Source organism: Asterias amurensis, chromosome 20, assembly GCF_032118995.1.
Source record: "Asterias amurensis chromosome 20, ASM3211899v1".
Taxonomy (NCBI): Eukaryota; Metazoa; Echinodermata; class Asteroidea; order Forcipulatida; family Asteriidae; genus Asterias; species Asterias amurensis.
The window spans coordinates 11,900,222-11,972,310 of NC_092667.1; the positions used below are offsets into that span (position 1 = coordinate 11,900,222).

Sequence of the window (72,089 nt, forward strand, 5' to 3'; positions counted from 1 at the left end):
AACATGCCACTTTTATAGTTCAAGTTTATAATTTAAAGAGAAAACCAAAGTCTACAATATTTAATGAATGGAACGTTAATAATAACAAGCAGTCTTTTTACATCCAAAGAACCAACTCATGAGTTAATCTTTCAGCAATGTTTATAAACTGACATTGAGTACATTTTGTTCCCAGTGCTTGCCATAACTTGATCTGATGCACTGACTTTTCTAAAGGTGAAGCCGTATCCGATTTTGCGGCTACAGCTACGGCTACGACTGTTGCTAAGGATGTTGCTAAGGACATCATACACCTCATAAACGCATGATAACGTGGAAAACTAGCCGTAGCAGTAGCCAAAAGCCGCCATTTCGGAAACGGTATATGCGTCTCCGTTTTTTATTTGAAACAACTATGGAAAGCCTCTTGTTACAAACAAACATTTAACTATTTACAGTCGAGGTACATATAGTATATACAAACAATGATAGTAATAAAAACATTCAAAAACGCTAAAGGTAATAACCCCCCCCCCAAAAAAAAAAAAAAAAAAAGAAAAAAAAAAGAAGAAAAAAAAAAGTACATAATAAAATATAATAATAAAAATAATATTAATAAGACAGAAATAGATAAATAGTTTTTAAATAACGTACAGAAACAAAAGTGAAAATTTTAATTTTAAAAATTAAACTTCCATAGAATACTCGACGAAAGATTTCAAAGAAAGGCTCTTAAATAAGACGAAGAATTAAAATATTCACTCCAGCAAAAATCAATTGTGTCCATAAACTCTTTTACGAAATGTTTCTGCAAATCTCCGGCAATGAGCAACAAGGTCTTTTTAACTGCGTCATCGTTGAGGGCGGTCTCATGTTGTTGTTTCACCAGCCAATCAGAAACTTCAGTGGAAAAACATCTAAAAATGAAAGAACTCTTGAGTCGTCCAATCGTATCGCTCGTTAGATCACGATCCGTTGGCGGGAACACAGCCCAGCAAAGCCCCGGCGTAGAGTCTCGAGCGCATCGGCCATTTCTGCAGAAACGAGAAAAAGTAAAAACCTTTTAGAATATTAAGAAAAACAAACAAAACCAGGTAAAAACCAAAAAGATGGATGCTTTTTATTACAAGAGAACCACCTTTTATCAACAACTCGAACCAAATTACATAGAACAAAAGAATCCCTTAAAAACCCGAATAACCCCTAATAATAATAGTAATAATAATAAATACAAATAACTAAAAAGAAATTAAATAAATAAGTAAATAAGTAAATAAGTAAATAAATAAATAAATAAATAAATAAATAAATAAATAAATAAATAAATAAATAAATAAATAAATAAATAAATAAATAAATAAATAAATAAATAAATAAATAAATAAATAAATGAATAAATAAATTAATAAATAAATAAATAAATAAATAAATAAATATTAAAGGAACACGTTGCCTTGGATCGGACGAGTTGGTCAAAACAAAAGCGTTTGTAACCGTTTTTTATAAAATGCATATGGTTGGAAAGATGTTTTAAAAGTAGAATACAATAATCCACACAAGTTTGCCTCGAAATTGCGTGGTTTTCCTTTTACTGTGCGAACTAACATGGTCGGCCATTTATGGGAGTCAAAATTTTGACCCCCATAAATGGCCGACGTGTTAGTCGACAAGGTAAAAGGAAAACCACGCAATTTCGAGGCATGTTTGTGTGGATCATTGTATTCTACTTTTACAACATCTTTCTACCCATATGCATTTTATAAAAAACGGTTACAAACGCTTTTCAAAGACCAACTCGACCGATCCAAGGCAACGTGTTCCTTTAACAACAACAACGACATCAACAACATAAAAAAACAAAAACAAAAACATCAAACAATACTAAATAAATGTGCTAAACTTCTTTACGAATATAAAACCCGAAGAAATATGAACACAATCAAAATGGTGGAGCTCATAATTTTGCTCGCAAAAAAAAAAAAGAGAAGAAGGGTAAAAGGTTAGGAAACATGATCCCCGATCGAAACAATTGCATTATGAATCGGACCAATCAGATCCATCGACACACAGCTCTCAGCAGCTGCCAAGAAAGTTTCCTGCCGCGCTAGTCTTCACTGGGTCAACTACGGTGGCCTCAAGAGGACAGGTGTCCAAATAAAAAAACATAACATTTTAATGTGTATTCTATTTTAAGAGCATGTTTGTGTTATGATGATTTGGACAGGGTGCAATACATGAATGTTGTAATGTAGAGAGCCAGGAACACCAACGTTGAGGCTTCACAAACATATTTTCAAGATTATTCAAATACCAGCAATGCTATTTCGAGAAGGAGCCATGGAAGAGTTGGTCCAATTTGATCGATTTGTTTCTTTAAAACTAGCGTTGCACTGGATTAATTACTCCTCAGATACAACCCCAAGTTACCATCCACTGTGTTTCATTTCCCAGTAGGAAAAGCATACACATTATTGTAAACGTATGGGTCATGTTACACGGGCAATTTACAGACAATCAGTTCCAGACAATCTCATAGAAGAGAATCCATTCACATTTGAATGTTCTCATAATTTTCTTGAGAATCGTAAGACATTTTTTTTAGAAATAACTATTGCTACCAAAGTGGTCCTGTAGCATGCATTGCAGTTGGTTGCCTCCAAGTTGCCTGCAAAAGTTGCCTCGTGTGACAAGGCTATAAAGTTCCACGCGGGAAGAACAGACTAAATAAAACCCGATCAATTTAGTATGTCATTTTGATTTACGCGATAGTTCGAGATATAACGGAGTCTATTTCTGTCTTTAATGGGCGATATATTTCCTCCCACTTCAGTTGCCTCATTATCGCTGCAAAGTCAATGAGGTACATCATAACGTCAAAGGTTTGTTTTAACGAGGAACTGGCGTCGACGTTGTTTCATCGAGGTCGTAATGACTTGTCAGTTATAGATGACTGGGTAGGGAGGTAGAGAGCCTGACGGGGGAGAGAGAGGCTGAGGCACGGGGGTCGTTGGCCCCGGAGAGTATAGGGGCTGAAACTTCACAAATCTCGGAGTTCAAACTTTGTACTCGCACGACACGTGTCGAAGATCATGCTGCCGAAAAATGGCTTGAGATACTCCGCCTTGAAACACTTTCGAAAGCATTTCACATCGCTAGGTCATGAGGTTGCGAAGGAAGGCCGAACACTAGACTTGATTCAAGTCCCATTCTCGTGTGAGAGGTCCCTAAGCTAGTACCCCCAACTTACTATGAAACAACCCCGTAGCATACTACAATGCGCGCTCGTCGTCAAAATGTGGTCCCGAGAATGGAACAGGTTTTGGAATGCAGAGCATCACAAAACAGTAGTTTCCTGGGGATGGCACGGGATCGGGACTTGAGTCAAGTCTAGCCGAACATAGGCTTATGGGTCTAGGCACACATTGAGGTTGATTTCACCTGGTGTTAGACATAGACCATTAAATTAGGAATAATATTTTAGAGCGACCGAGAGCGCTAAAAATAAAGAAATAAAAAGTCACATTGTCCAAATTAAAAGCTGAGAAGAATCAACTCGGAAATTCCTGCGAGCTAATAAATGTAAAAGTCTCCAGTTGTATATCATGACATATACTATTTCCATGCTGATTGCGGCAACATGTCATCAATATTTGTAAACGGTTTGTATTTCTTTGGACTCACTTTGTGATTTGATACTGTGTCTTTACTTGTGGGTGTTATGAGATCGTCGCTGACGGACACTTTTCAGAGCTATATGCACACGTGCACGTTTCTGTTAGCTATAGTGTTAGTGTTTGTTTTAATCACCACTGTAGTACTTCAATCGGAATATCTCTAAACAATTCTTGGTCAGAATTTACCCGGATGCTGGTCTGGTGCGACCTGACCCAGAATGGGTCAGTATGACCCAGAAATGTTTCAAGAGATTCAGCATCTGAGTTGAAATCCCATTTTTAAAACAGCTCTTCGAGTCAGCCTGGCCCTGTAGGTTTTAGAGTGCATATTACGCATTGCAAATTAAAGAAAGCTCAGTGCCACTAATTGGAGAGGCCAGAACAGGCTACCTCACGGGAGCAACGGAGGCAATTGCCCTCGAGTGTCCTGGGCCCAATTTCATTGAGCTGCTTATGCACAAAATTTTGCTTAAGCAAAAAAATCCTTGCTTAGTAAAATCAGATTACCGGCCAAGACTCCACTCAATTGTTATGCTAATTGAACAACAGCTAGTTACCAGTCACAATCAATGTATATGGCATAACATTTGCCAGTAACATGTGTAAAATAAGCGAGCTGTTTTGGTGCTTAAGCAAAATTTTTGCTTAAGCAGCTCTATGAAATTGGCCCCAGGCCCACTTCCCACTAATTCAGTATAGGACATACACAATTTCGATTCCCTCGTTGAGGTAGCCTCTATACCAAAGAATGTAGCGTTCTTTTACCGTTTTAAAAAGGCATTGTCCGTGCTATTAGAGGGAGCCGTTTCTCACAATGTTTTATTCTATCAACAGCTCTCCGTTGCTCGTTACCGAAGTCAGTTTTTATGCTAACAATTGTTTTGAGTAATTACCAGTGTCTTTGAACATGAACACTGTATGCGCCTATTTTGGCAGCTCTACCAAATGCCTACCTTTAAAGTTCAAAAGTATACCCGAAACTAAATTCATGAGTGTCATACCAACCGTCGTGAACCTTGTCCAGCATCGATCATTAATCTTCGCTTATTGAACGATGAGCGGCTCTATAACTATACTTCATTCAAGTCCCGTTCTCGTCTCAGAGGTCCTTAAGCATATCGCGCCAACTAGCAGACAAGCCGACTGGGACTTGAGTCAAGTCTAACCGAATAACCGACCAGCCCTTTTTTAGTATCGTGTCAGTCGTAAATGATGCGTGTAATGCTTACAGTATTGATAATTAATCTTTCCGGTTATTGAATGTCGACAGATGGTTCGACGTTAACCGAATTTCTAAGTGCCCTCTTTCAAAACTCATTTATTATTCCACTTCGAGCTAAAGTGACTTGGGGTAACCTATACACTCCAATCTTCCAGACTTAAAGGGAAATTGTACCCCTGTTATTGAACCTTTTAAAGGCAGTGGACACTATTGGTAATTACTCAAAATAATTATTCGCATAAAACCTTTCTTGGTGACAAGTAATGTGAAGAGGTCGATGGTAAAAAACATTGTGAGAAACGGCACCCTCTGAAGCGCCATAGTTTTTGAGAAAGAAGTAATTTTCCACGAATTTGATTTCGAGACCTCAGATTTAGAACTTGAGGTCTCGAAATCAACCATCTAAATGCACACAACTTTGTATGACAAGGGTGTTTTTTTCTTTCATTATTATCTCGCAAGTTCGATGACCGATTGAGCTCAAATTTTCACAGGTTAGTTATTTTATGCATATGTTGAGATATACCAACTGTGAAGGCTAGTCTTTGACAATTACCAATAGTGTCCACTTCCTTACATGTTTTAATTCTACACATAAATGTAGCTGTGGGCAATAAAACTTACATCGTGACAATTTCATTTCAAAAGGTGGTTGCGATGTTGAGATATCGCTCAAAATCAATATCGCTGAGTATTTCCACGCAGGAAGAATAATCACTATGGAGATAGGAATACCCAATCAGATTAAACTTTTTGGCTGAAAATCTGATGTCTTTTTACACATAACTGCATTACTTTGAAGATATGTTTCTCAACATGCTTTATACTATCGAGAGTTGCTTACAGGCCCCTCACCAAAACTTTGTACCGCTGTGGAGTTAAGGCTAGCTATAAACAAGTCAAGTTGATAGATATTGGTGACAGGTTCGAATCAACGCAAGGATGTCATAGTCTACACTTTGTCGTCTCAAAAGAAAATTTAAAATTGTTGGTTGGAATAAAATAAACATTTTCATTACTATTAAGGCACTATAAAAAATACTCCGCTTACAGCATCCATCATTCGATACCAAAACATCGCACGAAGAATTTCTCATCAATTTTCTCTTTAATTCTGTCCAGCACAAGATCAATTTTGCAAACCGTACATGTCGCTAAATACCAAGTTCGCCGTGCGAGATCCGGACGGGGGGGCTCGTTCACATTACCCCGCCAGCGGGTCAAGAACCGCCGTTGCCCCCGGTCCCCTGACGGGGAAAAGTCCGTGGGGCGCCCGGTAAAGATCCGCCTTGTCTTCGCAAGACTGGGCGCCGGGCCTAATGCTCGACTGTCCCACGCAATTAGGTTGCCTCCGCTCGCTGAAAGACAAGCAGCTGACATTTATAGAGCTCATATTTTCTCTCCTATGCAACTGGTTTATTGACCCCGTAGGCTATGCATGTCTGTGAGCAGCCGCCATCTTGCTTTTCCTGGGTGTCAAACTTCACAGGATGAGAGCGAGGTTGGAAGCAAAATAGTATGTTCTCTTGTGTGTCTTACATTTTTGCACATGATACATTTGCTGCAACATGGCGTCTAATATTATCACTTTACAAACGTCTTACTTTTCTACGGTCATTTCCTTCATCATAGAAGGACAGAGATTTGTCTCTGTTTCCATTAACACATGTATACTCGCTTAATGTAAAAGAGTGACAATGTTACGCTCTTGTCCGAGTGGTGTCAGTTTCGCTCTTTGAGAGTGAAAGTCAATCTGTGTCACTCTTTTTGAGTGAAATTGGTACGAACTTCACTCTAAATCGAGTTGAAAGTACCCGTCTTTCACTCTAAAAAGAGTTGTCCGCCATGTGGCTCATTGCAAAAGTGGTATGGCGTACAAAATGAGTTGTTTTCACTCGTTTTCATTAAGAGAGTACCTTTCCCGTACATCGTATTTTCGCATTTTAATGCCTTTACTGTTCGTTTGTACCGGTACTGTATTTGCCATCTTGTTAGTTTTGTACTCATGCTAATTTGCCATATTTGTTGAATGCGGACAAGACAATATTTAAAATGCTGATCTAATCTGATATTATCTATTGTGACCCCTTGTGAGAGTAATATAAACATACACTTTTAAATATAATTATGGCTGCTTACTACTAGGGACATTTGCCTGGGATGCATGGCCACTTGTGACTATTTCCTTTAAAATGCACCTGACTCTTCGACGATGCATCATTGCTTTAACCCCCCCCCCCCCATCCTATCGCCACACAATTCCTGCTCATAAAACTGTCATCTTGAAGGTGATTAGGACCAGAATGGGACCCTTGTTTTCTACGGCAGATAACTCACATCACTCATAAAGGAGATATATCTTGTGAAAGGATCTTGAGTTGTCAGGCAGACCGTGGATAACTCCACGGTCGAGTTGACACCGGGGGTTATAGAGTTGCTCAAGTATTGGACTGGAATGAAATTGATTGCTTCCTGGACTGAGGTGAACTAGTGTCGCCGTAGAGGGCGTTGATCATTATTGTGTCATTGTGGTTGTGGCACGTCACCCAAAGCTATGGCCATTTTCGGGAACCACGGCTTCGGCTCCAGATTCGGCTCATGCTAGCTTGGCCCCGCGGTTGTTTTGCCAACATTGCGCGTGCTTTGCGTACATGCTCAGGGCTTCAGACGAGAGAGCCTGAAGCCGAATCCAAAGCCGTAGCCGTGGATTCGAAAAGGACATTATTGTCAAGCCCTTGAGGAGCAGTGCTGCCTTGAAGACCAGGAAGTTTCAAGAGGCACCAAGAGAAGTACATGAAAGGAGTTTAATAGTTTCCCTCGTTTTACCTCTGTGCAGAATCAAGAAGTGGCTATATTGGGTTGGTAATTGAACCACCCTTTACTATGATCATTGCATGATGAGACTACGATTAAAGCTATAGGCCTAGGCCTACACGGCAATAGCACGAGAAGGAAATACTAATCAAAACAGTTTTCCCCAATCATTTCCCTTTTGCCCAAATTGAGACATCACTCGCCACCGTTGATAAACTCCTAAACTAGATCTCAACCGACGCGTGACGGCACCTCAGAGAAAACCCAACAAACCACACAGCCGATGATGGCACTCTCGGTGCCCGTGTATTCCCCCGACTACGTGGGCATCTCTTACGCCGGGTATTCGGTGCGTCTCCTCCCATCAGATCCTCTGGGGTGTACGGTGATAGTGTGACTGACCCTCGTGGCCCTCCTCCTACGTTTGGAGTATGGTCTCTCGATGACCAAGCTAGTTTTTTTGTACCAAGAGGCTTTCTCGATTTCTTTTGTGTTCGATCAACTTTTAATTGGCTGTTTTTATTAAACAAAGGTTTCTTCAACGAGAACACAACAATACGCCTCTCTCAATATTTATGCACGACGTCATAATTCTTACCCAAAATGAGGCTATGGGCGCAAGTCCCCCACTTGCAGTGGCTGCGCCCATCGCCTCGTTTTGGGTTAGCATTGTGACGTACCTCATGCATAAATATTAAGAGAGGCGTATGGTGCTCCGGTCTTCGTATGGATTCGAACCGAGTGACCCTGAATGTGTAATGAAGTGTCTTATTGATACGACTAGCAAGGACAGTTCATTCATCAGAATGACACAACAAGCTTCAAAAAAGTGACACGGTGACAAATAGCCATGGAGACTGAAAATGGGTACAAACTCAAAATAGTATTGTTATAATCACATAACCTTGCCTCACTGACCCCCTCCCTATTATAGAGGGAACCAACAACATGCCAGCATGTCTTATACTTCACGGAGGCAATTGCCTCAATGCCCTCCGGTCATTGCCTTGGTGCCCTTGAAATGCTCCAGTCGAAATTTACAATTTCCTCATAGGGTGTCATTTACCAAGCAACAAAAGCCTTGGTGCTCTTGCCCTTTCAAAAACGAAGCACATACAGGCCTGTGTTGATTCACAGAGAACTTAGGACTTGTCCTAACATGGGACTAGTCCTAAAAGATACTTTAGAAACAAACTTAAGGTTAGTCCTAAACTTTAAAGGACGAGTAACTCGTCCTAACTCGAGACAAAACTCTTTGTGAAATCCACCCATCTCATCACAATCAACAGCCGTCGATCGCACCACGACATACAACCGACGAATCAAAACTCAAACAAGACACTCTCCTCTGGAAACCCAAACCCTCGTTTGTCTGAAAGAAAATGCAAGAGAAATATTTCCATCTTAATCGCCAACAATTCGCCGTCCCCACTCAACACGAGGTGATCCACAACAAACATGACGGTGATACCATCCTACCGAGGAGGAATCCAAACCGATCCGCGGCGTGCATCCGATCCGTCTGCAGCCATCACGCCCCCCGGGATACCTTTCAACAGCTTCTAAAGTTTCCCTTAGTTTTGATTTCTAATCCGTGATATGTCATGACTAGGCTGAATGGAAAGGAGGGGCTTCGCGAGTTTAAGTTTTGTTGAGTCCGGAGGGGGGATAGAAAGTGTCGCCACCTCGCCATTTTGCCTTGCGGGTAATGAACTTGTACAGAGTGCCGACCGAACGGTAATAATCTTTTCTTTTTTTCAATTCATTTCATAAGGTTTATTAAAGGCAGTGGACACTATTGGTAATTACTCAAAATAATTATTAGCATAAAACCTTTCTTGGTGACGAGTAATGGGGAGAGGTTGATGGTATAAAACATTGTGAGAAATGGCTCCCTCTGAAGTGTCACAGTTTTCGAGAAAGAAGTAATATTCCATGAATTTGATTTCAAGACCTCAAGTTTAGAACTTGAGGTCTCGAAATCAACCATCTAAACACACACAACTTTGTGTGACAAGGGTGGTTTTTTCTTTCGTTATTAGCTCGCAAGTTCGATGACCGACTGAGCTCAAATTTTCACAGGTTAGTTACTTTATGCATATGTTAAGATACACCAACTGTGAAGGCTAGTCTTTGACAATTACCAATAGTGTCCACTGCCTTTAAACAAATCTAAAAAATCTGCGCTAGAGATCCAGCTAACACTTTTCACTGTTTGGAGAATGGTAATAAGGCCCCAACTAATTAAATTGACAACAAATATCATCGGTTTGACCGTGCCATTTCTTTTAAAGACAGTGGACACTATTGGTAATTGTCAAAGACCAGTCTTCTCACTTGGTGTATCTCAACATATACATAAAATAACCAACCTGTGAAAATTTGAGCTCAATCGGTCGTCGAAGTTGCGAGATAATAATAAAAGAAAAAACACTCTCGTCACACGAAGTTGTGTGCTTTCAGATGCTTGATTTCGAGACCTCAAATTCTAAACTTGAGGTCTCGAAATCAAATTCGTGGAAAATTACTTCTTTCTTGAAAACTACGTCACTTCAGAGGGAACCGTTTCTCACAATGTTTTATACCATCAACCTCTCCCCATTACTCGTTACCAAGTAAGGTTTTATGCTAATAATTATTTTGAGTAATTACCAATAGTGTCTACTGCCTTTAACCAACAGCATGTGCTTAAAATAACACATTAAAAAAGGGTACCGTTTAGTGAAAAAACAACAACTTAAAATACACCTTTAGGATAAGTATTTTAACAGGGAAAATTAAAACAGGGGAAAATCATTTTTTGACAAAAGAGTGGATGGAATACATTTGGAAATTGCATCGAGTTTACCGAATCTTAATGTTGGTCCCATCCTTACACAATGTATGGCCCTTTTCGAAACCACGGCTTCGGCTTTGAATTCGGCTTCAGGCTCCGTCCTCTCGTCTGAAGCCCTGAGCATGTACGCAAAGCGCGCGCAAATTGTGTTAGTTTTTACCTGGTTTTTACAGAGGGAGTCTGACAAAATTGGCTACATAAAGGTCTGAACTACTGCAAATTTAACATGAAAAAGAGTCAGTTTTTTAACAGGTTAAATATTACCTCTTTCTAAAAAACTATGTTACTTCCGTCTCGTTTTGATGTTTATGTTGTTAATACGCATTGTTTTATAATTTAAATGATCTTATTATTATCTTCCATTGTTTTGTAAAGGCATCCCAGGCCTATAAGTTTGCTTTAATGGGCCATGCCTCCATACAGTCTTGTAACATCCTATCGCTTGTATTTGTATATTGTGTTTGTATGGAAATAAATGTTGATTGATTTGATTTGATTTGATTTATGCTGAAAAAGAGTCAGATTTACAATATTTGTCCTCCCAACCTCGCTTCGAGTATACTCATTTGAAGGAGTTGAAATCAATATGGCTACATCGTTTTTATACAGGCCTATTATCGCACTATGAGTACATTATGACAGCAATATCAACATCCATAATAGCTTGTCCGTGCTTTCTCGATCATTCCTTTCTATTAAGCCAGTGCTCTTGTTACCAAAATATTACCAGTTAGCTTTACACGTTGCGGTTTTACCGTGTTGGGACGAAGTTGCGTTGCCGCACGTACGGGCCGCGGGACGGGGGCTCGGTACGTGATGTGGCTCGGTGAAGGACAGATCACGGACTTCCGAATCAAAACAACAATTTCAACCTAGTTTGTGAGACTTATTTCATTGATGTCATAGATGAAAGCAAATCGAAGGTTATGAAAATATAGAAGTAAAAGTAAAACATTGTGACTGTGCCTTTTATGTTTGTTTCATATTTGTTTGTATTGCGCAATACTGTATTTTGCAATGGCGAAATGTGTTCATTTCTTTTGCAAATTTTGCTTTCAAATGGTTAAAAATACATCAAAAAATAATCTGGAAAAGTTGTAAATAGTGGTGGTGTTCCAAAACGGCTCGGCAAAAGTAAATTAATTTTTACAAAGTAATTCAGTAAATTAGAAATACATAGGCCTAAAAGGCCCAATTAGACGAAACACAGATTAATTAGTTTGTAAAAGATGTGCTTCAGAAAACAGTCTGCAAACAAAGCTTTATATTTCGATTATTGTTCAGGCAAGAAAAATAAGACTTGCTCCATTTCTCTCTCAATAGTACACCAGATATGATCGAATGTTTGCACGACCATTTACAATTACTCCTCTATATCATCCTCTGCTATACGGTTGCTGGTAAAATAAATAAAAAAACAGTGCGCATGAATGTGTATTGTATACAAGTTTGACAATTAATGATGTCAAATCAAACCAACCTGTGCGCAATTTCATAAAGCCTGAAAGCACAAAAAGTTGCCAAGCCCAGAATAATATTGCTTAGCAGAAATAGGTTACCAGCCAAAACTACATTAAGTTTGGATGGTTTTGCCTGGTGCTCACTCAATTTTTGCTTAGCAAAGAAATGTGTCAAGCAGTAACAGCTTTATGAATTAAGGCCCTGTAACCATTGAGGTTGAAAACAAAAGCTCTATCTTTCTTTCTCAAATAATTAGTAACAAAAACTACACTCGAGGCTTTATAGGGCAATGGAACCCGTCAGAACACGACGAGTGGTAGCGGAGTGACGGGACCTACGGGATACCGGCTTGTTGGCCGGTAAGGCCCCGAGGCAACACGGCATATACATCAAGCGGGTGCCGTACGCTTTCGACTCCGGGTACCAAAATAAAAGCCAACCCATCAACTCTGATGGGTACAATATGATTTAGATTGCCGAAAAATAATACTTCATCTTTTTTTATAGTAATTTGACTGCCTTATTGTTATTATTTACATTGTTTAATTATCTAAAAGAACTGTTTAAGTCTACCGAATTCCGAAATCAACTCGGCAGTAGCATAACACTTTTGGTATTCTCAAAGACCAGTAATCTTACTTGATGCATCCCAAAATATGAAAAAGTAATAACTCTGTGGATATTTAGACTCAATATTGGTAATTGAAGTTGTAATAATGAAAGAAGAAACACCCTAGTTGCACACATTTTGTGCTTTCACAGATGCCTAAAAAGGCTTCAGGCCTAATGTGTTTTAAAATTTGATTGAGAAATTAATACCTCTTTCTCAAAAACTATTAGATACCTTACTTCAGAGGGAGCCTCTTCACAAAGGTTTATAGGCCTACTGTCAACAGTTCTCTATTACTCGTTACCAAGTAAGTTTTTATGCTAACAATTGTTTTGAGTACTACCGATAGTGTATGTGCCTTTAAAGAGGTTATTTTTTAAAGACACTGGACACTATTGGTAATTGCCATAGACCAGTCTTCTCACTTGGTGTATCTCAAAATATGTATAAAATAACAAACCTGTGAAAAATTTGAGCTCAATTGGTCGTCGCAGTTGCGAGATAATAATGAAAGAAAAAAACACCCTTGTCACACGAAGTTGTGTGCGTTTAGATGGTTGATTTCGAGACCTCAAATTCTAAATCTGAGGTCTCGAAATCAAATTCGTGGAAAATTATTTCTTTCTTGAAAACTATGTCCCTTCAGAGGGATCCGTTTCTCACAATGGTTTATACTATCAACCTCTCCCCATTACTCTTCACCAAGTAAGGTATTATGCTAATAATTATTTTCAGTAATTACCAATAGTGTCCACTGCCTTTAAAGTCATGCCTCACAGTTAGAGCTAGCCCTATGTATTTCTTACTTGAAGTTCAAGGATACCAACCATGGTGTCACGGCGTCTACAATTTCAAACAGATTTTCAAGGCAGAGCTCGAATAAAAAAGAAGATGACAACAAGATCACAGGACTAGTAACTTGAACTGAGGTTTATAACTGAACCAGAGATGTATTTTACATTTAAATAAACTCTATTTCTTTGTTTTCCATATGTTTTTTATTTGCTCACCTTTTTGAAAATATTGTTGACACACTCTGATAATTAACCAATAGATTGGTGCAATCTCTTTTATCCAATTCATATGGTATTTATTAATTATAAATAAAAAGTAACTGATCTAAATGTTGGTGAGATTGTTACTGTTGGAAAAACTACGCAAAATATAAATAATATCATTGAGAGCATAAAACTAACTTTAAAATATTCTTTCATGAGCTGTATATAAAGGTCACCGATAGAGGGTGTTTAGTCTTTGCAGGTGTGAGCCGTTCACCGCTTCGCGAACCAGGCACTGTCCCTGCGGCGGCTACACGGTCTCGCACGGCGGGCCAAGATCAAGGGGTTACGGTACCGGACGCTGAAGAGTGACCCGGTGTCGATGCCCCCATCGGTCAGGTGTGTTTGTATCAACCAACTTCAAGAGTGACCCACGCTAACTCATGTGTGGTCTGAGAGAGGCTACTTATGGTCATTGTCTCCAGCTTTTGTCCGGTTAATTTATAAGGTCATGAAAACAAGGTCTCTTCATAAATCTAGCCCGAGTAGGAATTAATGACAACAAATCAATTTTTACCCTTTTTAAAGCAGCCTAAATCATTTTTACAGTTTGTACACGAAGCTTTGGTTATAGTGTTTCATTTCAAGGATTTCAATTTAAAAAAGTTTGACGATGATTTATTTCGATTGTTTAAAGTGGGTTTTATTTTTGTTACACAGTTTTAAAATCCATTAAGCATATTATATCAAACACGAGTAAAAAAAAAGAGTATAAAACTTATTCGGTCTTTTGAAAGTAATAGAATATGCATAATGTACTGAAAATGTTTCGTCAATTGTTTTCCTGAATAAAAACAATGAAAGAAAACGATCTCTGAATGTCAAATAGCAAATTAGTCTGACGTATTTTTGGTGCGCTAAGTCAGTACTCAGTGCTGCCTGAGTGCACTCTGGGAACACGACCAAGATGGCACAAAGACGGAGACGACGGAGGCAATAGTCTTTGTTGCCCTTGACTAAGACCGGATCCGAACGGCTGCGGCTACGACCGTTGCCAGGGGTGTTGCTAAGGGCGTCCTATACTTCAATGCATGACGACGCGGCGATCCAGCCGTAGCCGTAACCGTAGCCGCCAATTCGGATACAGCCTTAGCCTTGGTGCTCCTTCAAATGTGCCCGTAGACTTCAATATTTTCCAAAGTGCCCTGTACAGAATGAGCAAAGTCTGACCCTTCTCAAAGATGGGTCCATTTTCATCTGCTTCAGCAGTTGCTCTAATAACAATAATCTGCTTAGCAGAAATGAGCAGGATACCGGTCACAAATTGTGTAGGTGTGGCATGGTACTTTGGCTGGTAACCCTATTCTGGTAGCGGTTAGCATTATTTCGTGCGCTTAGCTACTTTTGTGCTTATAATATAGGGTCCAGTTAACAGCAGGATAAAGGTATACGGAACCCCAGACTGCTAGTTTGTCCTATTAAAACAAACCGCGTCCACTTCAATACTACTTATTTCTATTACTTACGAATCATTAATCATCACACGGGACCTATATGTTAAGATTGTTTAATGTTTATGATATATACAAAAGCTCTTTTTAATGGCGCTATAATGATGTGTCTGTCTAAACAGTTTGATCAACTCTCGAGAGAGGGGGAAGAAAGCTCGGGGTTTAATGGGGAGAAGGAGCAATTATTTCCCGTGTACAATGTTTGAGTCTGACCCAATAATCTATGCGTCAATTCCAGCCTTCTCTTGGTCGCCATGTTGGTCCATTGACCGATTTAAAGGGACGGTACCTACATTTTTATTAATTTTATTTTTAATCTTCGAACAGTAAAACATCTTGACTAGTCCAGGGACCAGAGTAAAAACAAACTGTCATCAAAAGATGTGTCTTCCACATTGGTTTTTAACAGAGAACCTAAACTCTTGCTAAACTCCAAAATGTTAAAAATGTAAATTGAAAATCGATGTTGGATCTTGTTTTGCGGCTAGTTCAAAATGAACTTGTGTTCTATAGTTGGAACCATTGCTTTTCTTAGTTCTTTTATACATGTACACAAGACACACGGCTTAATGTCCCACCGGGAGGACAAAGGAATTATGGTTGACTCATCAAACACACAAGTGCCTAGACCGGGACTCGAACCCACACTCTGCCGAGTCAGGAACACTAGAGCTTGAGTCAAGTGCTCTTAAACTGCTCGGCCACGACATACCACATTTAAAATAAATCATACAATAGTTCCAGTGTTATCCTTTCTGTATAGAGTCAGTTTATAGACGAGCAGATACCTGTTCGAAACGTCAAGAACACACCTGCTTTTTTCAGAGCCAGCACTCCCTCAAAGGATGGTTGTACCCGCAAGTTTACTATTCAGTGTTTAAAGTTACTTCTTATTTTTCACACCATGCATGCAAAGCTTCAAACACCATTAACCTTTTGAGCATAGCCCCTTTAATGACTTGTTCAGTCTGTCAGCGTATGGGCTCGTGGATGGCGAGAAATTTAAACAAACATTACGGTCCAAAAGAACTGATAAACTTCAAGAAAAGCGACGGGCATTATTACTCTCGATATTAGGTTTTGATGAGCTATAAAACTCTATAAAAACTATAGAACTATGAAACTTGACTGGCCAAAAGTGCAAGTCGTGTATTGTATTGCTTTTTATTTTGTCGCGTAGATGCGGCACTTGGTTTGTTTACATATCAAGAAATTAGGGGAGAAAAGCCATGCTGTAACAAAAACATTTTGGATGCATGGTCCGCGGTCACTGTACTGCACGGGCATCAACAATTCTTCTTGTAAGACTTGTAAAGTGAACGTTTTTCTCGAAGACTTTTTCAAATCTGGCATCAGAGAATGACAGAAAAACTTTCACAAGGGATTATAAGAAGTACTGGAAAGGAAGACAATGCGAGATGGAACATAACTATTGCTGCGACAGTAATAATTTTTTTTGCCTCTTCGTAGCTGGTCATCTTTATCTTTGTTATGTCTTTTCCCTCTTCTTTCCTTCTCAGCGCCTTGTATCCTTTGGCAATTTGGCGCTTTATAAATACTGTTATTATTATTATGATTATAAATTATGTTGAAGAAGAGTCTGTGATGAGACCGTTCTTTGAACTTGGTTGTGACACAAAAATGGTACCCACCACACGGCTGTTTCTACGACCATCCGAAGGACAGCTGGTTCCTTGAGCAACAACAAAGCCTAATTCCCTAGAGCCACTTAAGCAGAACATAGTGATTAAAGGAACACGTTGCCTTGGATCGGTCGAGTTGGTCTTTGAAAAGCGTTTTGTGACCGTTTGTTATAAAATGCATATGGTTAGAAAGATGATGTAAAAGTAGAATACAATGATCTACACAAATATGCCTCGAAATTGCGTGGTTTTCCTTTTACCTCGTCCAATAACACGGTCGGCCATTTATGGGAGTCAAAATTTTGACTCCCATAAATGGCCGACCGTGATAGTTCGCGACGTAAAAAGAAAACCGTGCAATTTTGAGTTATACTTGTGTGGATCATTATATTCTACTTTTAAAACATCTTTCTAACCATATATATTTCATAACAAAACGGTTTCAAACGCTTTTGAGTGACCAACTCGTCCGATCAAAGGCAACGTGTTCCTTTAAGAAAATACTGCTAAGCGACAATAAGTAAGATACCAGTCTCAAATTGTACACGTGACATGGCATTTTGGCTGGTAACCTTTGGCTAGAAGCACACTGTTGTTGTACTTGGATTTTGTGCTCGAGCAGCTCTATGAAATTGGGTCCAGAACTTGAGTCAGTCGACATTGTGGCCATCAAGACATCCCTCGGAAACATTAGAACAAAATATCAATAGAGAGACGTAAAGATGCTAAGCGTAAACATTCCGCTTAGCATACAACTTGCCAAAGACGGTGGTTTAGAGTGTATAGGGAAAGGCAACGGCCTTGGCAATGGATGCTGCTGTATGCACATGGGCCGATCAAGGATACTTTGGGCCGATCAAGGATACTGGCCCGATTAAAGAATTGTAAAGCGACTTAGCATTGACAGCGTGAACCTTGAACCCAAGCTATAGGTGCACAACCCTGGGCCGATCAAGGACACTTGGTCCAATTAAGGAATTGTAAAACAAATATGTGAGCATTGGTAATAATAGTGTAACCCAAGCTGGGTGCACTAGAAACTGGGCCGATCGCAAAATAAATATTTAAGAAAATTAAAGAACTACTGTAAACGATGTATGCATTGACGTAAACCGTAAACATAAGGCAAATATGCACTCAAACTCTGGCAATAAAAAGTGCTCAAATTAGTTGACATACATTTGATTTTCGTACCAACGGTGGCATTTCAGAATATGATTTCCCACGATGCTTACTATTATACTACTACCGTCTTTTCAAAGAGGCTTTTGGATAAAACGCTTACACAACCTTTTGTCTGTGTCTTTACCAAAGTATAATCTTTGGTTTTTCAGTTCTTTATAAGAAAAGGTGATTGATTTTTTTTTATTTGATAGAAAGGAGCAAGTTTCACATTCTTGAGTTCACGTGTTCCATACTTCATTAACACCACTGACTGAAGGTGAACTTTCCCCGTGACCATACTAAAACTAATAACACATCACTCGGGGCAACCTGACCCCTTTATTAACCCTAAGCTAAAAACAATCAGCCTAGAATAATAGAATTGATTATGGAGAGAAAAGAAATGAAACAATCACACACGCAACCCCACGTCGCACGTGTTTGGGAGCCCAGTCCAAGGTGGCTTGCACCTCTCCGCACGCGCCCAGGTACGGCATATGGGGTGTGTGAACTACGACACCTTTACAACAGCCACGTCCGGTGAATATTTTTAAAGGCACTGCAACCGATAAATAAAAAAAGCTAGGAGTAATCTTAAGGTGTACATGTTACAGTGCAGGGCTGGGACTCGTCCTTAGTCCTATAAGATTAATCCTAGTTTAGGAAGAGTTTTGTTAAATCGACGGATGGACACGTCTGATAATTACCCAAAATGCATATCAGCATAAAAACTTACTTGATGGCATCGGAGAGTTCGTAGTTTAAAACATTTTGAGAAACGACTCCCTCTTAAGTTTCATATAGTATTTGTGAAAGACTTATTTCTCACTAATAATTTTGAATCTGAGGAAGACTTCAAGCCTTAAACCTTTCTCATTCAATCTGAAGGCACACACATTCTGGGTGGTTTTTCTTTCATTATTTTCTTGCAACTTCGATAACCAATGAGCCAAATTTTCAGAGACTTGTTATTTTATGCATAAAATGTTTGGATACACCAAGTCAGACTACTGGTCTTTGACAATAATTACCAAAAAGTGTCGGTTCTATTTCACTAAGAGTTAGGACTAGGTCCTAACTTAGGACTAGTCCTGTAGGAGATATTAAAAACTTAAGGCTATTCCCTAACTCGAGATCCCAAATGTTCACAGGTATGTTATTTTAGGATGTTGAGATACACCAAGTGTGAAGACTGGTCTTCGACAATTACCAATAGTGTCCAGTGCCTTTAACGAGCTTTCACCATTTTTGGGCAAACGAATCGCCTGTCTAATTAAAAAGTGGCCGTGAGCGGACCATGAGAGCGCCACGCTGTGACGGCACTACGTACCATCGGGCATCGCCCCGCTATTGTTTTTGTTCTCGTTCTGTGGTGATATTAATAGCAAGTCTATATTAAGTACACGTGCGGCGTATGCTTACGGGCATTGACTGCTAAATACGAGAAAAAAGGTTAAGAAGAGGTTTTTGGGGGAGGTTTGTTACTTTTTATAGGGTATCAAAAAGGAACCAATCTGGCGGGAGAAAAGTTATGGATTTTGGCCAGATCGCAGTCATGAGCAATACTGAGCTCAAGCCAAGCTATCTTACAGTGTGAACTTTCAATTATGCATTTTAAAGGCACTGGACACCTTTGGTAATTGTCAAAGACCAGATTCTCACTTGTTGTAACGCAACATATACATCGTCAAACAACAAATCTGTGAAGATTTGGGCTCAATTGGTCATCGAATTTGCAAGAGAATAATAAAAGAAAATACACCCTTGTTGCATTGTGTGCTTTCAGATGCATAATACAAGTAGAAGTATAGTATTATTTGAGTGAGAAATTAGCCTCTTTCTCAAAAACGTCGTTATTTCAGAGGGAAAAAATTGCACTGTCTGATTTTATTAACTGTTGATATTAAAACAAAATGGGGATCCATCTCAAAACCTGTTTATCAGGCGTTGTTTTCAAATCTTGAATTTGTGTAGAAATTATGACAAAATAAAAACAATTCTATAATAGGCCAAAACTAATTTGCCAGGCATCGGAATCGCCTGGAAAGTGCAATGCTGTTCTTGTTGTAAACAAAAGCATTTAGACCAAAAGCATTTTTCATAAAGTATTACAAGTTTTTCCAAACAAAAACCAGCCCCGTGGTCGGTCGAGTTAAATATATATTCAACTCTCTCTGTCATCGGCAGCCGTTGAAAGCCGCTGACAGCCCGGCGGTTCGCTCGGCCTATTTGTGGTCGGCGTACGGTACACCTCGGCGTTTACACCGACACCGATATACAACCAACACTTTTAAGATGTTTCTGGTCGTGTACTTTAAGGGTATAAATACATCATTCACACTCGGTAAAAAGGTCTAGGGGTTCCAGCGGCTCGTACTATAAACATCTGTAATTGCCCTTTAAATGTTTTCTATTAATATTTAAGTACGATTTTTATGGTTGTGTTGACTTAGCTTGGTGTAGCATGTAATATCTTGGATTGTACTCTCGTTGCGTCAGTGTGCTTATGTTATAGCTATTGATGTATTTCTTGGTAAATTTATTGACAAGATTATCTTTAAGATTTATACTTTTATGAAAGGGCGCACCACCCTACGGCTAATGCATAATGGGTAGGTCTATAAGTAAAACTATTACGCGTGCCAAACATTTTATTCCACTACTCGTTTTTAAGCGTTTTCTTGTATTATCTGGTTCTAGTCAGTGTTTTTTTTTAAGACAGTGGACACTATTGGTTATTGTCAAAGATTAGTCTTCACAGTTGGTGTATCTCAACATATGCATAAAACAACAAACCTGTGAAAATTTGAGCTCAATCGGTCGTCGAAGTTGCGAGATAATAATGAAAGAAAAAACACACTTGTCGTACGACGTTGTGTGCTATCTGATGCCTGATTTCGAGACCTCAAATTCTAAACTTGAGGTCTCGAAATCAAATTCGTGGAAATTTACATCTTTCTCGAAAACTATGTCACTTCAAAGGGAGCTGTTTCTCACAATGTTTTATACTATCAACCTCTCCCCATTACTCGTAATCAAGAAAGGTTTTATGATGATAATTATTTTGAGTAATTACCAATAGTGTCCACTGCCTTTAACATAAGGGATGGAATTTCGTGTTTTTATATTTGACGATGAACTATATTTAATGAAATGAAATGAAATTAGAGACCCTTTGTATCGTGCCTGAGTAGTCTCGCCTTCACCGGAAGTTATTTAGTTTCTCTTTTTTGACAGATAAATTTATTTTAATATTCTTTTTTTCAATAAAAAACATATGGCTGTAGGTATGAAGGCCCACATTCATTTAGAATGCTTAAATTCTTTTAAGTTACATTAAGCTACCGGTTGAAACATCTCTGGCGCAACTCGCGTTTGTGTTTGATTAAAGAAATTGTATTTTGTTAGTAAACAAAGAAAAACAGATTTCTCGTTTTTTGTTCTTCTTTCATTCATTCATTCTGACCCCTGCAAAATAACCCAGCACTTTGTAAACAGTGGTACGTTGTAATATCATAATGAATGACAAAAGAGGCTATCGGAAAGTGAAACTTTCAATGGGATAATAAACACCAAGATGGCATCAGCAAATTTCTCTACTCATAAATATTGGTTTAAAATCTAATTAGGATTATGAACTGCACAAACCGAGTAACTTATAGACAGTAATAATTATCTAGTCGTATTGAAATCAGTGGTTAGCTCGGTAGAAATCGAACCCAAAACCCTGTGATTGCAAGTCCTGTAGTCTAATCGCTTGACTCTTTCCTCCGTAAATACATCATTTTACTACTTTTGTTTAATTTATTTATTTTATTTTTGTTTTAAATCTTCGGACATAATTCTTTGTTGGCAGGGGCCGTCCAGGGTAAGGCAAAACTTTTAAAAGCTGTCATCAAAGCGGTGTGCCCTCCCAGACCCCTCCAACAACACTTGGGACAGTTTTGTTCAATCGACCGGTAGACACTAAGATCTCACTTCCTTTTCTTTAGCCGAAGTTTAACTGGAACTGTCTCTAGCTACCGGGCAATCTCGGTGGTCTAGTTGGTAAGACACTGCTCTAGAGTTAGGCCTACAAGTTGTGAACAAATATTGTAACCACGGGCTTCGTCTAAAACTCAGAAAATACAGATTTTGTTCAGTAAAGACACTAGACACCATTGGTAGTTGCCAAAGACAGGTCTTCTCACTTGGTGTATCTCAACATATGCATAAAATAACAAACCTGTGAAAATTTGAGCTCGATTGGTTGTCGAAGTTGCAAGATAATAATGAAAGAAAAAACAACCTTATCAGACAAAGTTGTGTGCTCTGCAGATGCTTGATTTCGCGACCTCAAAATCTAATTCTGAGGTTTCGAAATTAAATTCGTAGAAAATTACATCTCTTTCTCGAGAACTATCGTCACTTCAGAGGGAGCCGTTTCTCACATTTTTTTTTTACTATATCAGCCTCTCCCCATTACTCCTTACCAAGTGAGGTTTTATGCTAATAATTATTTTGAGTAATTACCAATAGTGTCCACTGCCTTTAACACCGTACAACCTCAAGATAAATAGCCTTAATAATCATAGCTTTCGGTTACGCTCCTTTTTGTTATAGAAGGTTGGGAGGATCGTACACTTACTGCATGACTAACACTATTTCCTCAAAATTGAAGTCACAGGATCAAAAATATGATAAAACGAAACAAATTCACAAACACAATTAAAAAAACACACACAAATAAAAACAACAAATATACAAAATACACAAGCGATTTCTAATGACCAACCTATGTAAAGACGTACCCATCTCAAAAGATTAAAGAAAACATTGTTGTTCTTGTACTGTAGTCATTTGAAATAAGCCTTTTACAAATATATGAATATATTTAATTTTGTATAAAAATAAACGAACGCCAATATGTCTCAACCTTACATATACAGACTGGATTAAATGACGATATCGGACTAGTGAAGAGACAAAATGACGCACATACTTTTTAGTTTTTAATTTGCTTTATCAACGGAAGGTGAATCTGCGAAACAAAACTAACCTTAACTGGGTGCAGGTATCCATCAGCCTTCAGTCTGTGCTTCCTATCCGAGTTTGGTGCCGTCAGATCACCGTCAGCTCCCCCGTCAGGTCTCGACTCTCTCCCCGCTCTCATGACGCTAGTGACGGCTCCAATCTCCGGCACGTCTGCCTCCCCGTCCAATGTCTTCATGAGATGGGCAATATAGGTAGTTGCGAGCACCAAGACGTCGAGTTTAGAGAGTTTGGTGTCTGGAGGAACGGAGGGCAGAGATTTCTGCAGGTCGAGGAAGGCATCTCGGAGCGTCTTGACACGGGAGCGTTCACGGGCAGCGTTGCAGACCACTCCGCACTCGTCCACGCTGCAGCTGCCGGTAGACGACGGGGAGGAATTCGAAGCAATACGGTCGGTCGAGGCTGCAGCCGCGGCGGCAGCAGCAGCGGCAGCGGCAGCGGCTGCTGCCGAGGCATTGCTCGGTCTTCCCCGTCCACGTTTGACGGGCTTGGGTTCTAGGTCTGATCTGGAGTCGGCGGTGATACCGGGATCTTTGCGTTTTCTGCCCCGTCTCTTCGGCTTGGCTTGGTCGGTACCTTCTTGGCTGTTTTCATTCCTCTCGCCAAGGAGGGTCAGTACCGTGGCCTCCATTTGGTCTGGGTCCAGCAGTAATTCTGGCTGCTTTGTCATCTTCGGCGTGTGGAAATCCGTGTATTGTGAAAATAGGCCTTTCATTGACAAAACGATTGCCCCTTTTTTTGCAAGCTGTGTGATTAGCAGCAGTATTCGAAGAATGTTCTGCCAATACAAAAAGGTCCTTTTATTTAAAAGAGACCTATACACACATTGCTACTAACAACAAGGGAAAAGATATGTTCGGCGAAAACGTCCTGCTACGTTTCCCACTGTCGTGTCACACTCTACTCTCAACTCCGCCGCCATTCGTGATTTTTATAACTTCACGACAACTTTGTCACGACAACCCAAGCGACCAATCACAGGTAGTCTTTAATGGCAGAACCAGCAGGCGACTGCATTTCCACATAGGGGTGTACCACTCAGCTCCTCAGGCGAGTCGACTTTGAGGGTGAACTTGAAGCAAGTGCGGGGATCGGAGAACAGCTTGAGTCTCGAGTCAGTGCCGGGAGCGCAGTTCGGTGTTACTTGATACTTTACACGGTGGTGTGCTTGCAGCCTGCCGCGAACCCTCCAGCATGTTGTGAAGTGTACGGTCAATGTTAAATCATCATATAATTTGCGGTTTATACTTGTGAAAATATAGAGTTGACCGGCGACTACAAGCATTTTCAAGAAGACAAAAAATTATATAAAAAAGTAGAGTAGCAGTTTGTGTGCAAACATTCAAGGACTCAATGCTTTGTCAAATAAAGCCAGCCTAAGATTACAGTTTTGTCTGCATTTTTATCTGACACATAATATAATGCATCTCTCACTGACTACATTTAATTTACATTAAAAACAGGTTAAAACTACAAGTTTCACAGTTTAATTTTTTGACCCAAATTCTTCGCTATTTTCTGTGCATTTTTTTCTCGTTTTGTATTGTATTTGTATTTGTAAATAATACTCGGGTGGGGGCGGGGTGGGGATGGCAAGGGGACGGTATTTTAAAACGACCACTCCATGAACCCCCATCAAAAAATAATTACCCCCAAAAATGATATTATTATTTGCTCTTTCCCCGCTGCAAGCTTAACGGGGAAGCGAAAGGTCCAAAGATCGGCAGCGCAAAATTTTTTTTAACAGCAAATCATATGCATAAGTTAACGCAACACGAGGTCACACTTTACTATCTTTATAAACTTAAAAGAGTGAAAAAACACCACTTTTTACATTTCGAGTTGTCCCTCATATACGGCTCTTCAAAAAGAGTAGTGCTCATATCACTCTTTTAGAGGGGTTTCACTCCAGGACAGAGGGGTAAAATCGCTAAAAAGATGCAAACTTCAATCTAAAAGAAGACAACTCGAAAAATTTGTCCCCCATACGCCTCTTCTGTTTACACTTTTGCATTTAGAGAGGTTCCTACAATCGACTTGGTGTACATTGGTCTGAAAAACAAGATGGCTGTAATATAGCAAGGGTTTATAATCAAACCTGATACTCAAAATGTTGTTATTGGTGTACAAAAGTTCATTTTCAAAGTCAACGTTAATTAGTAAGTCAACGAGCTCCACTTCCCTTCATTATGAACACCACTGACTGAACGTGAACTTTCTCTATAACCATGAAAAACTAATAACACTCGGGGCAACCTGACCCCCTTATTAACCCTAAGCTAAAAACAATCAGCCTAGAATAATAGAACTGATTAAGGAGAGAAAAGAAATGAAACAATCACAGCTGCAGACCGAGGCGTGTGATTGTGCTGCGAGCCAGGTTCAAGGCATTGGACACGTTTGGTAATAACTGAAAAAATTAGTTAACAACTTACTTATCGAGCAATAGTGAGAGCTGTCGATAGTATACAACTATTGACTGCTTCGAGTGCTATGGTTAAAACTATGACTCCCGAGGTGATCCCCAGAATACTGGGTCGTATGAATAAAAAGTAGTATTTACTGACAAGTACTAGCAAAAAGTAAAAGCATAAACTTCCAAGTAGAAGCATTCAGTAAAAGCATCTTCTGAATTCCGTATGAATAAACCTATTCTTTTACTGCAAAGTATTCACTTAATGCTTTGGAGTAAATACTTCTGATATACCATGGCTGAATGGCTCTTAACAAAAGGTTTCCTTTGTATTACAACTCCCATTCACGTCTACGTACGCACTCACACACACAGCCAAAGCAGCATTTGATTTAATAGAAACATAGAAATCTTCAAGTCAGCCATGAGGTTTTTATTCTGACAACATTTTGATGAAGACGACTCATCTGGACACACAGAATAAAAACGTTTTTGTTATGGTTTTGAAACTTGGAGTGCATGACAGCGCTGTATAAAGAAGATGAGAGCTGGATATGAGCATAGCTATTTAAATTAAACTTAAAAGTTTTAATATAACACGAACAACATTCTATTGAAATGCATTTAATTGTTTAAAAAATTACTTCTTCTGATTTTATGATCGAGGCATCTTCAACATCTTCAGAATTGGGCTGCCAAACTAATATTTTGTGCGTCTAAACATGATCATGCAACTCCTTTTCTCAAAAAGCTACATTGGCTCCCGGTGAAAGAGCGCATTCAATGCAAAATATTGGTGCATGTGTATAAATGCTTAAATGGACTTGCACCAGCATATCTTTCATCTTGTTTTTCTTTTCACATTCAAACTAGGGCTGGGCTTCGCTCAGCATCAGACAAAACCCGTCTTGCTGAAAATAAACCGAGCAGCAAATCTCTTCAATCCGCTGCATCTAAATCATTTTCCTTAGCCGCTCCAGGACTGTGGAACCATCTTCCCATCACAATACGCACCTCAATTTCACTGCCTATTTTCAAGAAAGCACTTAAAAAACATCTTTTTCCTTAGTGTCTGTTTATTGCTTTATTATTCATTTGTTGTATTATCTGCATTGCTATTGTTCGTTTAAAGCGCTGTGGTCTAAATGAAATGGCGCTATATAAAAAACCCATTGTATTGTATATTGTATTGTATATTGTCATTTCTTCGGACGAGCCTTTTACTTCTGTGCCCAAGGTAGCTCTGGTGCTACCTTGAAAAATCACTAGTATTTACTTGCATTTTGTAGTATATTCTCCGTTTTATTCATATGGAAGTAAGTAAGTGCTAAAATTAAAAGAATTTACTTTTTGGTAAAAGTAGATACTTTTAGCATTTTAGTAAATACTTTTAAGTAACAGTTTTTACTTCCTTTTATTCATATGGATGGTAGTAAATACTTGAAATTTTCAAGTAAAAGTAAGTACTACTTTTTATTCATACGACCCACTGTACTATTAAGTTACAGACCTGAATGCTACAACGGACGACGCAAATACAGATTGCGAAAACTTTTACTGTGCTGCATGTAGTGTCATGTAATCCGAAATGGTTACAGACTATTAATTTATCATCCTCGTACACGCAACGGACGTCTGGGTACTGCACGCCGTGTGATAGTCTTCGGACTAGCGCACGGCAAACCGATGCACCATCACACGGCCGTCGTCTAGTAAAACTAAGACATATCATGTGACGCGCTCTAAACCAATGAAAAGGCACAATATTTGTCAGGGGTGTTATAATATAAAACATTGTGAGAAACGAGGACGGATTTAGATCAGGTCTGCAAGTTTCTCATGCATCTGAAAGCACACAGATTAACTGTACATGTTTTTTTCTTTATTGTTTTCATGCAATAGTTGAGCACAAATTTTCACAGATTTGTTTAATGCATATGTTGGGATACACCAAGTGAGAATACTGGGCCCGATTTCATAGAGCTGCTAAGAACACACACTTGCTTCGCATGAAATTTTTTTCCTTGATAAAAACAGGATTACCAACCAAATTTCCATTTGTTGCTTAATGCTTGTTGTTGGTATTCAGCTGTGGTTTGCTTATCCTGAAAGTCACGAGGAAATTTGGTTCGTAATCCTGTTTTTATCAAGGCAAAAATGTCATGCTAAGCAATGTTTTTGTGCTTAGCAGCTCTACAAAATTGGGCCTCGGTCTTTGACAATGTATGAACAAATGTGCCCAGTGCCTGTAAGGTGATTTGTTTGCACCCCTCCACAAGCGTCCAGGAACGGCATTGGGGAATCCTGAGTCATTTTGAGCATAAAGGTATGAAACTCGTTGTTTGTCTATAAGCAGGGAGAATGTGCTGCGTTTCTTGTGTTTTTGTTGTTTCTTCGAAAGAACTGATAATGAAATTATCTTTTAAATGAGCAAAAGGTCTTTCTTAGACAACAATCTACTAAAGCTGGAAACAGACATTTTGGCAGAAGAGACAACCAAAACTGAACACCACAAATAATGTAATATGAAGAGGGTATATAAATACACCTATCAGAAAAAAATTCCCGAAAACTCTTTTCATGTACACAAAATAAGACCACCCTTCATCAAAATCCACAAATCATCGGCTGAGCTTCATTCTACATAAATTACTGGCAAAAATAATTTTCGCGGTTGGTGATCAAACCACACAGCTTTCTGTGTAACCCATCTTTGCCTTGGAGTCCGTGTTTGACGACCGGCATAGCTCGTCACGCCTTGCCCGTTCGCGCGGCCCAGTCGCCGGTCAGGACGGGCTTTAATTTACGGTGTGATTTCACGGTGTGGATGTTCTGCCGTTAGTTTAACTGTAGTGATGAATGAATGAGTGTCATTTTTTGTCAGGCCGAGCTCGCAGCTCCGAGACTGTACACCGCGTCAAATGATTTGGTTTTTGGTTTAGATACAAGAACAAAAGAAAATTTACCTTTTGTTTGGTGGAAGAGTAAATAATTTCTGACATTAAAATAAAAATAATGTCTTAAAATTGACATTTTTTAATAATAATTTGAAATTTCATATTTCGTATCCAGTGCTATCCAAAACATATTTGGGACATTTTAAGCTATATAGACTTTACTTTACCCCCGAGAAACCCTTTTTTTTTACGGTATTTTGAGTTCCAGAACAATGAACTTGTCTAAATTTGTATAAAATAATTATAAAAACGAATCAAATTTCAGCCCCCGGGGAGCGTGTATATAAATATGCAAAGTTTGATCTATAAATAACCCAGAAATCCGCACGTGTTCAATATTCAGCCTCAATTATTAATATCATTTATTTCATCTTCCTAATAAGCATAACCAGGGCACCCCCTGGACGGCCTGCAGTCCTTCCGGTATGATTCCTTTCTGCCCCTGTCCCTTATGGACACGAACGCGGCATGAGTGGGGTGCAACACCCTCATGGGCACTGGGTCGTGTTTGCATAACCAGAGCTCTGCCTACGGTGATACACTGCTACACATGCAACAGTCGTACACTAGATGCCATGCCTTCATGATACGGGTTCGAAACCGTGAAAAGGAGATGGCCGAACAAGTTGCAGAAATTAATGTTTGAAACATTTTGGTATTAAAACATATTGTATTTCTTAATGTGTTTTTTTTCTGTTAATTTTAACATATTTATTTTCATAAATCTCTGTATTTTAAACTCAATTCAGCCTTTGGCTGCATACGATGTTAAAATGTTTCTAATAAACCAATAATAATCATAATTTTGTAAGAACGAAAACATACATATTGATTTTCTTTTAATAGCTCGATTTTGAAACTCATTTCGCAAAATTACAAAACGGGTGCGGGCTAAGATATAACCCCTAAACCCTATCTTGGTTACGGTTTTTAAATATCACATTTTCAGATCAGCAATTGAGAAACAAAGATCCACGTCCAGACGTCAGTTCTCTGAAGTCATTTAAAAATGCTGAATATGATTACAAACCTTTCCCGTCAACATACATCGCGAAGTATCGGTTCAACCACCATCTATGATTATGAATTACACAAATCAATAAATTTGCGATTCTAGACGACAATACTTATTCTAGTCATTGTTAAATCAGCCTTGTTTGGCTTGCCCGGATTTGAACCCACAACCTTGTGGTAGCAAGTCATCATGCAGTCTAATCACTTGACATTGGCATTTGGGACTATGGGGTACCAAGACAATGTACTGACAATATTAGACCCCGCTCAATAAGCAGTTAGCCAGCAATGCTTAATTCTTCCTTATAAATATTTACAAAGACAAATTCCAGTTCAAATTCTCATCATTTCATACAAGAAGAACCAGAATCTATTTTCCTCTCAGCCTCGGTTTGGTTACGCATGCTGATGTATAGACAGAAAGCAAGATAACCATATCCTGTTTTTATAATATCGCTTTTCACATTCGAATGGCGTCTCAAAGCGCGTTTAACATTATTACCCCTGGTGTCGATTTCACAAAAAGTTTGTCTTAACTGTTCTAGGACTAGTCCTAGGAGATATTGTTAAAAACAACTTTAGGGCTAAGTTAGGACAGGTAACTCGTCCTAACTCGAGGTAGGACTAGTCGTAACTCTTTGTGAAATCAACTCCTGGTCACTGGGCCATAATTCATTCCTTAAACCATTTCAGCTCCCCGGGAGTATACAGCCTGTGAAACAAAATAATATGCGCTACTCGGTATAAATCAATCACAAGAACCATCTCTGTCAGCACAGGTGTCCTTTTAACGCCTGTGTGGAGAGAAGCAATATAAGTGTCTTGCTCATGGACACAAGTGTCACGACCGGGATTCGAAACCACACTCTGCTGAACAGAATCACAGGAATTTGAGTTTGGTGCTCTTATCCGCTCGGCCACTACACCCTACAAAAAAGATGGCCGAAACCGAACCGTTTCATCAGTTCACGAAGCCTCGCTGTCGTCCGGTCTCCACCCCTGCCTGAAAGCGTCAAATTTCTCCGCCTCGAAGTCCGAGAGTGCCAACTCTTCTTTGACGGTGGCCGCGGAGAGTTGGGCCAGCAGGGACCCGTTAATCTGACTCCGTTGGACTTGCTCCACGACCTGATCGTCGAGATTTAAAAGGCGAAGACACTGCATGAGTTGGGAGCAGGTGAGATTTCCGATGTCCAGTGGGATGTCTTTAACTGTCCTAATGGATGTAGCTTGAAGGCCACTGATCTGAAGATTAGATTCCGATGAGCTCCGTTCCTTTGAAAACACGAAACAAACGTGAACCCCAAAACGTGAAATCAGTGGGAGACTTTGGAACGCTAGGTGGCAGCAGACTTACCAGGTAAATTGTCCTTGTTTACGTAGTTCTGAGCATGCGCGCATTACCGAGAACAATGGATTCTACCTGGTAAGTCTGCTGCCACCAAGCGTCCCGAAAGTCCCTCATAAGTGAACAGTGTTGCTCTTCCATAAGCCTCAATGAGATATGGTAGACACAATGCTATAACACTATGGGTTTGGGTAAATTTGTCTGTATACACCACAATCGAACAGTGCATTCATAATAATGTCAGCCATACCTCAAAAAGGCTAAACAGCCTAACTCAAAAAACAACGTTTTGAGAAATGCAAGATAGATAGCTGTTTTGCTATAAAAGCGAGATGGAAGTGTAAAAAGAGGCTGAGATTATGACATATTATTTTTCACACCCATTCATAGCATGCCTTTGACCCAGAAATGATTTAGGCAGCTACGCTATCAGTTCGCATCAGTAACAGAAAGCAGAACATTCTCACGAAGGTTTTGTTTAAAAGAAATGTATGTAAAATTACGGGAAAGTAGAGTTAGATGTTGCAAACTTCAACTCCAACCAAAATGTTCACAAATAGTTTGTGGTCTGACGTTTCAACCCTAGCAGAGTCTTTCTCGAAGGCTAAAAGATATGACATAAACTTTAATGAAAATATCCATTTTGACATTAAAGGCACTGGACAATATTGGTAATTACTCAAATTAATGTTAGCATAAAAACGCACTTGTAATCAACGAGCAATGGAGAGCTGTTGATAGTATGAAACACTGTGAGAAACGACTTCCTCTGAAGTAACGTAGCTTTTGAGAAAGAAGTAATTTCTCACCAAAATATTTGAATTGAATTCGAGACCTCAGCTGAGGTCTCGAATTCAAGGCATCTGAAAGCACATAACTTGTGCGACAAAGGTGTTTTTTCTTCCATTATTTTCTCGCAACTTCGGCGACCAATTGAGCTCAACTTTTCACCGGTTTGTTATTTTATGTATATGTTGAGATACACCAAGTGAGAATACTGGTGTTTGACAATTACCAATAGTGTCCACTGGCTTTATTAATGACAATGTTTATTTTGACGTTACAGAGACTATACCTTAGTTGGTTTCACATACAACAGATCAATGTTATCCAAGAGCAATCCAGTGGAATGATGGTGCGATCGAAACGATTCAGTTCTTGGTGAGGCTGCAGGCTTGGTCGAAGCTACCGCCCTTGGCTTTCGAGGTTGGAGGTAGTCGGCATGAGTGTCATCATGCGAGGAGTCCAAACTCCCGGCAACACTGATTGCGCGTGACTCTTTGCCCCTTTTTAGAGGTATCGTGTGGAACATAGAGTGCGCCACCAAGCGGTCAGTCGAAGGTCTCTGGTCCGTGTTTAAACTATGGCTTCCTTTTTTGAGGCCGCCTCCGCGGCGAGGCACGACCTCTGGAGGGGATCCCCCGGTAGGTTTAGATGGAAGGGTGACGTCATTGTTGGGAGAAGGGCCAGCAGGGAGGAGAGGACTAGGAGGGGGAGAGGCAGAATCTAGGTTAGAGTATATGGATTCTTGTTTTACCTTCCGCGTTGTCGTCGTGCGTGGAGGAGGAGGGGGCGCACGCCTGATCGGGAGCCTCTCTGGCGACTCGGACGACGGGCTCTGGAACTGGTCTTCTTGGTGACGCTCGCCGGTCTCGATCGAATCTGAGGTGAACCCAGGAGGTGGGTCAGTGTGGGGTACAGATACCGGGTTGAAACGCAGCGGTTTGAGCCCTATTTGTGATGGGTAGTCCGTTGGAGTTAATTTGAGGGGACCGAGGGTTGTCGATCTACTTTTAGGCCAACTGCTGGCAAGTTGAGTATTGATACCTTTTAGTTGACGTATCTGCAAATACATTAAAGAAGAAAATAAAGGTAAATTTTACCAGATAGACAGAGTTCTTATACGAAAGTGGTAACATGTTGCAATTCTCGAACCCCACGCTAAAAAAGTTGCCACATAATACATGGACATTGTGAGAGCTGTTATGAACAAAACAGAGACACTTACGGCTCGTTGGTCAATTTCATTTTCATGATTAACTTTCAGAGACGACACCGGCAACGTATCTGAAAACGAAAAAGTGTTTACTTTCATAAACTATATTAGTTTCTCAAAAATTATCAACAATTTTCATAACCATAATCTACATAAAACTAAAGTTTTTGAATGAACCGAATCGTTCGTAAAACTAATTGTTTTAATTGTTAGGGACCATTTTGGGCCCAGAAGTTCCGCTCAAATACACGCGAGATTGACAAAGTCGAATTCAACTTGCATCGGTTCTTTTAAGAACAATTACCAATAGTATCCAGTGTCTTTAAAAAGACTTTGGATACTATTGGTAATTGTCAAAGACTAGCCTTCATAGTTGGTGTATCCCAACATATGCATAAAATAACAAACCTGTGAACATTTGAGCTCAATCGGTCGTCGAAGTTGCGAGATAATAACGAATTTAAGAAGAAAAAAACACCCTTGTCAGACGAAGTTGTGTGCTTTAAGATGCTTGATTTCGAGACCTCAAATCCTAAATCAGAGGTCTCGAAATCAAATTCGTGGAAAATCACTTCAGAGGGAGCCGATTCTCACAATGCTTTATACTATCAACCTCTCCCCACTACTCGTTACCAAGAAAGGTTTTAATGCTAATAATCATTTTGAGTAATTACCAATAGTGTCCACTACCTTTGAGCTGACAGTGAATTCGGAGTAAGCTTGGACAGATTTAGAAGTGTGAACTTACTTGTATGTGGTTGTGCTATAAAACTGATCCTGGGTTGGGACTCGTTCGGCAACGGCGGCAGGGCTCGCCGGCTCTTTGCCCCGATTCCCGGGTCGGCATAGTTATGAATGACCTCTTCCGACGTACTTTCTTGGTGGAACATATCCTCTGCAGGGAAATAGGTGTTAGTTGACCTTTGTTTTAATTGCCACCATTTTGGAAATGTTTCCTGAATCCAGTAACAGTATTGGATGATAATGTTCATTGCACAAAAAAAAAAGAACCAGACTGTTTTTTTCTTTCTTCTATCAGCATTGACTTGGTTACAACACGATTTGGATTAAAGGGAAGGTACACGTTTGGTAATATTGTCAAAGACCAGTTGTCTCACTTGGTGTATCCCATCATAACCATAAAATAACAAGCCTGTGAAAATTTGGGCTCAATCGGTCATCGAAGTTGCGAGAAACACCCCTGTTGGATGGACGAATTTGTGTGCTTTGTGTGAATTTGTTTGTTTGTTTGTTTGTTTGTTTGTTTAGATGATCTTCCCATCAAGGGAACTCGGCAAACTCCCACAAGGAGATGTAAACACCAAGCTGGCAACAAAGCTCTCACGTACAAACATTGGTTTAACGTCTATGATTATGAAAAGCTCAAATCAAGAAATTGTTATTCAGGAACTAGACTACAAAATTTATTCTAGTCATTGTGAAATCAGCGGTTAGCTGAGGGGATTCAAACCCACAACCTTTAGTGACAGCTTATTGGTCCGTGGTAATGTTTTGCAGCTGCACCTGTTTACTAACTACATATGCACGTAGGACTTGACTGCAAATATCCAAGGGAAATTGATGCGAGGTCAAAGGTGATTTCTGGCGGAGATTGACGTAGGCTCAAGGCAAATCTTTGGGGTTATTCACGATCCTCGAAGTGTGACGTCAGATGCTCAGGCTATTATAGATGCGACCTAACACAGGCTTAACAATTATTTTCAAAGAGGGCGCTATCATCTGAAATAATCTATTATTCATCAAATTCCACATAATAAATACAATTGTCTCAAACCACGAAATTCCTTACCGTTGTCGTTCAGAGTTGAGGGGAGGTCAGGTGTACTCCGGCTTAGCCCCCATTGAGACCTTTGTGAATTTCTCGAGGTTGCCGTTGGCGGCGCTTCCAAAAGTAAATCTGACCTCATGAATGCGACGAAGGGTGCAGCGTATTCGCTGATGAACAATTCCTAGGAAAGCATAGACAAACAATAGATTACTAGGAACAGAGAAAAACAATAGGTTTACTACACACGCACATCAGCATTGATGAAGCAATCTTCTTTTATAATGATATTTTTTCGGCACTCAATTCGAAATGATCTACCGGTGACAAGCATACTGGAGAACAAAAAATAACATCTTTAAAGATTGCATTAATTACATTTCAATTGTGCATTTAATTGCAAGTGGGTTGTTTCTTATGGGAGACTTTGGAACGATCCACTCGCCCAACTCACAGGGCCGGACGGCCACTTCAAGATGAGGGCTACTCTCTTTATGTAAAAGAATGAAAAGGCACTCTTTGAAGAGCCATATGAGGGCCAACTCTTTTTTGAGTGATCTTCCACTCTTTTAGATTGAAGTTTGCATCTTTTTGAATGATTTTTCACTCTGTTTTGGTGTGAAACCCCTCTAAAAGAGTGAAATACTCACCTCTCCTTTTAAAGAGCTTTTTGAGGAAAAACTCGAAATGTAAAAAGTGGTGTTTTTCACTCTTTTACGGAGTACATACTGATTTGGGCTATCAACCCAAATCAACTGTCACCAGGGGCACGTTAACGCCTACGCATGGTGCTGAAGCAGGGTAACCTCCTTCACAATTCATGATGTAGGAAAGAGTATCATGCACTCTAGAAGCTTGGTTTGTAAGAAGAAATTATGGTTAATGCCTTGCTAAAGGGCACAAGTGTCATTACAGGGATTCGAACCCACACTCTGCTGCTGACAACACCAGGGGCCAATTTCATAGAGCTGCTTAAGCAAAATATTTGCTTAAGCACGAAAATGGCTTGCTTATTTTACACATGTTACTGGCCACAATTTAAGACATATACATTCCCTGTGACTGGTATTTAGCTGTTGTTTACTTAGCATAACAATTGGGCGGAGTCTTGGCCGGTAATCTGATTTTACTAAGCAAGGATTTTTTCGCTTAAGCAAAATTTTGTGCTTAAGCAGCTCTATGAAATTGGGCCCAGAGCTTGTGTCTGGTGAACTAGACCGCTCGGCCATGACATGCCGTGCGCTTAGACGTGTGACGTCAGAATCTGAAGGCCCCCCCCCCCAGTATGGTTCGAGCAGGGCCCATCGATCTAAAATTTTACTGTTGGATGGCAGCAGGTTGACAGGTAAACTAATTTCCTTTTGAAAAGTCTGCGTGCTCAGTAGGCAAACGTTTAGAGTCTGCTGCCACCATGCGTCTAATTACCCCCCCCCCCCAACACACACACACACGCACGCAGCTGTGTTTATGGTGTAAACCGAGGACTTCTCTTTGTTCTCCATTGTTTGGACATAGTTTATTTTTCAGACGTCCCCATTGGTTTTGTACATGAAATCGAGTTGAAGACGTCCTCGGTGTGACTTTTCCCGGATCCCCTTTTGTTAAAGTCCTCGGTTTGAATGCGTAGACATGCCCACACACACACACACACACGCTTTTTTAAGATAACAATTTAACTGACCAATGGTATCTTATCCAACATACACTCTCCAAACATATCAATAAGGGACGTGTAGGTAATCCTACGGTGCACCATATCTTGGCATATCTGGAAGCAGACATTTGCATTCTTGGACAGGACGACAATGGCGGGCTGCTGCTGTTCATTTTGTGTTCGTGACGACGAGACACTTCTGCCATCATTTCCTGGTAGATATCAACGGACAGAAGAAAACAGAAACACAGAAATATTACCGGGGCTGGATTTCACAAAGAGGTGAGACTAGTTGTCTCGAGATACTCGTCCTAACTTAGGACTAGTCTTACGTTTTTAATGAATTCCTAGAACTAGTCCTATGCTATGCCTGTCTTTGTGAAACGGCCCCTGGATTCGAGCTGGTTATATTCGGTGGAGTGATGAGACCATGGTCTAGTGGTTAGACTGCAGGGCCCAATTTCATAGAGCTGCTAAGCACAAAAATTTGCTTCGCATGACATTTTTTGCCTTGATAAAAACAGGATTACCAATCAAATTTCCACGTGATTTTTAGGATAAGCAAACAACAGCTGAATACATGTAACAAGCAATATGCAACAAATTGGGATTTGGTTGGTAAACCTGTTTTTATCAAGGAAGAAATTTTATGCTAAGCATATTTTTGTGCTAAGCAGCTCTATGAAATTGGGCCCAGGACTTGCAACTACATGGTTGTAAGTTCGAATCCCTCAGCAAACCGCTGCTTTCACAATGACTATGGATAAGTATTGTAGTATGGTAACTGAATTACAATTTCTTGGTTTGTGTTATTCATATAGACGTCGTTAAACCAATGTTTGTATGAGACAAAATTGGCTGTTGCCAGTTTGGCGTTTTCATCCCCTTGTGGGAGTTTGTAAATACGCTGTACATGTAAAAAAAATCGTGACATTCTTTTACTGTTTTCTCAAAAACTACAGCACCTCAGCAAGTTATAGTAATTCAAGGGAAGCTTTCTACTATCAATCTTCAAACTGTGTAAATTTAAATACTCTGTACACTATTGGTAATTGTCAAAGACCAGTCTCCTCACTTGGTGTATCTCAACATAATGTGAAAATTTGAGCTCAATTGGTCGTCGAAGTTGCGAGATAACTATGAGAGAAAAAACAACCTTGTCACACGAAGTTGTGTGCTTTCAGATGCTTGATTTCGAGACCTAAAAATTTAATTCTGAGGTCTCGAAATCAAATTCGTGGAAAAATACTTCTTTCTCGAACACTACGTCACTTCAGAGGGAGCTGTTTCTCACAATGGTTTATACTATCAACCTCTCCCCATTACTCATGTTTTATGGTAACAATTATTTTGAGTAAATACCAATAGTGTCCACTGCCTTTGATGTAAATCTGCGGACTTTGTGTTTTGTTTCCTACAAAAAGTACCCAAACCTCTCAACCCGATACACACATCTGTAAGACGACACCCCACTTTCAGTTCGACATCCTAAGTTGATTATCTCTGGAAAATGACATCCTGTTTTTAGGATGCCGGTTTCTTACAGGATGTCATTTAATTTGAAAGTAAAAATAATTAACAAGCTGTCTTAATATTATTTTCATTCAATGTTGCCTCTCAATGCATTACAGAATTTGTTTTTTTGCTAACAAAACAGTTGCTGGCAGTGTAAGCACTTGTTGTAATCCACCGTATACATAAACTGACAAACCTGTAGAAAATTGAGATCGATCGGCCATCTGGGTCACGAGAGAATAGTGAAAACCGATTAATTTGCATGACATCGATTTAAATTTTGTTTTTGAATAAAACAAACGCTCACTGAGCGATAAACTCCGAGCGGGAATTTAGTGTTATTTCAAGAGATGTTTTTATCTATCATCATCATTAGACCATGAATGTTGTATGTAAATCTGAGGTCTAAGACGAGTTTTTTTTTTCTTCTTACCAATTCTGCAATGTTCCTTTAGTTATTAGTTTAGTACATTTTCCTTTGTTAAAGGCAGTGGACACTATTGGTAATTACTCAAAATGATTATTAGCAAAAAACCTTACTTGGTAACGAGTGATGGGGAGAGGTTGGTGGTATAAAACACTGTAAGGAAATCGCTCCCTCTGAAGTGACGTAGTTTTCGAGAAAGAAGTAATTTTCCACGGATTTGATTTCGAGACCTCAGATTTAGAACTTGAGGTCTCGAAGTCAACCATCTAAACGCACACAACTTCGTGTGACAAGGGTGTTTTCTCTTTCATTTTTATCTCGCAACTTCGACGACCAATTGAGCTCAAATTTTCACAGGTTTGTTATTTTATGCAAATGTTAAGATACACCAAGTGAGAAGACTGGTCTTTGACAATAACCAATAGTGTCATCTGTCTTTACATCTGTAAAATTTAATTAAATTACTGTTTTGTCTTCCTTAATATTGTGACGGGCCGGTGTTTATGATCAAACTTACCAAAATGTTCTTTGGGAGAAGAACAAGGTCCACCACCGATTGTCGTACCGACCAGAAATTCGGTCGTGATCTCCCTTTCAAGCACAAGAGGGCGCTCCAGATGTGGAAGTAAGTTGCTGATGGAGCCTGACAGCTGAGACACGTGATCTTCTGGGCTTCGGAGGCTAACCTGCATGTCGAGGAACCAAACAAGTGTAAAGTCGGGCACAGAAAACAGGGTCCAAAATTTCATAGAGCTACTTAGAGCAAGTTCGAGTGCGCACATTTAGTCCACCAGTGGTCGACCACAGACTAGCAACGCACATGCGCAAGACGTACTCGCCCGAAGGACTCGGAGCAAGTCTAGTCAACCTTCCACCTTTTCTCTAAAGTGTCACTGGTTCCCCTCTGCGCTTAAAACATGTTAGAATGGAACATGCTGTTGGGACCAGTGAAGAAACCATGGTCTCGAGGCTGGTTCCAAATGGTCGACCACAGTAGTCAACCAGTGGTCGACCAGCCTGGGTTCGAGTCAAAATGGTCAACCTTTAGTTAACCATTGTGCACACTCGAACTTGCTCCAAGGTAGAAAATATATAGCCTACTTGACAATTTTCTGCTCAGCAAAAACTTGCTACAGGAGTTAAATATAATAAATAAAATAGTATTTATATAGCACCTTACGCCAGGCCTCAAAGAGCTTACCACTAAAATAAACATTATTTTAAAAACAACACTAAATATAGAAACGGCAGTTTAAAAAACCTCAAGAAAGGTAAACAAGTTTAACTAAACAAAACCACCAGGAGCAATTTTTTTTAATTTTTGTTTTAAGTCATTATGGTCACCAGTCATAAAAATGGTGACGTTGAATTGTATTTGGACTGGTAACCTTTATTCTGGTTAGCAAAAATGCTTTGTGCTTAGTTAAAGCAGCGCAATGAAAATGGGAATGTGACCTGGGTTGACCCTTCACACTACATGGACGCAATTGCGTTTTGTTTTCTCTTCATTTTTTCCCGCTAAGTATTAATATTAAGCAGAAATAAATATCTGCCTACCGTTAGCTACTCCTTGAAATTGACACCAGATAATATGCAAATTTTCATTTTAAATATAATGGGTGCGTTCGTTTAGCTTCCCTGAGTCGACCCCGGTGTGTGGCGGTTTTTTTCCCCCAGGACGAACGTGTGCAGATAATTACCCACGTTCGTCCTAGAAAAAAACTCCGCCACACACCGGGGTCGACCCAGGGGAGCTAAACGAACGCACCCATAGTGTGTTTTTTACAAGCTTACCATGCATGGCAACTTGTTTTGGGACAATAAATTTGCCAAAGTGTAGCCGTCCGGATCTGATATGGTCCGGTACTGGCCTTTCCACTTCAGGTTCAAAAAGACATCCTCATTCGGTTCACTTTGCTTTCGGCACCTGTTAAGTGGAAAAAGTAATAATAAGAGCACTTTGTAGATTTGCTGTGATGGACTCAAGAGGTGGTACAAGTTCCACCAAAAATAAAGACACTGCCGTCGATTTAAAACAACTCTTCCTAACTTAAGACTAATCTTGGACTTAGGACGACTCCCAACCCTGCACTGTAGCATGCAGACCTTAAGATTAATCCTAAAGTTAGGACGAGTTACTCGTCCTAACTCGAGATAAGACGAGTCCTAACTATTTGTGAAATCGACGGCTGGACACCTTCGGTAATTGTCACAGACCAGTCTTCTCACTTGGTGTATCCCAACATATGCACAATATAACAAACCTGTGAAAATACGAACTCAATTGGTCGTCGGAGCTGCGAGATAATAATGGAAGAAACAATTCCTGGTCACACGAAGTTGTGTGCTTTCAGATGCTTGAATTCGAGTCTCGAATTAAAATTCAAATATTTTAATGAGAAATAACTTATTTCTCGAAAACGACGTTACTTCAGAGGGAGCCGTTTTTTACAATGTTTTATACTATCAACATCTCTCCATTGATCGCAAACAGGTAAGTTTTTATGCCAACAATTATTTTGAACAATTACCAATAGTATCCAGTGCCTATAAGCCTATACCCGAAATTCAAAATGAAAATGTATGCCACATCACGCACTTTCATTTACGCACACGAATCGCTGGTTATTATATGCTCTAAAAACACTTTCGCAGCCGCACTAACAAAAAGAAAGAAACGAAAGCAGGAAGTGCCTTGGATTAGAAGACCAAGAACCCAAACCAAACCCATAAAACATGAAAAGCCGTTTATTAATAACATTGTTTTTGACACACTCTTGAATTGTGAAATACAACTGTGATTTAGAATTATTTTCAACCGACAAACAAACACTAATACATTTGAACTGCAAAGTTCAGAATGCAAAAGTGAAAAGAATAAATATACTTCTACAATAATATACAAGTTTTAAAAATACTTTAATCGTTATTTTCACAAGAAATACAAAATTATTTTTATGCGAATGTTCAATGAAGTAAAGCTTCATTTGGAATTGAAAAACTTCAGCTGTTTTATTACAACCACATTACAGTAATCCCGCATTTCATATGGTGCAATTTAATTGTTTGTTTCTATAGCTTTTTAAGAGACATATCGGCACAGAAAAATAAATAAAAGTTCACAGATTTACAAATAACTTACAGGGTTTAAGACTTGGTGAAAGACTTCTTTTGAAATATTATTCCATGAAATGCTTTACTTTTCGAGAAAACATTAAAACGATATTCTCGTTGTCGAGAATTACGGATTTATTTTAAACACATGTCATGACACGGTGAAACGTGCGGAAACTGGTGGGTTTTCCCCCGTTATTTTCTCCCGACTCCGATGACCGATTGAACCTAAATTTTCACACGAAGGGTGGGCCTTGGACAATACTGTTTACCGAAAGTATCCAATGGCTTTAATTACACCACCGAAACGAAGGTAAATTTCCAATGGCTTTAATTATACCACCGAAACAAAGGTAAATTTTTTTTTTAAGTGGTTGGGATGGCTGGGGGTTCAGCATAATTTCTACTGGGCACTTCTATCTCCTTCGAACAAAGACGGGGTGGGGGGGGAGGGGGTGGGGGGGGGGGGGAGGTGGCAGGGAACTAGTCCACTAAAAACTCACCTCAGTCCTTGCTCAAACAGTCCGTTGCCCATCGTTATCCCGATCGTCCGGAGGATGTCCCCCTTGACAACTCCGCAATCTCTCCGCAAAGGTTTCTTTAAAACAACGACGCACTGCGGGGAATCATCGGATAACTGTCGGACGCTCTTGTACAGCTTCGCGCCCTTGTCGTTGCCGTCTTCGGTTTGGTGAACGTTGAAGAGACTTGGTAACCCCCTGGGTAGGCAAATGCGGATGGGCGGGGCAGAGCTTGGGTCATCTTTGTCATTCTAGAGACAAACAAAAGTAGTAATAACTTCGGGATGTGATAAATAATTTTTGAAATCCCACTTGTTTGAGAGGCAAAGTTTCATCGGAGGTGCGTACGAGTTTTTGCAGTTTGATTTCTAAAATATATGATTATTTTGAGAATTACTGATAAAAAGAAACAGTCCTACATAACCTTGACCCAGTTTCATAGAGCTGCTGCTTAAAAGCACAAAAAGTAGCTAAGCACAATCAAGCGTGCTTACCAGAAAAAGGTTACCAGCTAAAATACTATGACACTATGTACAATTTGTGACTGGTATCCTGATCATTTATGCTCAGCAGAAAATGCATTTTCTTTTTTAAGTTAATATATTTGAGAAAAAATGAACCTTAAACTTTTGAATTTATTAAAGGGGCTACTCACCAAGCCTTGTGCAATGACCATGTCCACCCTCTGCACACCATGCAGTTTCACAACCTCCATTGCCGAGAAACATGTGTCATCCGCGTTGCCGTAGTGCCCTTCGCCGATGCGAACCAAGGTTGGCAGCCTAAATCTACATCAGAGATACCGTCATTAAAGGGAGGGTCTAAGTTTGGTAGTCACTCTTAAAATAGCAATGCCAATAAAAACTACTGGTTAAAAGCCTACACGTAAACATTTCAATAAATTTTCACATGTTAATCTTATAATTACGTATTGCCATTATGAAAAACTGTGATATCTCAGATTTAAATAAAAACATTCAAACCTCCCCAAAACCCGTACCCCTTCAAAGTAAAAAAGAAAAAAAGAAAAAAAAGACACAACCAGAATTTAAAATCACCTCTTACCATATCTGCCGGTACACAAAATAAAATGTCTGTACAATAAAATCCATAATTATGAGAAACAAAATAAAATCCTTGCAAAATACACAATTTTATTGGTGAGCCTATATACTTTTTCGAAAAGATTCATACACCGGCCAAGAACACTACACATTGTATTAGAGCTGTCACGTCGTCCAGACATAACAACAAATCGTCACAATTCCAACTTACTTTTCAGTTAGTTGCAGCGGGCTGTAGGATACATCCAGCCAGTCCAGGCTTCCCACGGCCGATGCGTAGCCATCTTGGCTCATACTACCAGTCGTCATGATGCTCGAGTTTGATGGCGAAGATATCTCACTGCGTATTAGATAAGTCCCCACCGGAGCTAAAAGACTTTCTACGACTTGAGGTGCTTCTTCAATCACAATTATCGTTTCGTTGACTCATTTCAACGTACAGAAAACAAAACACCGTCTCAGTGCACTGGACGCTCTGGAGTAATTGATGATTTGCATTATGTTCATTTTCGTGCCAACGGAACTTTGAGGGGAAAATCAGGTGGTGCTTGACTTTCACACCCCCGAGTTACCCTAAAAACCACAATCAGTCCTTTGGCAAAAATATTCAAAGTCTCAGATAGAATAAAAACGTAAACCTAATTGATATCCACTAAAGCGTTTCTGAAGATTATGTTGCCTTGCAATGCAAGACTTAAATCAGATGAAGGTTCCACACGAAATAAAGTCCACAGTTCACGGAATCATAATAATTTGATCCTACTACGTGTTGTTCCAAACCAAAGCTGACTATCAGTACCAGGTACCAGACACTACCAACGTCAACGTGAAAGAGATCGTGGTCGGATAGTCCTACATCATTAAACCCAATACATTATTCATACAATCGTCACCACTGATTACGAAAATAAAACTATTTTGCATCAACCACATACCTCCAACGAGTGTTAACTCTCACTTCCTTCCGCTGACTCCTCCACTAATTTATACTGGTCATCAAGGGTAGGGGCGGAAATAACTAAATCGAACTTTAGGCTAATGGTTCGTAGTTTGTGAATAATTCAATGCCTGAAACTGGGGTTACATTATTTTATTTGCCAGGCCGACTAATATCAACCCTTAGTGTTGTGGGGTGTCGTGGCCGAGTGGATAAGAGCACTGAACTCAAGCTCTGATGCTTCTGTTCAGCAGAGTGTGGGTTCGAGTCCCGGTCGTGACACTTGTGTCCCTGAGCAAGACACTTAACTATAATTGCTTCTCTCCACCCAGGGGTAAATGGGCACCTGTGAGGGCAGAGATGGTTCTTGTGATTGGTTTAGCCATGTAGCGCATATAATTGTCGCACAGGCTGTATACTCCCCAGGGAGCTGAGATGGTTTAAGGAATGATTTAAGGCCCAGTGACCAGGGGTAATAATGTCGGAAGCGATTTGAGACACCCCGTGAAAAAGCGCTATATAAAAACCGTGTATTATTATTATTATTATTACAATGTCAGTTAGCAAATCGCTAATTAAAGGCATTGGACACCTTTGGTAATTGCACAAATAAATTTTGTGGGCTCTCAGAATATGTCTAATAAAAGGCTTCGGGCCTTTTAAGGTTAAAACCTTTCTCAAAAACTACGTTACTTCAGAGGGAGCCGTATCTAACAAGCTTGTTAATTATGCTAGTAATTATTTTGAGTTTTTAACATTACTGTCCAGTGCCTTTAAGCTTGTTTTAAAACTCTGTGTATGAATTTAGTTTAAAAAAACCATTGTGACAATGAAAGTAACATAATTGTGTACATTTATCCTTAATAGGCCTATCTACTACAGACGCCATTAGCGTCATCTTGTTTTAAACACATCTTTTCATCTTTATTTTTTCGGTTCATATTTCACCCATTATACACGAGGTTGGAAATTCCCTTGACTCATGTAACGGAAAGCGAAATTATAATTTTATTACCAAGAACCATATTTTTAACATGAAGGCACTATCACTTTCGGGAATGGTTTTTATGTTTTGTATGCGTATTTTACTGAATAAGCACAGGTTGCAATGGAAGTCCGTGTGGGAGATGTTAACGCCGTAGAGCTATATATATATATAGCTCTATGGTTAACGCCCATTAGTTTCTACACGCATGTTCAAAATCAAAATGGCGCAAGCGTTGGCTGACTTGGCACAATGCGGACTTGAACGCTAGGTGGCAGCAAACAAGTAACTTTTCCATGGCTTATGAATGTAGCTCTGATGTTGTAGAGAGAAATATATTTATTTGTAAATGCACGGCCATTTCATTTGTAAATAACAAATAATATTATAATAACTTTGTATTGAGTATTTTTTTTTTAAAATCCATACAAAATTATGTTTTCCTGATAAATATTACAGCCTAAATATACATTCACCGCACAAGCAAGAAATATTTAATATTTTTGGTTGGCCTGTGCAAAAACGGAAACTGACTCAAACATAAACAGTTTGAAAATTAATTGATTTCATTTAAAAAAAAATTACTTATTCAATTAGAACAATGGGGGAAAGCACACAAGCATGAAACAATTGAAAAATAGCTTTTTCAACACAATGAAAACCATTCATTGTTGTTTTATTGCAAGCAGTTCTTCCTCAAGCCAGTATATTATTTAAATAAACAAGAAAGCTTTTTAAGTCTTTAGGCCTATTACAAAAGTATCACCAAAGGCAAGAATTACGGATGGGAATTGGTTCATTTTTTTTTTATGGAAACCGAAAATAGTAAGTAAAAAAAAAAAAAAAATACCGTTTTCAAAATCAATTATTTACCCTGACTTTCCTTGTTTAGTTTTCTCTTTCAAAAAGGTTTAAAACTGTATCTGAGAGAATGATATTTTAAAGGCAGTGGACACTATTGGTAATTACTCAAAATAATTATTAGCATAAAACCTTACTTGGTGACGAGTAATGGGGAGAGGTTGGTAGTATAAAATATTGTGAGCAACGGCTCCCTCTGAAGTGATGTAGTTTTCGAGAAAGAAGTACATTTCCACGAATTTGATTTCGAGACCTCAGGTTTAGAATTTGAGGTCTCGAAATCAAGCATCTGAAAGCACACAACTTCGTGTGACAAGGGTGTTTTTTTTCCTTTCATATTATCTCGCAACTTCGACAACCAATTGAGCTCAAATTTTCACAGGTTTGTTATTAGTTATGCATATTATGTTGAGATACAACAAGTGAGAAGACTGGTCTTTGACAATTACCAATAGTGTCCAGTGTCTTTAAGTACAATATTATATTATGGGTAGTAAGTTCTAATAAACATCGTGTGGGAGGGGGAGGGCGGGGAGGGGTGGGGAGGGGTGAAAGTTTGATAAATTGTTGATGTTGATCTTGTACACAAAATGGTGAATTCAGGGACAAAGCGAAGAACTTGAAGACAAAAACACCAAAACCAACACTTCAAAATACAATAGGAGTAAAAAAAAGGTCGAAGACAAGTCTAAAATAACTAAATACAATCATATGTATATTTATGAGTAGGCATAAAAAGAAAATATTTGAAGAACACAAAATCGATCTTCAAGACAAACAAAGTGGCACAAACGAAATGTTATGCAGAAAAGAGAGTACCAGTAAACAAAATGTGTATAAAAGATAAAAGCATTTGGTGATTATTGCCGAATCTGCTGCAATAAAAATAGTAAATACATACATTTTAAGAAATTGCATAGTAATAACTTTCAGTAAGTAACGCTTGCACTATATTTGATAAAATAGCAAGTATAAATGTCAGCTAATAATTACATGATATACAATGTACAACTGTATAATATACACATCGTGATTTAAAATATAATGTAGATTCTAACATTCGACTATTTGAAAAAAGAGAAACAACTGTTGTTTGTAGTGAAATTATCCCGAAGTGCAATGAAAATAAACAGGATTATGTTTAAACTAAGAAATAAAGCTATAATTAAAACAATGTCAGTGTTATGTTAACAAAGAAATAACATACACCCCCAATACAAAACCCCAAATCCGACAAAAAAAATATACCAGCAAAAAGGGTTTAACACACTTTTTGCAATTTCGGCCAATTTCTAAGTATAGAGTTAACATAAAAAACAGTTTTTTGAAAATAAAAGTACAAAAAACCTACATTTTACAGCCAGTACAATGTGCAGAGTATAATATCATCATGCAATTCTGTATAAGCTAAACAGCTTCAAATAAAATTTATTTATTTAATTTATTACAAAAAATATGCTTAAATGTTTGATTGTACATGTATGTTACTGTAAAGTGTCATACTTTTAAGTAATCAAGTTGAGTACATTATGCTTAACATAAGCATCAATTTAGCAGAATAAGTATGTGTGGGCTATTTTAACGTTAAAATTATCAGAGACACAGAGATAAGTGACAAGTAATGTTTGGGCCCAATTTCATTTAAGCACAAAATATTGCTTATTACAAATTACTGCTTAGCAGATATGAGCAGGATACCAGTCACATATTGTACATGTGACCGTGTAGTTTGGCTGGTAACCATATTCTGGTAAATTTAATTTTATTGTGCTTAAGCAGCTCTGTGAAATTTGGCCCTGGTGTTGTGAGAGTCCTAGTACATGTAATTGAACTTGTGTCCATGGGCACGGCAAAAAACCATGGTTGCCTTTTGTGCTTAGTGGATTGGGTTTACACATGGGTTTTCCCTGTAGTGAAATATCTGGGGTTTTCCTCCAACATCTGAAACCGAAACTTCCCTCCTAATTGACTTCTCTCCATTTGGTTCTTGGTTAGTACTACAGTGATTAAAGGGAAGGTACACGTTTGGTAATTATTACTCAAAACAAATATTAACTTAAAAACTGTTTTGGTAACAAGCATTGGAGAGCTGGTTGTAGTATAAAACATTGTGAGAAACGGCTCCCTCTGGAGTAGCATAGATTTTAAGAAAGAAGTAATTTCTCACTAAAATAATAAAAGACTTCTAGCTGGAAGTCTTTTATTCCTATCTGTCATCATTTTCTCGCAACTCCGATGACCGATTGAGCTCAAATTTTCACAGGTTTGTTATTTGATGCTTATGTTGGGATACACCAAGTGAAAAGACTGGTCTTTGACAATTACCAATAGTGTCCACTGCCTTTAAGTTCACTTTTCTGAGAGTCCTTGGATTCACAACCATAACAAAATGATATGAACCGAGTACACTTTATATATTACGAAGGGGATTTACCTGGTGTTTCTGGCATGACTGGTTAAACAGTAAAACCATGTAAAATGATATGTCTCTTAATGAGTTGGGGTTGTTCTGGAAGTTTGGGGTTTCAACTCTTGTTTATAAAAAATGCTTGCACAGCATTGCCTGGTAAATTCTAAAAAAGTGCTGCATACATATTGTAAAGAAAATACTGAGTGTTTGACACACCAAAATGGTGTGATAACTGCTAAGAATAAAAACGTGTGTCTCAATGACATTAATATTTATTTTCCTGTCAATTTCAGCCAATATATCAAACAAACTCACAATGTATATACATTTATGTACTTGTTAGTTGTTAATGTCTGATTGTCTGGGCATATCTACCACAAGCTTATTAGGCTTTCTGGACATGCCCCCATTTCCAATTATTTTACAAATATGATGGCACTAAAAACCTTAGTGGGCTTTACAAGCTCTTATTTACCGAACAAAGCAACATTTTTAGCAACCTTGTTTGTGGGGATCCTACCAAGAGATTTCCTGGGAGGTTTCTTTTGAGGGGCTGGGCTAACGGCAGAGGAGGGGCTCAGCAGGGCTAGTCTAGCACTCAAGGGAGTCAGTTGCTTATTTTCCTTCCCACCAGGACCCACTGTCACCCTATCTGTTGATTTATGTGGAGTTGTAAGGATGGAAGTCTTAGGCTCTGTCTCAAGCCGTCTTGACGTTAAGATCTTTGAGCCGGGACTGGGCGTGTTGGCGGTATTTATCATGGGGTTTAGGGGGCGCTTTTGATTTTCCAAAGCTAGTGTGTCATGTTTGTTTTGTGTTCTGCTGTTTGATTTGTAATCCCCACCATCACTTTGGGTCAGAGGTCCTGGGGCTTTGGATGGGGTCAAGGGGGTAGTGAGTTGACTTTTTCTTGGGGTGGCATCGAGGACAGCTTGAGAGCTGTGTTTCTCTTCCAATCTCGCATCTCTGTTTTTACCATTGCCTGTTTCGTCTGCCAAAAAATGTTTGGAGTGACTTGGCTGAGGTGTTTTGTTTGATCTTGTAGCAGAGGGATGAAGGGGGTTGGCAGAACTTGTCACGGTATTTATGATGTTTACCGGCAAATTCACCAACTCTGAACTCTGCAGAGCTGGAGTGAGAGCCAATTTGGGTTCGTGGTCAGGGTTAATTGTGGATTCCCCTTGCAGGTGCAAAGAAACCACTACACCCAGAGCGCAACCTGGCTTCAAAGCTGCCTTTGATGGTTGGGGCTCTGTTTGTTCTGAACCTGATATTGAACCATCCCTAACTTTTCTTAATGATGAACACTTGGCAAGATCCTTTCCGTGTACCTGGGAATTCAGGTTAGCATAATTGCCTGTTTCACAGGTGCCTGGATTGCAATTATCAGAGGTGCCTGGATTGCCTGTATCAGAGGTACCTAGATTTCCTGTATCAGAGGTACCTAGATTGCCTGTATCAGAGGTGCCTGGATTGCCAGTATCAGAGGTGCCTGGACTGCATTTGGAAGGATTGCTTGTCAAAACAGGTGTTTCCCGAACTGCTTGCTTTGGGTTCGTTCCAGGACTTTTGCTTTCTGTAGAGGGCTGCGCGATGTTAGTAGAGGAATGGTTGTCATATCTTTCACTCTTAGTCGGAGTAAACTGAGTTGGCTTTAAGTCAAAATTACTGTGTACTGGCTCGTTTGTGTTGTGTTTGGGTGTTGTGGGTTTCTTGAAAGGTTCAGACATGCAGGGTGGACGTTGTGGGATATTTGACCCGGATATTTCCGCATCATCTTGGACATTGATCCCTTTTTTGTCAAAGGTTTTTCGAATCACCTGAGAATGCCCCGAGTGTTTCTGAACATCTTCCGAGTCACAGTTGCTGGTAACTTCACCAAAGTTTAACTGCCGCTTTGAAACACGCTGCAATGGCTCCCTCCCGAGTATTTGATCGTAGATCTTTTGAACCTCAAATGCGTTCATTGCTCCTGTCATATCAGGAGAATCAATGCATTGTGGCAGCTCGGGAAGATCACATGAAACCTGGCTTATTTCTAGAGTTTCTGTCTCGGCCTTGGGAGCCTTCCGATACATAGCTTGAATATGATTGTCAGCGCTGTCGTTAAAGCGAACTGAGCATTTTGGATTCGCACCATGCTGAGTTTCCTTAGCGATTAATTGCGGGTTTGGTTGCGAGAAAGAGCGCCCTCTCTGACGAGAGGAATTCATTTGACTCACTCGGCTGAGATTGAAATCTAAGCAAGCTTTACATGGCGTGCCTTGCTTACCGGCGGCAGAGTACAGACTCATTCTGGACTCGTCTGCAAGTAGGGACTGGGCCAGCATCATGTCTTTACGCTTGTCAAACCTATCGACTAACTCGGTAGCGAACCCTGAAAGTTCGTAAGCCTGAAAACTACAAGTGCACACCCCGGGAGAGTCCATGTACTCGGAGTTCAGATGGGTAGGAGTTGTTTGCAACCCTGCTTCTTCTAACCACTCCAACGACTTTGTATTTCCCCTCAGTGTGTTGCTACCCTCACATTCACTCTCACTTGCGAACAAACACCCTAAGCTTTTACTCCTGTGCGAGGGCGCTACTCGCCCGTCCACAGAGTGTGGATCTCCTTTCAGTGGTGAGTAATTACAGGGGGGTGCCGCCCTAACTAAACCCTGGTTGTCCACACCCCTGTCGGAATCTGCACCTGCAGGTGATTTCTGTGGGGAAGGGGTCCTGGAGCGATGGAAGATTTCTGCATCAACGTTCCCGTGATGTAACGAGAGACGATTTGACTTACCATGGCGGCAGGCTTTCCCGATGTCGTGTTTTGATTTTCCGCAGAGTGATATGGCTCCCCTTGGATGGAAGAAGCGGTAGTACAAGACCATTGTAACTGTCCCTGAGGGGGAAGGAGATGAACAAAAATATAAGATCAATTATCTGTAGGTTTTACAAGGTAGTGGACACATTTGGTAACCACTCAAAATATATATAAGCTTAAAAACTTACTTGGTAACTAGCAACAAAGAGCTGTCAATAGTATAAAACAATGTGAGAAACAACTCCCTCTGAAGTAACACAGATTTTTAGAAAGTCGTAATTTCTCACAAAGTTATTTGAATCTGAGAAGGGGCGGGGTTTTTCTTTCAACATTTTCTTGCAATTTCGAGAAATTTTGTTATTTTATGCATATGTGAGAATACTGGTCTTTGACGATTACCAAACTTGTCGAGAGCCTTAAGTTCAAAATAACAACTCTCATTATTGTCTGAACCCTGTCCATACAAAAATGTGCAACTCGTCAGGCTTACCTATGAGGAAGCCACCAAACACGATAGTAAACCCCACTGATGTATACCAGTCGTCTAGCATGCCGAATCGGTGCCACAGAAGGAGGAGGACGACATTCTCGATGGCCACTACGATGTAGAAGATGCTGATGCGGTACCTCGTGTTGCCCTCCTTCAGGTTGAAGAAACAGAAGACGTAGATGGTGCCGATGACGCAGTTGAAGAGGCGCTCTTCAAGCCACGTGTCGCAGAAGTCCGTCTTCTGAAGGAAGACCCAGAGAACCATGACGAGCCAGTGGATACCTATGAATTGAAAAACAAAGTCAGAGTTGTTCATTTGGTGTTCAATATGTGGCATGGAGGTACCCCCCCCCCCCCCCAGAATATTGTAAAAATCATTCTGAAAGATTTGAAGGATTGTGTTACTGATGTCTGGTTGTGTTTCGTAAGTTAATTATGTTGTCGGGAATTGTTGTGAGCGACACAATTGGTTCACCAAGCAGGAAGTTTGACTATTTTTGTCGTAGTCATGGCGGCACGATTAACCGGGTAGTTGAAAAAGGGTAGTTACGACTAAGCAATCAATAGTCACGTCTTTCACACTAGTTGCACAGGCTTAGTAAAAAATGATTAATAAAATCATTCATTTAAAGAAACACGTTGCCTTGGATCGGTCGAGTTGGTCTTTGAAAAGCGCTAATAACCGTTTGTTATAAAATGCATATGACTAGAAAGATACTTTAAAAGTAGAATATAATGATCCACACAAGTATCACTCGAAATTGCGGGGTTTTCCTTTTACCTCGTCGATAACACGGTCAGCCATTTATAAAAAAAAGAAAATTTATGGGAGTTAAACTTTTGACTCCCATAAATGGCCGACCGTGTTAGTTCGCAAAGTAAAAGGAAAACCACGCAATTTTGAGGCAAATTTGTGTGGATCATTGTAGTCTACTTTTAAATCATCTTTCTAACCAAACGCTTTTCAAAGACCCACTCAACCGATCCAAGACAACGTGTTACTTAAAGCACTTTGAGCTTACCAACAACTATGAAGGTGTAGGCCTTGAAAGCAGATGCGAACAGAACTAAAGCGACAACTCGCGATGAGACCATTCCAATGCGCCATATCGTCTGCAAGACAACACCTGGCCACGACACAACTTTCTTGTCTGTGCGGACCCGGCGATGGGCGCGACTGTACGCCACTACAGCCCAACAAAGTGAGAAAAGTGACACCATGCCTGATACACCTGTATTTAAATGTAAAAAAAGAGAGGTTTGGTAAACCATGGTGAAAGAACATGGAATTTTCAGAAATTAAAGTCAATTGCAAATATGAAAAACGTCTGGTACTGTGGGAGAAGAGGTACTACTGTATCCCATGTACATGTACCCCTTCTTCAGAGTGTATAACTCTCAATCAGAAGACTAGTCTATCTTCTCTTCTCACCTGTAAACAAGTTCTCATCGTTGGTGGCAACCATGATGTAGAGTTGAAGAACGATTTGTGGGGCGGACTCCAGGAAGGCTTCAAACAGACGGAGCATGCTCACATCACTCTGCTGATGATGTAAACGTTCAAAGTCTATCGGGTCTTTACTTCGTCGTGCCTCCAGTCCCGTCTCAAAGACTGTGACGTATCTAACAAATTAATTTCACAAACAATTAAGATTGATCACCTTTAGTCCGAAAGAAGTGCATTTCTACGTTTGGGTGGGGGAAAATTTGTGACGCCCATTTGTATCGCATTTCATTTGCAGGAAGTATGAAGAAAGCTTTAGATGTGTTGTGACTGTGAGAATGAGGCCTTGTCCGAAATGATGACTTCGGCTACAGCTACGGCTAGATTGCGCGCGTCTGCCTAATCTTTAACACATTGACTAGCCAGAGCTGTAGCTTAAGTCACTATTTAAGACACGGCCTTACAAACCTCTCTAACGGTCCAAGAAGGCAACTGTGGAAGATCCACCTCCACCGTGTCATATCTTCATCTGCCAGGTACCAGCGGATGCTAAACACTTGCATGATGATAGAGGGCGCTAGGGTGAAGCCGAGCGTCAGACATCCCCAACCTGGCTCCCCATGAATGAAATACTGGCTTGCGGCGAGGCCATCTACAGAGAAACAATTAAGTAAAAATAAGAGGGGCCATATCACATTGTGCAAACTTTATAAAGCTGAATTGAAAGTTTCATCTGTCTTTATTCATAGAGGGTACTCCTAACTAGTCCTAGAAGTAGAACTATGATGAGGTTCGTTCCACTAGCACAACCGTCTTCTTGAAAAAAGTCATACACTAGTTCTATGTAAGGAGGGAAACTCCCAGGCTACTTTTCTAGATATAAACTAAAAGTTAAGGCTTCTCTGACGGAGTCACAGAAAGCCGAAAATTCAAAAGTAACCTGAACTGTGAGTGAACATAGCGGTCGCAATTGCCAATATAAATGGATGTCGGACACTTCATACCTTGAAAAGGTACGAAGTGTTCAGGCAAGGTACAAAGTGGCCAGGGTAGGAAGTGGCAAAGGTACGAAGTGTCCTGACACCTTATAAATTAGTGGCAGACTACTACTACCGACGGGGGGGCCTTAGAAGTTACTTACAGTTTTTAAAGTAGTGCTAGTGGCAGAGGTTTGTTCCGCTATCGTCTCCACAACCTCATAGTCATAGTTCTAGAGGTATGGCAGACAGCCTAAATAGTCTACATCTGAGTTTAGACCCAGTAACTGGGGCGCTGTATTCCTTTTTGAAATTTTGACATTATCGGCAAATGGCAGATACTGTCAAAATTTCGAAAAAGGAATACACTATACAGCGCCCCAGTTACTGGGTCTAATCTGAGTTCACATAAATTTGCATTGTTCTTTGTTAATGTTATGTATTGCGTGTTAACATGTCCTGATCTGGGCATGCCTAGCATAGACCTACATTTACAAACTAAGTTAATTATTATTATTTATTAATTATCTGCTCATCTTTTCACAGCCTAAACTTAAAATTTAACTTACTAATACTAGTTTGTATAACACAGACAGAGTAACATTACAGTAACACTACTCGGAAAAGTTTCCGTATGGCGCCACCAGTTTTTCATTCGATATGAAATAATATGGATAATTTTCCGTATGGCGCCACCACTTTTTCACTCATTTTTACAAAAAAGGATATACCAATCAGGTAAATTAGATACTATATTATTTTATTTCGAATGAAAAAGTGGTGGCGCCATACGGAAACTTTTCCAATAATATAGGCCTAGTATCTAAAAAAAGAAAATTCTAATTTACCTCAATGAGATATCCCTTTTTGTAAAAATGAGTTAAAAAGTGGTGCCGCCATACGGAAAGTTATCCCACTTCTCCTCTAGAACTTTACAAGAGAGTTCAAAAAGGCAAAAGAATAGTTTCAGCATGATATTTAAACACTTGTCCTGATACTTTACAGAGGCAATAACAGAGGCGATTGCCTCCGTTGCCCCTTGCCATAGCCTTTGTGCCCTTGAAATGCTCTAGTAGAAATTTACAATTTCCTCATATAGGGTGCCCTTTGCCAAAGAGAAAATGCCTTGGTGCCCTTGCCTTTTCAAAAACGAAGCATACAGCCCTGCTTGTCAATTGTCTTGTCACACACAGTCACATTCACACGACACCAAAATTCCAATTCACGTACCTGTCACAATGTCCGCAGCAAATGTGAGCATAGAAATTAGAACAACCGCTGCATCAAACACGTTGAAAGTGCTGTTACGAGCGAAGAAATGTCTCTCACATTCACGACATGGTGGGAGAGTTTCGTCAAGATCATTCATTTCGATTCGGGCAGGCGATTCAGCGGCTGTGTCGACCACATTTCCCGATGAATTTGGAGCCATTTTGTAGGGCACCCTGTCGATTTTGACATGCAGTGAAAGTGTTTTGAAAATCCCCCGTGTAGCTACTGAGCATGCGCAGATCTGGTAAGGTTAGGGATAGTCTCTCTTTCGAGTCAACGTAATATTATAATGTTATTATTTTTAATAGCCAACTAGATATATTTTTCTTGGCAATAATTATATTTGTTTTTAATCGATTATTTACAGTGCACTAATATGATGACCAACTTTTGAAAACAGCAATTGCTGCAAGATTTTGAGAAAGATCAAGCATAGTTCAGTTACGTGGACGGTTTTCATGCTCGAAAGAGACCACATCAAACGCAATTTAAACCAGCGACTGTTTTATGTGTAGTTATAACCGACGGCTGTTATAGTATCGGCAGCGTGATGATTTGTCAAATAAGTAAATAATAATTGGTTGACACAAAAACTCACCTTGTGTTAGTAGAGCGAGGGTTATTAATTAGCAACTAAAAAGAGTTTTTTAAAGTCTTGTTTCTCGGACAACGGTTGTGGGTGATAGAGCGGTCGGGTGATAGCGCGCCCTCTTGTGGCATATCAAGGAGAGTCTTGAACCAAGGCTATGTCAGGATCAGCTATAATTATGAACAAACTCTTTCTAATGCAAGTGTCGATTACAATGGAGGACTTCATTCATACATTTCTACGATTGCCACGAAATCAAATTTGAAAAGAAGGCGACAACTCTCAGACGGGACTGCCGTGTGAATGACCTATAGCCTTTTGTCGCGACGGTGTTCTCCCATTCCAGTCACTTGGGATAGCGGCTTTCCAGCCCACGAGGGCCTTGACAAAAGGCTACACCTGTCTGTCTGACTTGAGCCAGAGCCAGGTTGAATAAGTTCTTATAAAAACAAATTGACAACAATTAGCATTCAACCAGGAAGTGAACGAATTGGCAGTACTGAAATCATTATATTATTCCAAGTCATCTCAGAGTTATGTAACAACAACATTAGCTTATAGGACGCTTAGGGGCTAAATGGCTATAGTAATGCAATCCACTCACCTAATGCACCATTCAAGTTTGTACTAAACTATTATTAAGTACTAAATCTTTATTCCACGGTGAAAATAATGTTCGTTCATAAAAGAAGTTTTGCTATTATGCATGCAGTGAAATGAACAACAGGTAACTCAGAGTCTGCAGCTGTTGTCGATAATCAAGCACTTTTTATTCGTCATAGACACACAAAAACATTACAGAGACAACATTTTAGTGGCTACATCAGCAGTGGTTTTCAAACTAAAATATAGGTGTATCCCAGTTGTGGCTTGTATTCGACAAACTCGACTTTTATTTATCATAGACACAAAAACATATTTTTTTTTATAGAGATCATTCAAACTAAAAAAACGTAGGCGTATCCCTGCTGTGGTTGTGTCCAATGCAATGAATAGCTTTTTCTGTAAATGAATTTCTTAGTCTTTCACCCGCATGCTGATTAAACATGGTTTTTTTTGTCTAAGCTATTTCTCCCATGTTTATGTTTGAGGACGATGCTCCCACCTATTTCCTGACTCAATTGCTCTCTTCCGTTTCCATCAAAATGTCCCATGGGGAAAACCACGTCGACTGGCAGCTTAAAGGCACCGGACACCTTTGGTTAAAGGCACTGGGGGGATTTAAAAAAGGTAGTCCTAACTTAGGACTAGTCCTAGGCAATGCTAAGAGATAGGACTGGTCCTAAGTTAGGACCAGTAACTCATCCTAACTTTGGACTGGTCCTATCTCTTAGCATTGCTTAGGACTAGTCCTAAGTTAGGACTACCTTTGTGAAATCCACCCCTGGACACATTTGGTTATTGCCAAAGACCAGTCTTTTTCACTTCTCAACACATGCACAAAATAACAAAACTGTGAAAATGTGAACTCAACTGGTCGTCGAAGTTGCGAGATAGTAATGAAAAGAGAAAAAAATACACCCTTATCACACAAAGTTGTGTGCTTTTAGATGCTTGATTTCGAGCATCTTGAGGTCTCGAAATCAAATTCGTCGAAAATTACAAAAACTGCGTTACTTTAGAGGGGAGCTGTTTCTCACAATGTTTTATACTATCAGAAGCTCCCCATTGCTTGTTACCAAATACTTTTTATGCTGACAATTATTTTGAGTAATTACCAATAGTGGCCAGTACCTTTAACCGGAAGAAAAACAAACTTGAATAGTGTGTTATTAAAATGTAAATGGTTTACAGACATGCTTTTGCTCATTCTCATGTAAACACTAGTCCTCTCGATATATCAGCAGGAAAGGAAGTCACGTATATATACATAATTTGAGCAAAATGGCGCCGCTTATTCGTGCACTCTTCGTCGTTCTGATCGTGAAGTCTCAAACTGAACTGCAAGTTGAATCAGCCACAAATCAAAGAACGATTTCTTCTGATTCGAAGGTAGACATGTTGAAGACTGTACTAACAAACTATCTAACCATGGTTAACGTTGAACTTAGAAAGACGAACGACCACGTGAAGGAACTCGAATTTTCTGTGAACGATAATCAAGAAACGGTTTCTACAGATTTAGACGATACAAAACGTCAGATGGGAGTGATGGAGCGTAAGGTGGAAGAGCTCCAGGAGTCTGTATCTGCATTAACGAAACTTTTAAATGGTAGGTTTCAGTATTTTTCTTCCGTAAAAAAACCCTTCAACTTCGGTTTGCAGGGCACTTTACATCAAAAGTTACTTGGTAACGAGCATTGGAGAGTGTTGATATAACTTGTGAGAAATGGCTCCCTCTGAAGGGAGGTTTATTTATAAAATACCAGACCTGAAGCCCTTTTTAGGCAACTGACAGCACACGTTTTAAGATTGTGCAACAAAGGTGTTTTTTTCTTTCATTATTCTCTTGCAACTTCGATGACCAACTAAGCCCAAATTTTCACAGATGTTTTATTTTATACATTATGTTGGGATACACCAATCAAGTGAGAATACTTTTCTTTGACAATAAATTACGTTAATCTGGAGGTCGTATGTTCAAGTTCCGCTCAAGTCAATTTGTCTTTGTCCAAACTCAAAACTATTAAAAGCAGTGGACACTATTGGTAATTACTCAAAAATAATTATCAGCATAAAACCTTTCTTGGTGACGAGTAATGAGGAGAGGTTAATGGTGTAAGTTATTGTGAGAAATGGCTCCCTCTGAAGTGCCATAGTTTTTGAGAAAGAAGTAATTTTCCATGAATTTGATTCCGATACCTCAGATTAATTTAGAACTTGAGGTCTCGAAATCAACCATCCAAACGCACACAACTTTGTGTGACAAGGTGTTTTTTCTTTCATTATTTCGATGACTGATTAAGCTCAAAGTTATTTTATGCCCATTATGTTGAGATATACTGTGAAGACTTGTCTTTGACAATTTCCAATAGTGTCCACTGCCTTTAATTATAAAATTACTCAGGTAGTTTTCCTTGAGTTTAATACTAAACAAAAAGTCAACGTATGAGAAGTGATTTTTACTGGAACATATTATTCTCGTCCATATGTTCGTGAAATTTGTATCTTACACAAACACAGGATATTTACTGTTCCAGCGGGTAGGCCTACCTACAGATTGCTCCGATATTCTTGCCATGGGTGTAACGGTGAGTGGCGTGTACACAGTCAAGCCAACGGACTCTGGTAAACCATTCAGAGTGTTCTGTGATATGGAGACTGACGGCGGAGGCTGGACGGTAAGACAATGCAGATTTTAAATTTAAAAAAGCGGGGGAGAAGATAAAAACTTGTTGACAATGGGTGCGTTCGATTAGCTTTCCTGGGTCTACCCTGCGGTGCTCACCCGGGTGAGCCCTTGACAAGAGCTAATCGAACGATCACACTCGCCCTCTCGTGGTGACGGCATGCACCTCAGGTCACCCCTAAGTGACCCACTCCACAAGCAGGGCACTAGGTGGGGGGGGGGGGCTGACCCAGGTGAGCTATTCGAACGTACCGGGGTAGACCGGGGTCGATGGGAAGCTAAACGAACGCACTCATTATGAAGGAATATCGTTTGTAAACACGTGACATAACTGGTCCCCTGAAGACAGGTTGCTTTTTAGAACCACTGATTGCATTAGCTATAATGGGTGCGTTCGTTTAGCTTCCCTATAGTGGGTCGACCCCGGTGTGTGGCGTTTTTTTTTTCTTCTAGGACGAACGTGGGTTATTAACTACACACGCTCGTCCTGAAAAAAAAACCCAATTATTTCATTGGATAAAGCGTGCAGTGCCAAGAGCTTTTCATAGCTGTGTTTTAATTGGTCCAAGGTGATGTGGGTGCAGCTGACAAACATCCCCTCGGACCAATCAAAAAACAGATTGGAAACATGTACTTCCATTTAAATGTTGGTGTAGAATTGGACTGCGTATCTCCATGTGAAATGAATCTAGGTGAAAGGTGATTGGACAGGGATTGACCTAAAATGCAAAAAAAAAAGGCATCTCTCTTGCGTTATCCCCACATCACGAGCCCCAAAGTGTGACGTCAGATGTTCAGGCAAGTGAACACACATTGATGTTCAAAATGATGTATGTTTCTCCCTTTAGGTTTTCCAGCGGCGCCAGGACGGCAGTGTGGATTTCTATTTGGACTTTGCCAGCTACAGCCGGGGCTTTGGGAATCTAGAGGGAGAGTTTTGGCTCGGTAACGACTACTTGCACCGTCTGACTGCTCAGGGCGAGTACGAACTCCGCGTAGATCTCTCAGATTTCAGTCAAGAATCCACGTATGCTGCCTACGACTCGTTCAGCATCGCCGATATGAGTGAAAACTACAGGTTGGCGTTGGGGGTTCACACGGGAACTGCAAGTAAGAGTTTAGTTCATTCAGGCTCACACAAAAGCATTGTGCGACCAACTATCGTCATTGCCTTTTATAGGTGTTTGGTTGTCAGACGAGGACACAAACATTTTGAATTTTTAAAATTCCTGGATTTTCAGTTACAATTACCCCATTTAAACGCGATGTGTATTCAAATATCAGTGTAATGCCGACCCAAGGAAAAAACTAATACTGTAAACACTATAGAGGGCGCTATTCTTCATACCTGGTTGACAAAACATGCGTTCATAGGCTCTTTTCGAAACCACGGCTTCGGGTCAAGATTCGGCTCAGGCTAGCTTGGCCCCGCGGTCTTTTTGACAATTTTCGCATGCTTTGCGTACGTGTTCAGGGCTTCAGACGATAGGACGGAGTCTGAAGCCGAATCCAAAGCCGAAGCCGTAGATTCCAAAAGAGCAATAGTTAAAAACAACATAAAGTTCAATGGACATACGATTCAATTAAAAATAAAACTTTATGACTAGTTCGTGATTGTTTTTTTAAACTTCACTTCTCCCAGTTCCCCTTGCTCAATTTTGATACATTTCTTCCACGGTGGCCCACACTTCATTGAGATACCTAAATTTTGCAAGAAACAAATTTTTACATAACCTCCTGCCAAATTCTCCTTACAAATTCTGACTCATATGACCACGTGTGTTATGTTTCATCAGGAGACTCGTTGGCAATCCACAATAACCAGGACTTTACGACCAAAGACCGAGACAACGATGCCTTCAGGAGCACCAACTGCGCCGTGCAATACCACGGAGCCTGGTGGTACAAGAGCTGCTTCGAGGCCAATTTGAACGGGAGATACGTCGATGAGGCTGCTTATGGTCAAGGAATAATATGGTCTGGTTTTTCGGGTAACCACTCACTCAAAAATACCGAGATGAAAATTAGAAGCAAAGATTAGTCCTGAAAAAGGGTCTGTGTGTATAGACGATGTGACCTACCACTGACGTCACACGAAAACCATCACATGATTCGCGCACATACCGCCGGTCAAAACCTTTGTGTTTTGGCAGCAAGCTAGAAAGTGTACGCAATCTCAGGCCGTGTCCGAAACGGCGACTTTGGCTACAGCTAGATGGCCCGCGTCTGTCTATTCTTCAACACTGGTAGACGCGTTGATGTTGCCGAAGTCGTCGTTTCGGCCATGGCCTTTCTATGACGGCGAAACATGACGTATATATAGTGTTTTGTCAACAGAGGGAGGTTTGAATGTAAACATAGGTCCCATCGTCTATACGTTTGGTAATGACTCTTGAAAATAATGGCACTACAAATTTATGTGGAAACAAGTGCAGCAGTATAATGCATTGCGAGAATTTTAAATTCACTTCGCGGTCGGTACTACGGTTATGTATAAATACTTTACTTTGTATCCCCAAATTTTTGGTCCCACGCGGTGAGATAGTGGAGTTGCAGCAGCGGTGCTCTCCGCGCGAACTGCTGGTTGCGCGACTACTGCGCGCTGCCCGACTTCTACAGAGGTCGGCAACCGGCAGTTCGCGCGATAGCAGTGACAACTCGACTATGTCACCGCATGGGACCATTAACGACTTGTCCAAAAGTCTAACCAAATTTGAGTGTTAAAAGTGTTACTGCGGTAACGGTTCCTTGTATGGACTATTCGTCCCGAGTTTCGGCGATATCTTAAAGACGCTACCAAAATTTCATAGGGTTAATCTTATTGTAGGACTTATGCGTAACACATTTTGAGAAACATTTCATTTAGAAGTACTACGGTCATGGAACAAGGTTTTACCTTTTTATCACAAAAAAATTGAATATGAGAAGCGTTACCTTGGTCAAGCTTCTTAGATTATTAAAAACCCGACCACCTTGGGTTTAAAATAATCAAACGGTTTCAAAAGCCAGGGGGTATATCCTAGAATAAGGTGATGAATAATAAACGCATTTATTAAAGCACCAAGTAAACATCTCAACAATTATCACCTGATCACGTGATCATTTATTTGTATTATACCTTACTTAGTTTCCAGTAGTCACAATACATGAACTTTTAAAGCCTCAATGTAAAATATTTGCCGTCGTTTGTTTAAAGACTGTATTAATGATAAGTCAACAGTCTGACGCAAAACGATGGGCGAAAAATTCATTGCTTAGTAAAATCAGATTACCGGCCAAGACTCCACTCAATTTTTATTCTAAGTAAACAACAGCTAAATACGAGTCATAAGCAATGTATATGGCATGAAATTTTGGCCAGTAACATCTGTAAAATAAGCGAACTTAAGCAGCTCTATGAAATTGGGCGCGAGCTTCCTTTTATAAGCTCGCAGTCTATGTGGAAGCATAACATTCCATGCACCAGGCCTGCTTTGATCAAGGCGACAAAGCTCCTTTAAGATGTACCATCTTTAAATGCAGTGGGCAGTACTGGTAATTACTCAAAATAATTATTAGCATAAAACCTTACTTGGTAACGAGTAATGGAGAGCTGTTCATAGTATAAAAACATTACGAGAAATGGCTTCCTCTGAAGTAACGTAGTTTTCGAGAAAGAAATAATTTCTCCACGAATTAGATTTCGAGACCTCAAAATTGGAGACTTTGAGACGCTAGGTGGCAGCAGACCTACCAGATAAATTTCTATTGTTTACGTAGTTCTGAGCATGCGCACATGACCAAAAACAATGGATTTTACCTGGTAAGTCTGCTGCCACCAAGCGTCCAAAAAGTCTCCCATTAGATTTTGATTATGGTCCAGCTTGTTTTAGTTCAACATTGTGTAGGAGTTCATCCGGCAAAAATTGGCAGTGTTTGTTCAGTTGTTGACCGTTAATTGCAACGAAGGTATCGAGATCACTTCATCACTTGAGCACCGAGCTGAACTTGCAGAGAGTCCTTTTAAAAGTAGACTTAACACAGTCTTTCTTTAGTTGGTGACAATCCAAACTTACAAAATGTAGCATCAACATCACTACATACTACATGTAGGCCTAAATCACTTGAGTTGAACTGTAGCAGAAAGTCGTCTGGGTATACTTGACACAGTCTTTCTTCAGTTGGCGGCACTCCAAACTTACAAAATGTAGCATCAACATCACTTGAACAGTTGACCAGTATGCAGAGAGTTATCGGCTAGACTTGACATAGTCTTTCTTCAGTTGGTGACAGTCCAAAAACGTTACTGTATGTAGTCTCAACACCACTATATCACTTGAAGAGTTGAACTGTAGCAGAGAATCATATGGGTAGACTTGACACAGTCTTTCTTCGGATGGTTGCAAACAGTCCAAAAAGCGTTGATTAGCCTAAAGATTTTGATTATGTCATCTCATTTGAGGTCATCGCCTGAATCTGTGGTAAATAATAATAAAAAAAATGTTGAGAATAATGTTTATACAAGTAATTATTTTGGGACAATTATTTTGGGAACAGCCAAGTTTGAATGCTATTATGTGCGAGGAATTCTTCCATGCTTACGTCAAGTTTGTGCGTGTTAGCAGTTACACAGTTAGCGCATAAATGGTGATTGTAAGCGCAGAATTCGGCGGTAAGCATGGAGCCATGAAATTGAACCACGGTCATTAACTAGTCGAACATGGCACAATATTTAAAAAAATGTTGTTTCCTTTTTTGTGGTTTACAATATTTTTCCTAAAAAAACTTGACCTCCTATGAAATTGTCCACCAGTTGGTTGAATGATGTGTTTAGGAATGATTGAATTTAGTCAAAATTAATGTACGATTTGAAACCTTCAAAATTGCCAATTCTGAAACATGAGCTCCTTTACCAAACATTACAGAAACACGTTGCCTTGGATCGGTCGAGTTGGTCTTCGAAAAGCGTTTGTAACCGTTTGTTATAAAATGCATGGTTAGAAAGATGTATTAAAAGTATAATACAACGATCCACACACATTTGCCTCGACATTGCGTGTTTTTTTCTTTTAATTTGCGAACTAACACGGTCGGCCATATGGGAAAATTTGACTCCCATAAATGGCAGACCGTGTTAGTCGACGAGGTAAAGAAAAAACCACGCAATTTCCAGTGATACTTGTGTGGATCATTATATTATTTTACTTTTAAAATATCTTTTTAATCAACATATGCATTTCATAACAAACGGTTACAAACGCTTTTCAAAGACCAACTCGACCGATCCAAGACAATGTTTTCCTTTAACACTTTTGCCAAAACTTACAGTTGAACTTGTAGCAGAATGTCATACAGCTAGACTTGCAAAGTCTTTCTTCGGATGATGGCAAGCAAACAGTCCATAAAGCGTTGATTAGCCTCAAGATTGGGAGTACTTCATCTCATATAAATAGCTCATTCGCCTAAATCTGTGGTGAATGATAAAAGATTTCAAAAGAAACTTCGCTAAATAATGTTTAGACAAGTAATGGGTGCGTTCGTTTAGCTTCCCTTGGTCGACCCCGGTGTGTGGCGGTTTTGTTTTTCCGGGACGAACGTGGGTAGTTATTTGCACACGTTCGTCCTTGCAAAAAAAAAACACGCCACACACCGGGGTCGACCCAGGGAAGCTAAACGAACGCACCCAATAGTTGTTCTAAGGAAAAGTTAGGTTTGGATGCTACCAGTGTGCAAGGAAGCCTCCTTCAGTTCCAATCATTTCTCATTGTCCAACTCATTGAACATGACACAACATGAAAGAATGGTTATTCGTACATCTTTTTCCTGAAAACCTAACTCTGTGGTAAATAATAAATGATTTCTAAAGATCAATTTTTGAGAATACTGTTTACACAAGTGACAGTTTTTTTCTAACTAGGAAAAGTCAAGTTAAAATGCTTCCCGTATGCAAGGAATTCGTCTTTAGGCCTGAACAGTTAGTCAACTCATCGAACATGACACAGCATTACAGAATTTTTCTTTCCTTTTGTGTTTTTTCCAATCTTTTTTTCCCCTGAAAATCTTGACCTCCTTTTCTGATGAAATTTGTCGGCAGTTGGTTGTATGGTGTGTTTATTGCAAAATAAAGGCTGGGAACGAATGCTATTTTAGTCAAAAGTATGATTTGAAATCTTCGAAGTTACCGATTCTGAAACATGAGCTCATTTGGTTACTTTTGCCAAAACTTACGAAGGTGCTCCTTGCACACGGACCCTCCATCGATGCTCATCCAAACAGATCCGGTTGTAGTCACCACTCCCTTTGCCCCAGTCATTCAAAGCTCATTCCAACAGGTCCAATTGTATAGTCACCACTCCCTGTATCTTCCAAATCTGTTCATCCAAACAATTTAGTTTATGTTAACTAACATAATTTTATGAACAATTGCAAGAAGAGCCCACGCCATTGTTTTAGAAAGGATTCATTGTTTGTTTGGAGTGTACACAAAATAACTGTACGGCAGGTTTAACATGATTCTCAACTTGTTTCACCATGGTGGTTGGGGTCAGAGTCGTCCATGCTGGTTGTCAAATCTCAAATGACATTATTTTAACTTCTGTTTACAACTGTCTTTGTTTGATAGATTCAAAAACTGGTTTTATCAATCAACTGATGTTTAGATTTGTTCATATTCTTCCAGAGTTCTTGTTGTCTCATTTATAAGGTACTTTCTTCACCAGTTACTAAAATTATTATAAATCGATACATTACCACCGCTTGTGAATGACCATGGTCCCTGTTGGTAGACATCAACTCAGCTCAGTGAAGATTTCAGCACCCAAACAACTTCATCATCTTCAAGATTAAACATAATCTGCTTTTTGAAGAAAGACAAAAAAAGGATGGTCAGCATTTTGAAGTCAGAACAATGGGAGACTTTGGAACGCTAGGTGGCAGCAGACCTACCAGGTAAATTTCCATTTTGAGCATGCGCACATTACCGGGAACAATGGAATTTACCTTGTAAGTCTGCTGCCACCAAGCGTCCTAAAAGTCTCCTATTAGCGAAAGTCAGGTTAACCATCCAAAATAACCCCAATACTTTACCAAGCCGACGTCATCTACGGTGTCTTAGAGCTGCCATCTGTGCACAGTTGTTTGCCACTATCAATTTTAGCAATCCCACTGTGGAAGATAAAAGCAAGGATAAACATTAGAAGCAAAAGAGGAGAGGATTAGTTTGCATTCACACATACCGTTATACTTTACCTAATACTGCACTTTATATACTTAGCCTTTGCTGCAAACACTTCACCGACTTCAGAGCTCAATTTCACAGATCTGCTAAGCACAAAAAGCTGCTTAGCATAAAATATTTGCCTTGATAAAAACAGAATTACCAACCAAATTTCCACGTGATTTTTCAGCATAAGCAAACAGCAGCTGAATATTCAACAAATGGAAATTTGGTTGGTAACCTTGTTTTTTTTAAGGATTTTTTTAAATGCTAAGCAAATTGTTGTGCTTAGCAGCTCTATGAAATTGGGCCCAGATCACGCATGAGGTCAAAAGAACATCGTCAAGTAACTTTCTGCATTTCAACGTCCTCATCTGTGTGAAGAAAAGGTTACAGCGTTAGAAAACATAAACAAGTAATGTGTCTTGTGAAAGAAAGATTAAAGGTTAGACTACCAGTGGAGGAAGCGGTTGTTAGAATCCCTGTGGAGGAAGCGGTTGTTATGTGGAGGAAGCGGTTGTTATATGGAGGAAGCGGTTGTTATGTAGAGGAAGCGGTTGTTAGAATCCCTGTGAAGGAAGCGGTTGTTAGAATCCCTGTGGAGGAAGCGGTTGTTAGATACTTCACCTGTTATACTTAACCTTTGTTGCAAACAGCCGACCTCACTCTTGCCTCAGGTCACTCACCAGGAACATCACAGGAAGAGTCTTCATCGTCAAGCCGTTCGTTTACTTTTTGACGGCGTAGTTCTTAGTTTTGGTTCAAGAGCGTCTTGGAACCAAGACTAAGCACTACGCCAGTCAACCCTTATACTTAACCTTTCGCCATTGGATCTGCTGAATAAGTAAAGTTAGTCTTATTTCTAGGCCAACACTATCTTACCACCCATACATACCCAGGCTTCAGTGATGTCTTCCTCCATGGATTATCTGCTCTTGTTCACAGTCTTTTCTCCTCTCTCGTCTTCTCCGGGATTTTTTTTTTTAATTATTTTTTTTAATAGTTTTTTTTTCTTCACCGCAGCGCTGACGAATATTTGAGCTAAGCGCATTTATTTGATAAGCCCTAAAAGCTTTTAGAAAAAATGTTTCAGTTTTAGAACTTCTTTGTTGTATAAAAAACAAAATAAGTTTGTTAAACAAAAACACCGTGCAGGATGTTGGTTATATATGTTGCATTTTAAGTTTTAAATTTCACGTATTAATATTCCGTTGAAAATGTTCCACATTCAGAATTGATGTTATGCTGACAATGTCAGGAATATGTAAATGTTTATTTAGCTGGTCTAAATAATATATTTACAATTCCTAAATCAAACATTAGTCATCAAGTGAATAGTGATAGGACTGGAATAATATTTTACTGCTATGATATATTTTTTTGAAACACAGGGGAGGGTTATGTGCCTACGATACGAAATAAAGCAGTAAAGGCAGTATCTAATTTGTATTTTATAAATTTTATTTCTCATTTCTATTTTATTTCCAGAAAGAATATTACTCATCTTTCTGGATAAATAGTTACAATAATTTAAACACTTTACAACTATAATAAACATGACAACTGACGATTTTAAACACAGGGGAGGGTTATGTGCCTACGATACGAAATAAAGCAGTAAAGGCAGTATCTAATTTGTATTTTATAAATATTATTTCTCATTTTTATTTTATTTCCAGAAAGAATATTACTCATCTTTCTGGACAAATAATTACAAGAATTTAAATATTTTACAACTATAATAAACATGACAACTGACGACTTTCAAGTATCAACCCCGACAGAAATTTCCATTAAGACCAGTCTCCTAACTAAAAAGCATCATTGGCTTCGACCAATATGCATCTCAAGAAAAGCCAGGAAAATGTGACGTCACCTTGAAAGCTACACAAGTAAGGACACCATCAACAAGATCGAAGAATATATTGGAGGGGAAGGGCGGTACGAGGGGTTGGACTCTGCAAGAGAACGGGTTAGATCTTCTCTTACACTTCGGAGTCTTCGTCTTGTCTTGATCTTGATTTGGGATAACTTGCGTTATCCGACCTCCACTAATGCGCAACCAATAACCCCATTTTGTTATTTATTGTTTGTAAAAACTGTCTAAAATAATTGTAAACAAAATTTTCTCAAATAATTTTTTTTACAATCAAACCTATAAACGTCAGGTTCTTTTCACAAGTTATAAAAAATAGAGTTTTCAATTAACTCATTTTTTTATCATAAATTGAAATGTATTTATTGTGTGTAAAAATGGTCTACATAATTGTAAACAACTTCTATAATATTTTTTTTTAAATTAAACCTTTAAACCGCAGGTTCTCAACACAATATTTAAGAGAGAGTTTTCAATTCAACTCATTTTTTGTTATCACAAGTGGAACGTGTTTTCTCACTAAAGTAACACTAGGACCCCCTGCTCAATATCAAAGTATTTTTTTCAGCCAGTTACAAAGTGGAGGTCGGATGGTGCCAAGTTTTCCTTACCTGAATCCGGCGGTGACTCCGGCGGTGACTCCGGCGAGGACTCCAATATTCGTCCACAAACCACATATCCACAGATAACACACGCTCATCTTGAGGTCCCATCCAGCCTCTTTAGAATCTCAGCATGTCACAAAAAGTCATATCAATGTTCATTAAAGTCTGGCTGGATGGGAGCTGGCTGGATGGGAGCTGGTTGGATGGGAGCTGGCTAGATTGGAGCTGGCTTCGGTCGTGAAGTTTCACCATTGCAGTTCACGGCCAATCCCCCGGGCTCTCTCTATTAGGCCCTACTTCCACTTTCGGCAAAACCTCCGATAACGAATGTCATAATTGGCTCAAAAGGTGCACCATTTATTGCCCAAATGTTTTTGAATGCCCATGGTTGGCCACAGTAAGAATGTTTGATAAATTTACAAGTAAAAGTTCATCAGAAAAGGCGAGGTCCAGATCCCACGAAGAGCCGAGAGAAACGGCTGTGCTCCAGCGCGACTTGGTCCAAAGTGAACGATGCCCTACTTCTTGCACCGTGCAGCAAGGCTTGCACTTGTAGAGCCTCGACTTCGCGCTTCATATGTATTGTACTTTTGTCTGTTTCGATGAATGGATAAGTCATTACCGGTATTTTACCGTTACAATACAGAGTTATATAATGCCTCTATTCAATGCTGTCCACCATTGGAGGATCTACACACAATGACTGGCCATTCAGAGGGAGAATTCGCCACTATAAGTACTTCGAAAACAACGCAATCATCCTCATTTGCATATCAGTGAGGATTTTCACTCCACATTGACACCCCAGTCTTAGGAATGTTCAGCTGGTCACTTGTTTAGTAATGGTCTCAATCCCGCATGCATATTTATTCCAGGCGAAAACAGATTACGGGTATTAGGTCAAAAATAGAGAAACAACTCAACAAAGCTTGATTGAGAATGCGTGTGCTTCTTTGTTTGCCTGTTTGGATGTTTTGGATGTAATTCTTTTAGTTTTGTTTTATTTGTTTTTAACAATATGGATCCACGTGTAATTCGGACACGATATAAGTATACATCCTACCTGCCGCGGGTCGAAATATGGCACCCAAAAGAGTTGTGTTTGTTTAGTACAGTGGGTCATTTTGGTTGTCAAAAGTTTGTATTATTATTTGTTTTATCATAAATAAAGAAAATACAGATTTACTAAAGAAAAACAGTTTAATGGACTCGAGGAAGTTCCTAAGAGAGGAAACATTAAAATGGCAACTGTGAACACAGTGTGGGCACACCTTATGACATGGTCGTGATCTAATTAATTATGCACGCATATATAACTCGATATTTTTATATTTTCCTCTACTGGCCCACAGTGCATGGTTGCGTTTGTTTAGCTTCCCTGGGTCGACCCCGGTCTGCCCGGTGCGTTCGAATAGCTTTGACGGGCTCACCCGGGTCAGCCCCAGTGCCCTGCTTGTGGAGTGGGTCGCTTGGGGGTGACCCGAGGTGCAGGCCGTTACCACGAGAGGGCGAGTGTGATCGTTCGATTAGCTCTTGTCAGGGGCTCCCCCCCCCCCCCGAGTGAGCACCGCGGGGTCGACCCAGGGAAGCTAATCGAACGCACCCAATGTGAGCACATTGTGGACACACCTTATGACATGGTCGTGATCTAATTAGTTATGCACACATTATAAACTTCATGTTTATTCAAAACCATTGTTAGTTCAACAACCTGTCATGCGCTGTATCTTACGGCTTAAGCCGAGGAAGTTCAATTGAAAAAAACGTATTTTTGTATCAGTTCCTAAAATTAAAAACCGTAGGTATCCAGTTAAACCTCGAGAGTGGGTCATTGGAATGAACTTTATAGCTAAATATACCAGTTTCAGCATTGCTGAATTAATGGTGCGTATGGTTGCTGCTCACTGTTATATGAACATGCAAATAACACACAGCCCATGGAGGTTCCTGAGGAAACCATATTGGTGTTCCTGTGGAGTCCTTATGACGTTTCTGTGGAAACCCTGTGGAGTCCTTGTGTGGTTCCTCTAGTGGAGTCCTTGTGGGGTTCCTGTAGAACCCTCTGTGGAAACCCTCTGGGGATTCTTGTGCAAACCCTGTGGGTTCCCTGTGGAGACCCCCTCTGGGGGGTTCCTGGGGATATAATGAGGATGTCCTGTGAAAACTCTGTGGGGTGTCTGTGGAAATCCCGTGGAGATTCCTGTGGAGTTCTTGTGGATTCATTTGGAAACCCTCTGAGGGTTCACCTGGGGAAACATTTAGGAGGTCCCTAAGGAAATTATGTGGTGTTTCTATGGAAACCTGGAAAACCTGTGGGGGTTCCTGTGTGGAAATCATGTGTGGGCTCCGAGGGGTTGCTGGTGGAAACTGGACACGTGTGATCTTTAAATTTATGTTAATATTGATTAACTCTGTGTTCCGACTGTGTGTTCACACTATGAATCAAGATGGCACAGTTAAGTGATGGTTCCAAAATCTTTAAGAAACCGCGCAGAGATCATAGTGTTACCACACGTGTTTATATTCACAATGCTAATTGTAAAAAAATATAAAGTCTCGCAGCCTCTTGAAAACCAATCAGCAGATTTTTCAGTCAACTAAACTTCAGATTTCTTTTCATGATAACCATAACTTTGTGTTATTATAATTATAGTATTTTAAGAACCCTTACGCACGGATTACAATGTTTGTACCCATGGATTTGTACCGCAATAAATAGATGTTAAATTTAGCATCGGATGCAAAGAAAATAGGTTTTCTCTGTCAATTTCGCCTAGAGAAGCCATTGTAACCACCAAACCACTCCATTTTACACGAAATTGACTGCTGTCTGAACTTGTAAATTCAATTTCTTTTTGAGCCTTTAGGTAAAAGTAATGTTGCGTCATTCGATTGAACAAACTAAACATCCAACTTACATTCAATAAAACAGCATTCAAATTCGCAGGAGCCCTTCCAGTCCAACCAGCTTATAATCTTATATTGAACACATTGCTAAAGGAATTCGAATGTCACAAAATGAAATTGAATGAATGCACGATTTCTGAATTTGAAACACAGGAACAACTGGTTTGGCAAGATCGCTTTAATAACTCGAATGCATGAAAACTAAATTGGCTGTACTTTTTTTACTGAGAAAACCTAATGATGCTCAAACTCCGTTTTTTTTCCACAGGAATACTAGTCGTTATACCATAGAGAAATTTCTCTATGGTTATACGTAGGTACTCGAATGGTTATTGGTACATGCACGTTTGTGCAATCAACATTATTTTACTCAAACAAGTATTGGTAGCAGACCCACATTTGTGCAATCAGCATTAGTTATTGAAATGTACTCAAATGGCTTTTGGTATACCCACGTTTGTGCCATCAGCATTAATTATTGAAATATATTCAAACAGTTATTGGTATATCCACGTTTGTGCCATGAGCATTAATTATTGAAATATACTCAAATGGCTTTTGGTGTACCCACGTTTTTTGCAATCAGCATTATAATTGTTGAAATGTACTCAAAGAGTTATTGGTGTATCCACGTTTGTGCCATCAGCATTAATTATTGACATGTGACATCCAGTCGGGAGGTTCTCCTCTCAAGCAT

At 39.7% G+C, this 72,089-nt stretch overlaps 4 protein-coding genes across 4 annotated transcripts; 1 reads left to right on the forward strand and 3 right to left on the reverse strand.

The window, feature by feature from the left end:
- Positions 1–517: 517 nt before the first annotated feature.
- Positions 518–23,811, reverse strand: LOC139952387 (uncharacterized). The gene is made up of 2 exons (XM_071951503.1): positions 22,951–23,811; positions 518–1,013 (listed from the first exon to the last, which is right to left on the reverse strand). Exons 1-2 carry the CDS (start codon positions 23,656–23,658, stop codon positions 945–947), a joined length of 777 nt encoding a protein of 258 aa, XP_071807604.1. The 5' UTR covers positions 23,659–23,811; the 3' UTR covers positions 518–944.
- Positions 23,812–27,306: 3,495 nt separating this feature from the next.
- Positions 27,307–43,540, reverse strand: LOC139952146 (uncharacterized). Its single transcript, XM_071951128.1, has 11 exons — positions 42,961–43,540; positions 42,341–42,473; positions 41,668–41,936; positions 39,845–39,977; positions 38,568–38,736; positions 36,136–36,320; positions 34,479–34,638; positions 33,417–33,563; positions 32,681–32,739; positions 31,748–32,515; positions 27,307–30,599 (listed from the first exon to the last, which is right to left on the reverse strand). Exons 1-11 carry the CDS (start codon positions 43,056–43,058, stop codon positions 30,294–30,296), a joined length of 2,427 nt encoding a protein of 808 aa, XP_071807229.1. The 5' UTR covers positions 43,059–43,540; the 3' UTR covers positions 27,307–30,293.
- Positions 43,541–47,741: 4,201 nt separating this feature from the next.
- LOC139952597 (uncharacterized) lies at positions 47,742–55,109 on the reverse strand. Its single transcript, XM_071951783.1, has 6 exons — positions 54,890–55,109; positions 53,151–53,334; positions 52,671–52,861; positions 52,261–52,470; positions 51,239–51,520; positions 47,742–50,826 (listed from the first exon to the last, which is right to left on the reverse strand). The coding sequence occupies exons 1-6, from the start codon at positions 55,089–55,091 to the stop codon at positions 48,410–48,412; spliced, it is 3,486 nt and encodes a 1,161-aa protein (XP_071807884.1). The 5' UTR covers positions 55,092–55,109; the 3' UTR covers positions 47,742–48,409.
- A 2,247-nt stretch (positions 55,110–57,356) lies between these two features.
- Positions 57,357–63,258, forward strand: LOC139952621 (ficolin-1-like). The gene is made up of 4 exons (XM_071951823.1): positions 57,357–57,732; positions 58,644–58,801; positions 59,658–59,919; positions 60,606–63,258. Exons 1-4 carry the CDS (start codon positions 57,405–57,407, stop codon positions 60,848–60,850), a joined length of 993 nt encoding a protein of 330 aa, XP_071807924.1. The 5' UTR covers positions 57,357–57,404; the 3' UTR covers positions 60,851–63,258.
- Positions 63,259–72,089: the final 8,831 nt, after the last annotated feature.

What these genes read in the sequence shown, in the direction of transcription:
- LOC139952597 (XM_071951783.1), bottom strand. Translation starts at nt 55,091, where the DNA reads ATGGCTCCAAATTCATCGGGAAATGTGGTCGACACAGCCGCTGAATCG. An exon ending in CTTCTTGGACCGTTAGAGAG is followed by an intron (nt 52,862 to 53,150) that starts GTTTGTAAGGCC and finishes TTAATTTGTTAG; the next exon opens with ATACGTCACAGTCTTTGAGA. An exon ending in CTACACCTTCATAGTTGTTG is followed by an intron (nt 51,521 to 52,260) that starts GTAAGCTCAAAG and finishes TTCAATTCATAG; the next exon opens with GTATCCACTGGCTCGTCATG.
- LOC139952621 (XM_071951823.1), top strand. Translation starts at nt 57,405, where the DNA reads ATGGCGCCGCTTATTCGTGCACTCTTCGTCGTTCTGATCGTGAAGTCT. An exon ending in ATTAACGAAACTTTTAAATG is followed by an intron (nt 57,733 to 58,643) that starts GTAGGTTTCAGT and finishes ACACAAACACAG; the next exon opens with GATATTTACTGTTCCAGCGG. An exon ending in GGTTCACACGGGAACTGCAA is followed by an intron (nt 59,920 to 60,605) that starts GTAAGAGTTTAG and finishes ATGTTTCATCAG; the next exon opens with GAGACTCGTTGGCAATCCAC.
- LOC139952387 (XM_071951503.1), bottom strand. Translation starts at nt 23,658, where the DNA reads ATGAAAGGCCTATTTTCACAATACACGGATTTCCACACGCCGAAGATG. An exon ending in GATACCTGCACCCAGTTAAG is followed by an intron (nt 1,014 to 22,950) that starts GTTAGTTTTGTT and finishes TCGTTTCTGCAG; the next exon opens with AAATGGCCGATGCGCTCGAG.
- LOC139952146 (XM_071951128.1), bottom strand. Translation starts at nt 43,058, where the DNA reads ATGACGACTGGTAGTATGAGCCAAGATGGCTACGCATCGGCCGTGGGA. An exon ending in CCGCTGCAACTAACTGAAAA is followed by an intron (nt 42,474 to 42,960) that starts GTAAGTTGGAAT and finishes TCTCTGATGTAG; the next exon opens with ATTTAGGCTGCCAACCTTGG. An exon ending in TGTTGGATAAGATACCATTG is followed by an intron (nt 34,639 to 36,135) that starts GTCAGTTAAATT and finishes ATGCTTTCCTAG; the next exon opens with GAATTGTTCATCAGCGAATA.